General features: G+C 41.7%; 1 protein-coding gene, 1 long non-coding RNA gene and 1 pseudogene across 2 annotated transcripts; 2 read left to right on the forward strand and 1 right to left on the reverse strand.

Annotated features, from left to right (window-relative positions):
- The first annotated feature begins 31,828 nt into the window (after window positions 1–31,828).
- On the forward strand, window positions 31,829–31,941 carry LOC150047589 (small nucleolar RNA SNORA42/SNORA80 family; annotated as a pseudogene).
- An 8,561-nt stretch (window positions 31,942–40,502) lies between these two features.
- On the forward strand, window positions 40,503–47,854 carry Crisp1 (cysteine rich secretory protein 1). The gene is made up of 7 exons (XM_090355291.1): window positions 40,503–40,565; window positions 41,327–41,455; window positions 44,281–44,371; window positions 45,086–45,231; window positions 46,018–46,115; window positions 46,977–47,065; window positions 47,727–47,854. The coding sequence occupies exons 1-7, from the start codon at window positions 40,506–40,508 to the stop codon at window positions 47,852–47,854; spliced, it is 741 nt and encodes a 246-aa protein (XP_090211417.1). The 5' UTR covers window positions 40,503–40,505.
- LOC150047591 (uncharacterized) lies at window positions 45,327–60,105 on the reverse strand. Its single transcript, XR_016539216.1, has 3 exons — window positions 59,848–60,105; window positions 47,690–47,840; window positions 45,327–46,173 (listed from the first exon to the last, which is right to left on the reverse strand). It is a non-coding gene; the product is annotated as an uncharacterized LOC150047591 (long non-coding RNA).
- Between the last annotated feature and the right edge of the window lie 3,069 nt (window positions 60,106–63,174).

A 63,174-nucleotide genomic window follows, 5' to 3' on the forward strand; every position in this document is an offset into this window, starting at 1 on the left:
CCATGCCTGAACTGTGCTTTCTTCCTTTGGGGAATTTCTGCCATTATTCTAGCCTCGGGATTTCGGTTTGGGTTGACATGGCGTTAGAGCTCCTGCCTCCTAATAAGGCTGCTGATGAAAGGGAGTCCGGACCTCAGTGTCCCAGTCAGTGGTTTCTGGGGATTGTTACCGCCTTCTGCTTTCTTCTCCATCCGCCCGGACATCACGGCATGGCTGGGGTGCGTCCTAATAATTAAATAATGCCCCTCCTCACGTCCCACCTTTTGACAGGTTTAAAGTAAACAACTGAATACCAGCAGCATCTTGATGGTCAAATGTCCCAGGACGGCGACCCTCAATACAGACTCCCCGGTTGTCTTTCTTCTTCAGCGTGTTGTGGTTTTCGATGCTGCATATTGCCTTCAAGTTTTGCACAAGAGTGTTTCCGTTTAACAGGTCTACACGCGCGACACATCTTGATGAGTCTCCTGCCATTCTCCCCTCGCCCCTCTCATGGCATTGCCTGTCCTTGTGTTCAAGCACCATCCTCACATTGGCCCGCCCTGTGTGCTGTGTGTCATGGCTGCATCTGCTCCCCATTCCTTTACCCATGGCCTCACTGCTTTCCTTGCCCACTCCCCCATCAAGACAAGTTTTCAATGTTTGCTAATTGGTCAAAGGGCGACACAAGCGAGTTTCACGCCTGCGCCTGTCGTGTCTTCTTCGCGGTGATCACATCTATGTTCATGTGACTCTGCGTGTTTCCATAAAACTCACATTTTAAGTCTAACGTTCACACATGAGAAGAAACGTGTGCCATTGTCTCTCTGCCTAGTTTAGTTCACTCAGCATGCGGTTTGTCCTGATTCATCCATTCCCCTACAAATGACATTTCCTTCTGTGCCATGGATAGGTAACATTTTAGTGTGTGTGTGTGTGTGAGTGTGTGTGTGTGTGTGTGAGTGTGTGTGTGTGTGTGTGTGTGTGTGTGTGTGTGTGTGTGACATTTTCTTTACCCACAAATCCACAGTAGCACTTCTGGGCTGTCTCCATACATTGGATATTTTGCCTCGTGCTGGCATGAAGGTCATATCCCTAAGGATCTTTGAATCATAGAGTGGTTCTAATTTTCCTTTTTGTGAGGACTTTCCACACCGACTCCTCTAATGAGCTCACAGTGCGTTAGGGTGCTGTCCCCCCCACATTCTCACCGGCGTTGGTTGCTGCTCATGTTCTTAGCCACGGCTCGTCTGAGTGGAGCACGATGCAGCCTTGGTGTTGTTTTGCTGCCGCCCCATTCCTCCTGAAGCAGCTGGATGTAGCTGTGTGTAGTTATTCCTGGTTCTCCCAGTCCCTCCATCCATCTTCGGGTATGATGTTGTGCCAGGACCAAGTCCATGCTGTTATGACTTTCTCCAGTGTGAAAAATTCTCCTGGATGAGACTGAAGACAGGAAGCTCCTTAGTGGTCCTCGCCATTTCTGTGATGTGGATGAACCCTTGGCATACTGTCTGCATCCGAGGACAGGATGAGAGGACATGGAGAAGGGTGTAGGCAAGTCCTTCAATCCAGCAGGCGTCCACCACTAAGTACAGAGAGGCTATGGCAACCAGGAAAGCAGGGGCCTGGAGAGGGGGTGTGATGTTTCCTTCTCAGAAAACCCCTGCTAGTCCACTACGAGGAGGCATTGAGCAAGCTTTAGGGAAGTTCAACACCTTACCAAAGATCCTACACCGAGACTTCCAGAACACAGTCCCCAAGCCAGGCATCCATCGCACCTTGGTTCTTGCTTCTCTGGCCCCCGTGTCCTCCTCCTGTGAGCCAGAAACTTCATCTACATTTCATAGTAACATCTTCCCCCCTCCCATACAGGGAGCTCACCTGGCATTACGCTGCACCATCCACTGCCCAGATACTAGATTGGTCCAGAATCTGTGCTCCTTCCTGAGGCTGAGCTAAACTCATCTCCACAAAGTTGGACTGTTCGAGCAGGGGTTCTCTTGTGTGGGTCTCATCAAGAAAAGAGGCAGGAAGGGATGAGGTGGAAATAAAAAAGAAGTCAGGTCTCCAAACAGAAACTTCCTTTAAAAAAAAAAAAAGAAAAGATGGACTGGAAGTTTGGCCTAGTGGTAGAGTGCTTGCCTAGCATGCACAAAGACCTGGGTTCGATACCTCGGTACCACATACATAGAAAAAAGCCAAAAGTGGCGCTGAGGCTCAAGTGGTAGAGCTCTAGCCTTGAGAAAGTCCAAGGACAGTGCTCACGCCCTGAGCTCAAGCCCAAGACTGGTAAAAAAGAATAAATAAAAATTTAAAAAAAAATAGAGAGAGGAAAAGGGAGAGATCTTTGGGTCAGTCTGTTAATGGAAAACAAAACAAAAAATAAAAACAAAAAAACCTACAATCTCTGTGAATGTGAAGTCTGTTTCTTTCTTCTTTCTTTTAGAAGGTCCAGATACATTAATTTGGTTTCCACTTATCCCTCACTCTTTTTCTGCCTTGACTTTTATTTTCTTTAAATTCTCACCTTATCTTTCCCTTAAATTTCATATCTGGTCTGAAGAGACAAGAAGACTTGGCTGTAAGCAATGCAGTCTTTTTTGACACTCATGCTTGTTCTCTTAGGACCCTTTCCTCCACATCCACTGAGCACAGCAGGCTTCGGCCAGGACCTCGTCCGGTGGGAAGGGGGTTGCTAAAGAAAAGCACACGTGAGATTAGCGAAGTTGAAATAGTTCACTTTGAAACCCCAGGCTCTCAGCCCATGAGTCCCAAAGTCAAGTCTAGCACTGGCTCCATGGTCCAAATGAAAAGACATGGGAAAGGACAGAGAAAGGTGGTTTATTAAGTGGTGGCCCTGGGAAGACAGGATGACAGCCATCTTCTGGATGAACACACTGCCTTCAGGTTACAGAGAGGGGATGTCAAGCACAGGAGGAGAAATGCATGCGCCGTTCCAACAGTCCCAAATCACGAGACTGGTCAGACTGCCCATTATCTCAGCCTCTGTCCTTGGAGCTGAGCCAGAGATCTCCTTATCAATTTATTATTGGAACAGAACAGGAACAGAGTGGCCTCCTGAATTTCTGGCTGTTCTCTTCAAGGTGATAAAAAGAAAGCATTGTGGATGATGAGTTTTTCTTTCATCCTGAAGCCTACGGTGAGGAAAGACCAGTTCAGAACAAAAAGGCACAAATACACAGTTTGGGGACTTCTAGTTAACTCACAGGACCCGACCAAAGTGTTTTTCAGTTGTTCCTTACAGTATTAGCGAACGGAGAAGAAACATGCAGTGGTTGAATGCAACATAAGGATGTCTCCTCCATTCTGCTACCATTTGGTGCCAAAGATTGGAGATGATACTGCTAGAAATGTACAGAAAAGCTACATGTCTCCATTCCATGGGCCCCAACACACAGCTCTATCTACAGATCACCCGCCAACTCTCAATAGTGCCAAGACCTGAACCCTTGTATGTAAGGTTTACATTCAGCAATGATGAATTTTAGGATGTCCGTTCTATTCCGACAGCCTTATCTGGAAAACCTAGAAAGCAGTCTCTCCCTCAGGCTTTTGGTCAACCAGGAGCCTGGCTAAGTGGACTCTTTAGGGAATGATCCCATAGGTTCCTCAGAAAAGACCCATGGCCAGGCCTGGGTATTGTGGGGGGTGAAATACAGAAAGGTCTGAAGACTGTAATAAGGAAAGAGATGTTCCTGGAATCCATTCATGCCTGGGACAACTCTTGCAGGCAGCTCTGCTTGGTTCCCATACAAAAGCAGCAGAAGAGATGCCACAAAACATTCTAAGAAAGCCTACCATAGTGTGAAGGGAAATAGAGCCTGTTGATGTGAGATTTCTACTTACTGGAATCCCACTGTGTTGTGTGTGTCAATACCATGAAAACTATCCACAAAGGAAAATTACCAGCCAGGTTTCTACCTGTCCTTGCCAGGCTTCTACCTGTCCTTGCCAGGCTTGGGGATTTCACCTCAAATCATCCCATCCCAGCTCTTTGTTTTACATCCCATAAAGTTACTCAGTGCAGAAGCTGAGAGATGAGAATCAAGCATCATGGCAGATCTTTCAGGTAAATACTTTTACTTTCCTGTATCACTTTGAGACACCTAGAAAGTAAACATGTATGGAGAGAAGATAGTTATTATGTTATGTCCATGCTCACAAATTATGTAGAGTAGCACAAGCCAGTCTCATTCTGTCTATATCTCTCTGTCTCTGTCTTTCTCTCCCCATCCCCTCTCTCTCTCATACACATATCTTCCTCAGTCTTTTCCTCTCATTCTTCCCACCCTAATATTTGTTCCTGTCTACCTAAAATCACTATCCTCAAGCCTCTAGTTAGGATTACAGCCACATTCTACCATATCTGGCCATATTTTCTAATTTTTTATCAAAAGTTTTATTACTCTTTCAACACAAGAATTTAATGCCTATAAACTATTTAATGCCTATTGAATTATTTTAGCATCTCTCTCTACTCGAGATGTTAAAATCACCACTCTTAATAATCTTATTATGCTGTGAAGTTAACAAAGAATATTTTAAATACACAAAAGGTGACTTGAATTCTTTGTCAAATAACTATAGTTATCACCAACATACCACCTTACAGAACATGTGGGAATAGGTACCTTGTTACAATTGCTATAACTGATTGTTGTTGTCATCTTCTGTCATCTTGTAAATGCTATATGATATGGACATGTGCACAAGAGAACATGAGTACTCTGTATGATATTCTCTTATATCCCATTCAGTGTATCTGATGTCAACATTGTGTATAAGAGACAGCAAAGAAATATTTATTTCAGCAATGAAAATGAGAATTGTAATAATAATAATAGGCTCTCTGGGCATATGGTTTAGTGAATAAAGAAGTAGCTTTTCTAAGTTACATTTGTCTACTTTGTATAGCTGTTTTAGAAACAGATTACGAATAATAAGCACAAGGATTCCATTCTTACACTTATAGATAGCAGGAGCAGTTTATAAAAAGCCTAGCAGAACTAATATTTCTTAAAAATCATTAGTAAAAAAGAAATCTGCTGGGATACTTATAACCCTTTCAGATTTCTGATATAAAAGAAATGTCCAGCCCCTTTTTGCCTCAGGCATTGCTAAGTTGAAATGTTCACTTTTAATAAACATGAATGATTCAATTTATACCACAGCAAGGAGAGACATAAAGACAGCAAATCCTCTTTCTCCTATTCAGAGACGCCAGAACTGCCGGCGTTACCAAGTCTTCCATCATGAAGTTTCCCGTCCTGCTCCTCATTGTGTTTTGCTTTATGACCAATTTGGCACCAGGTAAACAGGTCTTTTTAACTGAAAGGAGGAGGAAGATCTTTCTGTGGCGGTGAGGGGTGGGAGTCTTAGAAGACGTGAGGAGGAGGTCGGCTCTGGTGGTCTCAGGACTGGTGAGAAAAGGAAAGACGGGTGATTTGTTTGCCAATCCAGGCTCCTGATGATCTAAACCACTGTGGGAGCGTCAGGCTGCATGGATCTGGTTAAACATTCAAGGATCTGATGGCCACATGGACAAGTCAGACAGGATTCGCACGTACAACCTCCTAGACGTTTAAGAGCCCTGCCTGGGTGCTGTGTGCGGTGAAATAACAGAAGAGCTTCTGTCACGTTAATGACAGATTCACTGGTGCCTTAGCATCCTTTACTTTGCTGGCAAAGACTTCTGCTAAAATGGTGTTTTCAACCAATGAAGGATTCTTTTTTAAAAAGATGTGAATGGTTCTGTAATCTCAGATCCAATCACACCATAATGAATATTAATCAGAGATGAAATGACTGTAAACTGTGGAGATGCTAACCCCATACCAGTATTCAGCGTTAATCTCTAGTGTGTATTTGATTTCTGTCATGTCAGTAATAGTTGTAATAGCGCCTTCAAACCACTCCCGCCCCCTGCACCCAGCATCCGTTTCCTCACTTCTGCATTAAGTACAGTGATTAAGCTTGCTACATAGTATGATCGTAAGGTTTAAGGATATTTAAGTATGCAAAGTATCTAATATAGAGTGCAAGGCATATATTGGTCTTGTAAATAGCATTATATTTACTAATAAACTATATTGAATGTCTGTGAAGGCAGTTAATCTCTCATTTTAAAGGAGATAAACTTTCCTGGAGCTCTACTATAGGAGGAAGTAGAGGCAATCTTAATCGTGTTGAGTTTCATGTGATTGACCCCCTGCCCCCTTGGCTTGTGAACTGCATTGCTCTCATTATTCTTAGGTTAGATTAGCAGCAGAAGGGGAACAGTTCCATTGAGGTCAATGGAAAATCTGTTTTCAGAACATTTCAAGCTACTTGAGAAAGGGAAATATTTTTCATAAGTTATACAACATAAAAAGTGACAGTCTGTGCACACATGTACCAGAAAAAATAGTGCCACTCACCTTAAACAATTATTTGAAATAGGAAGGGAAAAATGAGGGGAGGAGGTGGGGGGAGGGAAATGGGGACAAAAACATAAGAAGGGATAAGTAATGCACCCTCTACTGGTGAATATGACTGTAATCCCTCTATACACTGAAATAAAAAATTATTAAAAAAAGAAAAAAAATAGATGCAGGCAAGTATATACAAATGTTTTAAATGAAATATGGTAAGCTCAAGGGAGTATTGGAATAGTGTAATTCCTAGGAAAAGCAAAATCAACACTCAACAAAATATGCACTGGAAAATAGGTACATGTAAAAGGAGGGGTACAGTCAAGGAAAGAGGAGTAAAGGAGTGAAGAGAAGAAGGGGAAGAATGCAGTGAAAAAATTAATGTATATTTCATGAAATTAATGAAAGTGAGGGGGGGGTTGGGAGGAATGGCTGATTGGTAGGATGAATTGAGTCCATAAACGACTTTGTTAAAAGGCAATTCCTTTGTGCAAGTACTTAAAGATGATAAAATAATGCATACATTTTCAGGAGAAAAATAAAATCTGATCGGAGCAAAGACTAGTCATTCAGAGTCATCTGACTTCAGAAGTGTCTAGAACTCTAGGAGTTACTCTTTGACCTTCAGGTATGACCTTTGGTAGCATAAATGCAACCTAGTACTCTAATTGTTAAGTCCAGTGGAGCAAAAATATAAAATTCATACAACACACACATACATCATATCCAAGGCCCAACATACAGCTGAAGTCCTGAATACTCAGAAGGCTTAGATAAGAGAATCACTGGTGTTTAGAAGTTCAAGACCACCTGAGCACTATAACACGTTATGTCACAAAAACAAAGAACAGATGATCAAAGGGCTTGACTTCTCTCACAGTCTGAGCAAAATACATTGGATGATAATTATGAGGATGACTGTTGTATCATTCTATACTCTGCATAAGCAACTAAAATCAAGATTTGCTTAAACTAAAGCCAAAGAGAGGCTGTCTTAAAAGAAAAAAAAAAAGAATGCACTATTTAGCACAGCGACACTTGTATAACAAAATATCAGCTCTCATTTTGCTATCATGATTTACATGTGTCTCTCATGTCACTTGTACCAGGGGAAAAATATGTGAAAATCATGACATTTTCAGTATCTTAAACCTCAAAGACCTTGTGTATCTGCATGCACGATTTCATCGACAACTTGAAGAATTTGCAACTCCTTCTTGTGCATAAAAATGAATTTTAATAGGATACAGTAGCTGTTATCTAGAGAAAAGTGATTTGTTATTTGTGTTTGTTCCTTGTGGAGGATGCTAATACAGAATTCCCACATAAATAATGCCATTCTTTTGCTCATCCTGGTACCTGGCAGCTGTCATCTCTGTCTACTTGTAAATTCTAAGTAAGCCCACCATGCATGCTTCACACCCCTACTGTATGTAGGACAGTACTGCGGAGATATAGCTGTAAGTTAGAGAGCTAATGTTTTTTCCCTCTGCCATGAAAAGCAATAAATAACATTGCTCTCCAGATTAAGCAAGGTATCATTAATTTATGCAGAACAACAGTGGAGCCACCTGGCTTGAGACATGTAGTAAATCCTCTGTGATGGTCTGGATTGAGTATATAATAACTGTATTCCCAAAGTAACAGGTACAGATGATAACTTAATTTACTGAAAGCAGATGATGTGGATACAATATGTTTAGCACCACCTTCAACTCTATTTTGGTGGGTCCTATTTGGTGAGCTCCTAAGGAAAGAGGAATTAACTATACACAAAGAACGTTTGTGATAATATCTGAACATCCAGGCATTATCCGAGGCTTTGAGTTTAGAGTTACCCTACCTATGAGATTCTTAAAATGCAAACCATTCTTCCTGAAAGGTAAAATCTTCCGCTCGTGAGGAAGACCGACTTTTCCACTGGGCTGTGCTATGACAGCAGGAAGTCAAGGGGAAAGGCTGGAAGAAATGCCAAGCCCTCCACGCTCCCCTTCACTGTGTTCTGTGGATGGTAAAAACAGGACCACAGTACTATTCTTTCCAGTCTCTGGTTCCAAGTCAATACTTGATTCATGATCAAAGAGCACCTTTCATCTCAGTACCCCCTACAAGTCTTTCTGTTGTTCTCAGAACAACTATTAAATCTCAGGACACTCCATTACTACTGCAGAAAAAAAACAACTTTGGTTCATTTTCCCATCCTGAATATGAAGAAGTTCAACGCCTTTTGAAAGGAGAGAAATAGTCTTTTCATATACCTTCCTATGATGCATATATGAGTGTGTGCATGTCTTTAAGTATCAACACATTTCAGTAAAATTTGTCATCATAATGATGTACCCTGGGTAGGTAAGTAGTCACAGAAATACATCATGTCCACTCTAGAGTTACTTAGATTTAACCATTTCTATTTGGAAAAACCTCATGAGAAAGTAAGCTTTAGCAACTTGTGGGTTCAACTTATAGCCAACACTTGGAAAGGAAAAGGACAGGAAGGCAGGAAACACCACAAAACTGTCATCTCCAGAAAAACAGCAAAGCGACAGCCTTCCACATCTCTACCCCAGTATGCACTTGCTAGACTTACTTTGATGGCAATGGATTGATCACAGTCGCAGGGTTATGTGACATATGCAGGGATTCAATGGTTAACGTTCTTTCTCTCATCCCTTTTCACAGTGAAATGTGGCTTTGCGGACACCATGCTTTGCTTTGTTAAGAAAGGTAGGTGTCGAGCTGCATGCCAGGTTACTGAAAGACAACTCGGCTTCTGCACAAAACTCAGTGCAAGTTGCTGCAAAGAAAAGCCCGAATCTACAAAAAGGAAGCCTTCCTGAAAAAGTGGAGCATGGTGAGTAAAAAGGCTCAGAAGGAAGAAAATTGGATCACAGATGATTCCTCTACAGCCTCTGTCTTTCATTTTGTTTTCGTGGATTAGACATCCCTGAGGACCGAAGTCTGTGCTGATTTGAGCAGTAACATGATATAAACAAAACTCTAATATTATGCATAAAATCGTTCCTATGTTCCCTCTTCCCTTCCAGATAAAGTATGGTCTCATAGTCTAGCTTATATTCACAAAGGTTTCCGAACCTTTGTGAATATAATTCCTCTCCCTGAAACTTTTATTGTCCTTCACAAGGATAGCTGAATTTTCTACTCATAATGTTGAAATGACTAGAAATAAGAACATTTCATTTAAGTCCCTACTCCCAAAGTGGCTTGTCTAATTGAGAAGCATCATTGCATTTGCAATGGAAGACATGTCTGCATCGTTTGCATTTAGGCCATAAGCTTCACTAAGTTGAAGGTTTAGTTTTGCTTGTATACTATGTCATTCTCATCTCTCATAACTGCAGCAACAGAGAAAGGAACAGAAGAGTATGAGATAAAGAAGAAAGTGTAAGTGTAAATTTTCCAAACCACAAGTGTCAAATTACCCTCCAGAACCAAAGCCATTAGCCATAACTGAGGTCTGTGTCTCAGGCAGGCACTAGCTGCAGATAATGGGGGTGAATCTTTGGTGAGGATGTGTACAGACTTGGGCACCTAATCACGATCTGAAAAGTACTGTCATGTCTTCACTTTTCTTCCACAGCTCCTCTATGTCCGGAAGTGCACAAACTTACTATGAAAAGAAGAAGAAAAATATACAATCTGCTGATAAGATACAGATCTTCTCAATAGTCTTCTGATCTAGTTCATACACTTTTTTTTTTTGCATTTTCATGAATAAAACTGGACCCCTAGTGGATCCTCTCTATCTCTGTGTGCCTGCATTGATGACTTACACTGTCATGGAGGAAACTATGCTATTTATTTTCATTTCTAGAAGCGCTGGGAAACAGTGATGAGATTTGAGCCAAGCACTACTAAGTGTTTGGCCAGAAAATTAGAACATTAAATATCACCACAACTTTGAGTCTCCATAGTTCAGCTATAAAATGGAAATAACATTTATTGAATATTTGACATAGCTTGGCTAGGAGAAATAAGTGACACAGCCCAAGAAAATTCCTAAGCGAGGTCTGGTATAGAACAATCCTGTTAAGAATAATCATTATTATGTCTATAATACTGTATTTGTTTGCTATTCCAAAATCGTTCCTACATGGATAATATGTATGTGTGCTGATGTTACATTGTAATAGTAAGAAGCCTGTGTATTTGTAGAGAGAGAAAATAATATGGAGATCCTATTGAAAAAACAGCCAATGAATTTTTAAGACAAGGAGAGAGCCCAGGGAATATCCAACATTTCCGGTTATGCTTTGTTTCTGCCTGCCTCCTAGATAAGGAGAAATTCCAGGACAAGCTGATGTTCCGACGACCTAGAAGGAGTGACATTATGGCAGGATTAGATTTTTTTCCCATTTTTTGTTGGTCACAGGGCTTGAACCCGGGGCCTGCATGCTGTCCCTGAGCTCTTTTTGCTCAGGCTAGCACTCTGCCATTTTGAGCCACAGCTCTACTTCCAGTTTTTGAGTGGTTAATTGGAGAAAAGAGTCTTGGGGACTTTTCTGCCCAGATTGGCTTTGAACCACGACCCTCAAATCTTAACCCCTCTCCTAAGTAGCTAAGATTATCGGTGTAAGCCACCGGCACCCGGTGATAATAATAATTTTAACAATCTTTATGGGATTCATAAGAAGACCAGCATTGTTTAGTGGTGCAGCTGAAAGCCCCGCAAGGTGTTGGGTATTCCCCCACGTTACCCGCAGTCCACCCTAGTGGAGGAAGACAGAACAATAAAGTAGTGCACTACTTACGTTTGCATGCACACATCCCCACGTTCAGCACACCTCAGCAGAGCTAAATCTTCAGGTACACATGGCAATAACAGTGAAAATCTCTCAGAGCCTTACGATTAAATCCCTTCTTCCTCTCTAGCCAACTTATTTGCAGACATGGCTATTTGTCTATGCAGGCCTGGGCTCCAGCGTATCCTACCAGCACTCTTCCAGTCAGCCTTGCCGAAACCCCCTGGCCAGCAGGCCTCCCTACCCCTGACCCAATCCCGCCCAATGAGCATTGCATCTGTGGTTCCTGGCTGGTCTCAAGAGTGAAGTCTCTTATGAAAATCCTGTCCGTGCTTTCTTTCAATCCTATTTCCGCTGCCCGGGTGAAATCTGGCCGCATCTGCGCTGTGTGCGGCCACCAGCGCTTCTGGGAAGTCAAGAGTGAAGGGTGTGGAAAGGGGGAGAACCAGGCCAGTCACAGCAGGTGTCAGGGAGTGCTTGAACCTTTCACCAATCCTAGGAAGCCTTTGAAGCGTCAGATGGAAGAGCAATTATCTAGCCCAACTCTTCTAACAAATTTGTTTAACTTGTTCTGTACTCATGAAATTAATGTAAAGTCTTGTCCCCAGAAAGGGCCCCATGGGACCACTTGAGTTTGGTTCTGTCAGGACATTCCTGTTCTGCTCTCATGTTAGCTTTGGGCCCCTTCTTTGCTGTTCCGAAAATCATCTTCTATGAATCTTGGCAGTTGCCACCAAACATCCCCAGTCCCTAGCCGCTGCTGTTTAGAGTGTTCATGTTCGGGATTTACAAAATACTGCTTCCCTTCATCCCTAACTTAGATGGTGATTTCAGAATCCAGAGAAGAGTCTGCAGGTGCCACCTCTCCGGTTTGTATTTATCATTCCTCCCTACGCTTGCTCTCTAGAAGCTGGAGGTGCTGTGCTGCGTTTTTCTGCTTTTGTTCTTTTCTTTCCTTCTTGTGGCACTGCAGTTCGGGTTCAGAGCCTCACACTCTCTAGCCAGGCACTCTTCCACCTTCACTCCCTTTCTCACTTTTGCTTTGGCTCGTGCATCTTTCTCTGGGGCCAGCCTCACACCACAACCCGTTATCTTTGGCCTGGAGAGTCCAGTAGTGTACCTCCTCCCCGGACTTGAAATGAGGACCTCTGGTTTACTAGGCCTGCACTCTGCCATTGAGCCCTACCTACAACTGCCCTTTGCAGGTCTGCTTCTGAGCGGGTGTCTTACTTCCTTCATAGCAGGATCTGGACTAATGGGATTAGACTTCCCATTACTCCTGGAATGTAAAGCCGACCTTCTTTCCATAGAGATGGAATTCATAGGATGTTCTGATCAGACTATTTAGGAACTGAAATCACCCAGGGGTGCATTCCACTGTGACCTCTCATTGGTTGATAAGGGGTGTGGTCTTGTGCTCAGACTATCCTGAAACCACTATCCTCTCACTTCAGCCTACTAAGTAGACAGATCACGAGGGTGAGCCACCTGTACTCAGCAAAGCATTGCCTACTGTATTTCAGCTGATCAGCATCACATTCACAGCTTCATAACATTAGAATCTCCCTCTTTAATACAGCATCAATATTGGCTCCCAGTTGCAAAATGGCAGTGTTTGAGGACGGCCCGTTGTAGCAGTTAGAAGAGCTTGGAGGTCACTTTCTGTTCTGTGTACACAGAGTTACAGAGTTCTAACACAATGTCTCTAAGTTTTGAGTGGAAAGTCTGATCTGCAGATAACTTCATATCTACAGCAAGAATCCCTGTGGTTGCTCTTTCGGGCTCTCTGGTTCGTTGTTTTTGGGTGATATATATATATATATGTATATATATGTATATATATATACATATATATATATATACTCCTAGGATTCTGAAATTTTAACACCATTCCTGCAAGGTAGATTCCATATTTTGTGGAAATAACCTCAGAACTGTGGATACCAATAAGATGGCCCTAAACTGGACTTCCCAATATTTGGGAAAGGCAAGTGACAGCCTGCTTACTTAATCCTATACACAGGTCGTCCCCAAAGGACCAAGAGCTACTCAGCACTTTGAACAGTCCTGGAAGTCTGGGTTGTTTCAGAGGAGAAGAATATAAAGAAGGTATGGTATACTGCCGCAACTGACAGGCAAAGAAACGTGGGTTTCCATGAGCTGCATTTAATCATTTTAATAATGCATTTTCTTTGAATCTCATTTTTGTTCTTTGAAAAATAGTCATTTTTCATATATTTTTGTTTTGTTATTGGTGCTTTAATCTTCTGTTGCACGTAAATTATCACAGGATTTGAATATAATAGGTACCCAAACTATATTAATTCCTTTCTTATTAATCCTTGTTTATAACCCAGGCATTTCTGTAACCCTCCTACACCCATCTCTACCCTAACAACTACATATCAAATTCTGACTGTCTTCCATTCCTGTCGAAACTTTCAACTACAGTAACAACTTTCTGGAGCTCTAAGACTGGAAGGCTGTTGAGTGCAAAGAATATGTCCCTTTTAACTTGTTTCTTTTAGCTAATATTCTATTATATTAAAGATATCAAAAAAATCTTTCTCTTTACCCTAGGCTTTTCTTTTGTAAAGAACAGATTGCCTGGATAAAACGTTCACCAGATCTAAACTCTCTCCAACTCTATCAGACTGTCCCATCTTTATATTTAAGAGTGACAGCAAGAATGGAAGTGAAGGTATATGGAGGTCTTACCAATCCTTTTCCAAAACAGGGTGGGACAAACACAGAGCAGAATTCAGGAGACATGTGGTCAAGAGCCATGGTTCATTAGGAAGCCTGACTAACTCACAGTAAGAAGGATGCAGTTAAAGATGGAAAATACAGCAACAAGAGTAATTTTATAATGAAATAAAGTAATTAATATAATGGGTAATATTTAATAACCACTGACTTTATACAAGAGCTATTGATGGATACAGTTTCACTTAGTCTTCTTTATGCAGTTGATTCTATTATTTATCTTCGAAATATGGAAATAAATCTTAATGAAATTAGCAATTGAACCATTATTGTAATACTAATAAATGCAATTCTTGGACTGAAATCTATGTCCGTTTGTTTTAAGTAGAAGGAGAGAAACAGAGACAGATAGAAACAAAGAGACAGAAGCAGAACAGAAAGTGAGCAACAAAGAAGCAAACCGAGGAAAACACCAAAAAAAGAAAAACGATCCAAAATAAATCATTTGACTTAAGAAACCGTGAAATAAATATGCTGTAAAATAAGTATAGAATGTATGAATTGGCTGTTTCTAAGATACAAGCATGCATACATACGCAGATACAGTCATTGAAAAAAAAAAGACATCCAAATTACATTTAAGTTATCTGTATTCAATAACTCTTAACCTAAGAAAAAAGATTGATTTTGGAGCTCCAGATGTCCTAAGATACTGAGTTCAAGGGTGGTACAGCATGCTGCTTCTCTGTTCCTTGGGCTTTGGCAGGGTGTGGATAGAGTTAATAGGCTAAGTCTCATGGTCACGCTTGTTCTAAACAGCATCAAAGATGAAAAGATACTACACTGTTCTCAGCCTGTGTCCTTGTTTATGCTTGGCTTCTTTCTCACATGGGTCCATCTAATAATTATTCCACTTGCTCTTGAAAAACTTGAAAACTCAGTTAGCAGCAAGCTTACCATTTCTCAGAGCAACTACCAACGAATTTCTAATTTATATAGCTAATTTTAAGTCATCTTCCTCATGATCCACTTAAATCACTTTTATTGTAACTTTTGTGTCCTTTTCCTATCATTTGAGCTCGTATTTTACTAATTGAATCTCATTTTCCTTGTCCAATCTTCAAATGTTTGAAGATGTCTTCCCAGTCTTTATTATATTTTATGTCCCTTTTGGTAAATGATCTCCTATTCCCTCTGATAGGATATGGTTTCATCTTTCATTTTCACATCACTCTGGCACTGCCATCTAGAAATTGCTTTGAGATGTCTACAGCATTCATTCTTTTTTTTTTCTGGAAGGAAATGTGAAATTCCAAGCGGCCTTCAATTGGTGGCAAAGCATCTCTCCCTTGCCTGCAATTATATTTGTTCATTCATGCAGCTTCACCTAATTATCACAACCAAAAGAATGTCCCTGTCTGGGCAAAAATAACTTTTCTACTTTTACTAGAAAACCAAAGCTAACATTCTCTTATTTTTCTTCCATTGACAACTTGATTCCACAAAGCATAGTGCTAGGACAAATGGATAGCATAGTAAAAAACAAAAAACAAAAAACAAAAAAAACCATGTTTTTAACTGTAAATTCTGTCCCTTGCATTTTGTGAATGGCTTCATTAAATCATACACACACATATATTTTTATTACGGAATGAAAGTGGGTCTATATTTAAAAACTGTGTATGTTCTAATACCTTTTTCTTTCACCTGTTTTAATAAGGCTTATTCACTGAGATCCTGGCAACCCACCCCACCAGGCAGGCAGAGCAGTCGGAGCTCAGCCTACACTGCTGTGAGCCTTTTACTGTTAATTCCCACACTAGCCACAGTTCTGTCCCTCGGGACTTGTCTCATGCCCAACCTTTCTTCTACCCTTCACTTCCCTTCCCCCCCTTTCTCTTCCTTTTTGGCTTGTTGAACTTTTTGGTAGCTATCAACATCACTCAAGACAGAGAGAAGCCATGGCTTCCAGGGAGCAGAGGGATTTGTTTGCTCCACTGCTTTACTTCAGTGAAGGCTGAAGGCTGCAGGGCATCTACCTTCTTCTCCCTGGGGTTGACCTGGTAGAGAGCTGGACCGAGAGGAGGGAGGAGTCTGGTGAGAGAGCCATGCCCAGGCCGTCAAGGCTCTGCAGAACGTTTGCATTCCATTGCACTGTGGTAGGCGTGAGCTCATACATTTTTCAGTGACTTTAAAATAGTTTTGACACTTTTTTTTTTTTTTAGTTTCTATCCTGGGCTCAACCTCTGGAGAAGTTCTCGTTGTCTTTTGCTGTGCCTATCAGAATAATATTTGCTTAGCTTGCTGAACCAGAAAGTCAGTCATAGGCTCAAGGTCACATGAAAACTTAGTGAGATTCAGGCCTCATTTCAGAGGGCCCGTGGAGGGACGCCGGGAATCAGCAAAGAGTGCAAGGAAGAGTCACTGAAGGGTAAAAGAGAAACTGAGAAAAGCTTGAATGTTGACATTACCATGTCCTGAATTTCTAAGTGAGAGGGAAGCAGAGGTACTGGACTAGTACTTTTCAGGTAGTGAGAGGGAGGCACCAGAAAGAAGGCAGAGCAGAAACATCAGGAGGGGAGAGGGGAGAAGAGTGTCTGTCTGCACAGTGAATCTGCAAAGAGGCAAAGGGAGCCCAGCAGCCCTGAGAATCCCAAGAAACGTGAAGTACATCCTATTTTTTTAAGCACCATGAATATGTCAACTCAGAAGGGAACTCACAGGTAATAAAACAACAGAAATTGCCTTTTATTGGGACTTATAGAACACTGTACTTTGAGTATTGGTGTCATGTTGTTTTTTTTTAATGAAGTCTGATACAAAAAAATAGTTTGAAGTCACACAGCTACTAGAAAATTTCAGCCAGAAGTCAGAAGTGCTAAAGCCAAGGACTCTTCACCCACTTCTTTGATATAATTTTCTATACAGAAGAATTTTGTTAAATCAGATCATACAATACCCTATAAAATAATTCCTCTGGTAGCTGAGTCTTTGACAGAAATTTCACACTTAGGTTAAGGAAATCACTTTTTAAAATCTCCTTAATATATTAGATGCAAATTGAAATTGTTTTGAAGATGAAATGGGAACAGAACACCTTAGATATTCCTGTGGACAAGTTTGTGACATTATTGTAGACATTATTGCTATAAAATATGTTAAGATTGAAACTTCCTTACTAAAATGCAGCTATATTAGAAAAGCATGCGTCCTTCTTCCATGTTTTAAAAAATGAATGAATTTTAACTCTACAGTTTATCTTCCTCTTCTCAATTTAAATTTTAGATGGATTCCTATGAAATTATCTTTGTGATTACTTTAATAACTATGTTATTACAAAAACAGATTTGATGAATGCTTTTTTCTGTGACAGACAGTTCTTAAAAGAAGTCTCCTAGAATTTTTCATCTGAAAACAAAATTGAATTGAGTAAGCCTGGATCTATTATTAACTTTTAGTGATAGAAGATGGATTTGGGGCCCGAATAGTAACGAGTTCAATGGCCTAGGAAACTAAAGTGACACCTTCTGGAGTGCAAGCTCAAGAATGAAAGATGGGAGTAATTGCTAAAGTGAAATTCTAGGATATTCTCAGAGATCCTGTGAATGAGAAACTCCTTTAATTGTCAGCTACAGACAAGAGCAGAAAGAGAAGCAGGGCTCTGAATGGCGTCACAACCTCAGCTATCCTGCAGTCTAGGATTCTACACTCCAAACACCAGCTGTGTGACATCTGCCACTCACAGTTGTGGCACCAATGTGCAGGCATACACTCTCACTCTAGTCCGAAAGACAACATGAGAGATGTGCAATTCGTGTTTGTAAAACCATGAGCAAACACATTTTCAAATTGTGCCAAATAGGCTGTCTGGTTTTTATTATACTCCCAAACTGATCATCATTCTGTGGGAAAGGCAGTGACACACATGCTTTGCACCACATCGTCTGTATTCTGTGCTTCTCTCTGGTGCCCTGCAGTATGACAATACTGCTTATTTCAGCTTTGTTACAAGAAGAGAGTCAGTCCATGACATGTCCAGTAGACTCAGCCTGAACTACACCCTAAAAACGCCAGTCTTGGCTTTATTCAATGCCTGTCCCTGCAAGCTATAGGAGAGATGTCTGTGCCCACACTACCTCTCTGCCCACCTCCTTTGTCACCACCCGGCCTGGCATGGCAGTTGCACCTTCAATCTCCTCCCCAGAGTCCCTCCATCCCACACCACGCATCCACGGCTCAACCACAACCATTCCAGTCGCGAGTGTGACTGGGAGGAAGGAGAGCCGGCCAGGACCTTCACTAGAGCAGAGTCCTGAGGGAGGCAACCGCTTCATGGATGATTCTTGGCCTGTTTGAGCTTTGAGCACTTTAGAAAAGTGAAGCCACGAAAAGATGACATTTTACACGAATGATTAGTGGGATGTGGCGTGGTTCTCGGTTGATCATACTTTTTTTTTTTTTTTTACTGTTTGTCTTTGAAAAACATTAAACCTACAGAAATTTACATGAAGACTATAGTGGATAGTCAGGTATCTCTCAGATTCACAAATTGTTTAACTCTTTGATACCTTCTCCCTTCAGCTTCTCTTAATAGACATACAATATATAAACACATACTATCTAGGTATTGTATGTATGTATGTATGTATGTATGTATGTATGTATGTATGTATTTTTGACTGGATTATTTCTCAATAACTCACCTGAGCATTTGTCTGTTTCGAACAAGGACACTTTGTTACACAGTAATAGTACATGCATAAAATTAATGCATTACTATTGTCTAATATAAAATCCATATTGAAATTTTACCAAATCTTCTCAATAATATTTTTTATCAAATTACCCTACTAACCATACAATTCAAGATAATTTTATAATACTTTTCATGTAAAATGAAGGATTCAAATTTATCTCTGCAGAAATTTTTCATCGTGTATTTCTATATAACACAGGCGGCAGTTATGTTGACTAGATAAGATATTTCTAAAATTAAAACAACAGTAATATCTACCGGGCACTGGTGGCTCATGCCTGTAATCCTAGATACTCAGAAGGCTGAGATCTGAGAATCATGGTTTGAAGCCAACTCAGGAAGGAAAGTCCATGAGACTCTTATCTTCAATACAGTAACTACACGAAAAAGCCAGAAATAGTGCTATAATTCATCTGGTATTGCCTTGAGCAAAAGAAGCTCAGGGACATTGCCCAGGCCCAGAGTTCAAGCTCTAGGACCAGAAAGAAAAAAATTATACCTGATATAAGTAGAAACTATTTAAGTTTTAACAACTTTTTGTCTTAAAGACAAAAACATAAGAGGTATTGAGTTTTGAGAAATAATGTACTCATCGTCTGATGAATGTAACTGTAACCCCTCTACATTATCCCGACAATAAAATTAAAAAACTGGAAAAAAGAAGTTGATTTTAATAAAGCTCTAAAATTCACAATCACACTTTCTATTAGTTTATATTTGTCTTTAGTATTTATTCAACCCATTATTCCTAAACTACTTTCTGGCCATCTTGAAAGTATTGTTTTTGGAGGATGCTTCAATATAATCTAGGATGAGTTGTTAAAATATGTCTTTGAATTTCTATTGTTTCTCCCTGATTAATAGCTGACCTTTGAGTCTAACTTCTGGCTGGACTACTTTATGAGTGGACACTGTATCTTTGCTAGTACAGCTCAAGAGCCAGTCCCTGGGCCCTACTTATGCAGAACACAGAGGTTTAATAATGTTTGAATTTCCTTTCTCTGCTATAGTTCTTTAAATTAGCAGATCTGCTTTTGGAAATAAAGAATAAATGAAGCAAAGCAAATGAGTATTCATAAAAGACTGGCAGAGGCCTACCTTTTAATATTCACATCATTTCTCCATTGACTCTGAGTTTCCTTTATGATGCCAGTTAGCTCCAGTTACTCAGGAGACTGAGGCAAAGGGAGCACTTATAGATAGCTGTGCAATATTAAAACCTAGTCTCAGGAAGAATGGAAAAGCAATTCCTGCATTGATTATGAAAAACAGGCTTAGAATAGAAATAAAATAAGGGAAACAAATTAAAGTGAAGGTAAGAATGAATTTTTAACTGCTTAATTTGGGAATTTTTAAAAATAAAATCTTACCCCTATCCGGTTAGAAAATATATAGGAGACAGATAGACAGACAGACAGACAGACAGACAGACAGACAGACAGAGTTTGTTTATGTAGAGAATTTGTGTCACCTCTTTACAACCCACAGTGATAAACACTGTGATTGATGGCTGCTCTTAAGTATGAGAACATATTTCTTTCTTGAGAGTCTCTTTTCAAGGCATTGCCATGTGATTTCAATATGATTTAATCAGAAAGGGGCTTTCTGGGTTTACTTCATTATACATTCACACATCCAATCACACCAGCTTCACTTTTCAAATACCATCTCTTACAAATGGATGCTGTTAACTTTCTCAACAGTAAAGGCAAGCATGTGATTTCCACCCATCAGTGGAGGGAGACTTAATAAATCACCCAACATATTACAATTTCACGCCAAGTTAGCACCTTCATCAAGGAATGAAATTAGCAGAGCAAATCCTGGCTAATTGTGAAAGATGCTAATTACCCACTCACCCTGCAAAATAAGACATGAGTGACGAGTGGTGAGCCCTGCGGAGAGCCACGGACGCTTAGGAAGGCAACACTTAAATAAAGCCTAAAACTGCTTATGCAGAGAAAACAGGCGAGCAGACAGTAAGCAAACACACACAGAGTACAGCCATCTAAATAAATCTCATTTTAGGACTTGGACAAGAGGAAGGGAGATTTGGATGATTTGAGATTCGTTAGGGATCCTCTGTTTCCGGGTCTATTAGATCATTGCTGGGAAACGGCTGTTCATGGCAGAACTTGGGTCAGTCATAAAAGAAGTGATCTCCATTCTGCTAATCCTCAGGAGAAGGGACTCCTAGTTAGACACCTGCAGTAATTAGCTCCCTCGCTGGTGATCTCTGCCACAAGCCAGGAGCCAAACCGGCCACAGGGTGTGAATCCCCCAGCAGGCCTTTCAGAGGCCGCCAGCAACTTCTGATCTTGGCTGAGTAGAACCGGTGGAGATAGCCTGGAAGATTTATCAGTGTCACTGTCAATCTGGTACCTGGTCTCTGAACGGAACGCTCCTCTCCCGAAGTTGCCAATTTGTCAGCTTTCAGCAACAAGGGCTTCCATTAAGAAAGGAAGCATACTCTTCCCTGAGACTGCTGTTTACATATGTGATTCTCAAAAGAAAACTTGCCTGCAATGTGTACTGTCTGCACTCCTCCAAACTTCTTTACCTGATCAGTAACTCAAGACTTCAGCTACTACCAAAATTCAATCAAATGAATAAAACCAACCCTCTTTCAACACATCTCCTCAGTTTCACACACTGATTAAGCTTGCAAAAGGCAATTATCACTTTACATTCAATTAAAATATCTCTGATTTGTGGGTTACGCAAGCCACTAAAGCCATTATATCACTTAAAACTGCAAAAATAACCTACAGACAGATTTTCTGTTGAGGTTCATTTGTGTAATGATGCAAAGGTGATAAACTATTAAATCCCTAGAGAGGCAATACAGGGGTTTCCCTCCAAAAGATGTTTGGTTGGTTGTCTTTGGCATGATATAAAGCAACATGAATGAGGGAAAAATGAATGCCTAATCAAATGCCTTACAACTTTCAACTCATCTCTTTTAGCTACTTAAGAGTGAATACCCATAAGAGTATCACTTTTAGAAAGTCAATGTGATCTGATTTGCTATACAAAGAAAGTAGAATTGGTTTACTTTCCAATCTTGACATTTCAATGATTGATAAAGTGACATTTTTCACTTTATTTCATAAATACTTTCTAGAGAGATTTACCTAGTCAAAGCTATTCCACAATGAAGTTATGAGCTTCAATCCAAACTTCAAGCCTGAACATCTTTTACCCATCAGGAAAAAAAAATGAACATCACATAGAAACTATAATGAGAAGAATTGTGCATAGGATAAAACAGGCTTAAGTTTCCTTTGCCTTCTTCACCATTTCAGATGCTCTGTACACAAGCTACGTATTCCACAAAGACTGACTTTCTACTTTAAGTGTATTTAAAACCGTTTGCTGCTTCAAAGCTACTCCATGAAGTAGATTCTGATTCTTCTTCACTTTCACACTTCTTTACTTCCTTGCAGAGATTCATGCTGAATCTCAAAAGAATATTTTGTTTTGTTTTTTGTACAGTGTAAACAGACTTTCATTATATTGGTTGTATTCACCTTAGATTCTATACTTAAATCATTCTGCCTTGTCAGTACACAAATTGTGGGTACTAAAAGTTCTACAATGAATGTAAGTTGTATGCAGTCAATTAGTTGTGGTTAATCTACATTCAAAGAGATGTCCAGTGGTATTTCCAGACACAATGAAATACTTACTGATTGTAGAGAGAAATCCAATCACAGCAAGCAAATCCAAAGAGCAGGGGATCATCAAATCATAGATATTGGCATACAAAGATGGTTTGATCCTAGAAAACAGTGGTGCCATGTTGTCATCAGAACAACTACATGCAGAGAAAAAGAGTACAAAAACAGTAAATGGCAAACTGGGGACTTTGTATTTAATTGAGAATCCTTTTGGTTTCAAATCTATACCTGTACATTATCTTTCTAAAAACAGTTCTTAGTGAAGAAAGAATGCTGCCAAACAAGAGTGATCATAGAATTCTAATTTTTCCATATGAATAAGTCACAGCAAGGTTTTAGAGTTCCAGGCACCAGCTTCCCCTGTCCGGATGGCTGGTTTCCATCTTAGCAGAGTATTCACCAGGCTATACTTGTTATTGAAATGAACATTTTCATTTGTCATGCAAACTCTGAAGAAAATTCTTGCCACGTTTTCTTTCCATCCTTATTTGCCAGGTAGTGTCAAATGCAATCCATAGTTGTCTATTTCTCATTTGAGACCTTGCTAGGATGAAACACTCCTTGCTCCCTCAGAGCCTATTTGATCTACAGGAAATACAGGTATTGAGATGCCAATTCCTTGGCCAAGTCTGTACTAAAATAAATAAAAATAACTATCAGTTGTTGACTAATTAACTGTGACTCCCATTTTCCTTCAATATCAGACATACTTCATTTTATGAATTTTTCATCTAAGGGCTAAATTAGCTGAAAAGATCTAGAAAATTTAGGTGGCCTTTTAGCTTAGTCTCACAGTGCATAATAACCACCGATAAAGCCCCCTCAGTGCTTTTCACAGTCCCTAAGTCATCTAGAAACAGAAAAGAAGACATGGCTGCATACAGTTCTCCTATCTACAACTAGTCTTTCCCAGATACACAAGAAGCAGCTTTTTCAGAACCCACTGTCTCCTAACAGAAGAGGAAACAAGTTCCAGAACTATCTGCATGTTAGGTATGATGAACTGAGATTTTCCATCAGTAAATACTGAATTTAACTAATCCATGAGTCATCTTTGACCATCAATGTAACGAAGACTTGGAAGCATTTGTTATTTAAGAGCAACAGTCCATGTTAGAATGTTATCAGACTGTGCACCTTTAGGTATGTATTGGCAGATGCATAAATGAAAGTTTTAATTCTACCTTTTTGGTACTGCTTAAAATTTAGAAAGAACCTTACTTTAATGACGGAGGCCTACCTTGGGCATGATGGATTGGTAGATGTTTCTCTCATGCAGTCTCCTCAGTAATCCAGAGAGCTGGTACATTCCTCAGTTTTTAGTTTTGCAGCATATAGAGCTCCTATTGTTTGGAGATTTTTAACATATTGCCTGAAATGTGCTAAAAAGGTTGCACAGGTATTAACAGCACATTGTTGTGATGTTAAAACCTTTTTTTTAAAACCCATACTCAACATCCTGGATTTTGTTAAACTCTGATTCTTTTTTGGTTGGTATGCATACACAGAGAAGCGATTGATGATCAAAATGATAATCTTAAAAGGAATACAAATGGTAAAATCTATCCATATGGTGTTCTATAAAGATATCAAATTATAACTTAATATGACAATTACAAAAGTCATCATTTTTATAATGGATTTATTTAAGAACATTTTTAATGTTCTTATCAATCAGATTCCTACCCAGACCAAATGTTATGAATTGTCAGATTTGATGGGTACTTTAGTTATGGTTCACATGGAATTAATTTGAACAATCACTGGATTGTCTGGAAACATTTTCCTTTACTACAAAAACTGAATAATTCACACATGTTAAAATGACCTTATCATTGCTCTGGGATGCATGAAGATATCTTAGTAGAAGAACTAAACATACAATTTGAGGAATTGCAAAAAGGACAGGGTCACTCCCTTAACATTGCACAACCTATCATTACTATGAAGTAGAAAAATCACTGGGAAACACAGAGTGTTGCTTCTGAACTTTAGAGCTGTTAGTCTGCCTCCAGTCACAATCTATCTTATACGAAGGGGGAATGCGTCTTGCTAGAAGACACTTGCTATCTGTAGATGGGCCTATGACTTCTTGACAAGGAGCAGGGCAGGAACAGTGAGATTCTGCCCACCATCAGTATCGCTGTCAGGGAGAGAAGGAACCAGCCGTGCACAGTCTGCTCAGGCCTCTCTTGGCACCAGGCCTCGTGCCGCTGACAGCTTCTTGGCTCGCTGAACATTTTCAACATACAATCCAGACCCCGAGGGCCTAACTGGGCTGCCTCTCCCAGTTTCTTTTTATTTCACGTTAAGTAGAGCCGTGTTTGATATAAAATGATTTAACAAATGTTCTATTGTTCTTTAATAGATCCAGGTTTCGAGGTACAGATAGTACCTTCGTGGTGAACTTCCAGAGACGTTTTGTTATGGAAATACTACATAAGTGGAATGTCAGTGGTCGGATAATCATGGAAGATGTTACAGGCAAATGAAATGTGCAGGCAGATTATGTTACAGACATTACATATTTGGGATATACATATACACATATATGTACATATGATATGTATCCCTAATACACAATTATTGGTGTTTGGGAAATTGGAGACAGAAAGCTCATCTGTCTTTGAGATGGCTACTGGAGAGCCCTGCTCCTTTTCTGCCCTGCCTGTGGTCTTTCTTCACAAATCAGCTCACACCAAGGTAGGTTCATCAAAGCCTTGTTAGTTCAAGGGTTCTCAGTCCCCATAGGAAGTAAGTTTCTTTCCTGACCCAGTAAACGTTGACACTTCATCTTAATGCTTTGTTTATTCTCTGTTAGGGGTTTTGAGAGGAAGAGTCAGTAGTGCTGTTTAGTGGACAAAACCCCTTGTTCCTCCCAGGTCTTCCCCAACCAAAGCAGCTTTTTCCATTCCAGTCTTTGAGCATTTAGCAAATTCCTTTGCTGGGGAGAGGAAATGTGCTTGGGTACTTGGGGATGTTTGTTTGTTTGTTTCTGAGATTAATAATTTGCTCTTTCTCTACATCCAACAGTTCTTGAGACTTATCCAACTGATTTTCTTTCATAGCCTTCTGTCTACTTGCAGAATGCAAGTCATAATTTTTAAGAAGCTTTCTCAGTCTTATTTTAATTCCTATTTGGATTACTCTTTTATTTCTGTTACCTTGGAAGTGATCTCTTATTGGGATCCTTCCATGAAAGCAGTGTTTTCTGTGGCACCATTTTTTGGAAAGGATTTCTTGGCTTCCTGGCTGTTTTCTCTCCTCAGTTGTGTCCTCATGTTTGTGAGCTAGTGCTTGTTCATCTGGGACTCTATACTGCTCAGGTGAGAGTCAGTTCATGCCCGGGATTCTGTTTTGCTATCTTAAAGACATACAACCCATAAAATTTGGAAGTCTGGGTGTGACTTGGCCTGTACTGGGTTAGGAAGTGGGCTCACCTTTCTTTCCTACTCCTGGAATTATGCTCACCATGGACGAAGGGTGTAAATAGGGTCACACTTGTTCTCTCACAGCGGGTGGGGGACTGTGTGGCTGCTTCCCCATACTCGAACTCCACAACTTTACTAATGATTGCTAGCAGTGCAGCCCTCTAGGCTTGTCTCTCCCATGGACATTTTTTTTGTTTTCATTCACTTCTGATCCTCAAATAAATTTAATCTGTAGCAGAGCAGGAGCATACTTTTATAAGTATCTACTACTCCTGTTGTGTCTATCAGGCTTTGTGTTTTGTGGATGAGAATACAGTGTCAGATTTATCAGAATATGTCTCCAAAATACTTTCTAGAAACTTTGTTCAGCCTTGGACAGCTTCATGATAAACTGTGTCTTGTACGAAGTCCAAAGATCATAAAGAATATCTTAAGTTATAGAAAAAAGCCCACAAGATATATCTGAGTGTAAATTTGCTGGATTAAACCCAGAGAGAACAGATATAATTTTAAGATTTGTCTACTGAATGTTTTAAAATATTCAATCCATGAATACAAAGTTAGGAAACCAAACTAGATCCATCAAGAACTAAAAGAATATGTGTATATGCATGTATAAGAGCAAGGGAAAGATGAGAGAGATGCAAGAAGAAAATGAAAGGAAGAGGAGGGGAGGGGAGAGGGAAAAGGGGAGGGGCAGGGGGAGGGGACAGTCTAGAACAAACAGTCCCATCTCTGCCTCACAAGGTGCTATGATTACAAAAGCTTGAGGCATGTACCCGACTTCAAACAATACTTTTAATAAATGCTTTCTATATTCTAGTCCTTCCAAAGTCATTACTCTGGCATATCTTTGCCCTTTTAGTTTTTATGCTGAATGAAATTATTCAACGCTGAATGTGAATGTATCAATATAGTAACCATATTTCAGATTCTTGGTTGCAAAATGAGAATTTGAGGAGCTCAGGATAGGAAGGACTCAAGTTGAAGATATGAATCATCACCCTTCCTGTGGGTGTTTTTGTGGTTCATTTGGCCACTCTTAGAAAACAATGCCCCATGTCATACAAGCATTCGCTTCAGCATTAAGGTGCTGTATAAATTTGCTATGCAGGTAAAGGGTAAATCTCATTGGAGGGAAGACATTCAATATGATTGCAGCAAACACTACTGACGGTGGACCTCAACGTTTCCTGTGGTGTCTTCTGTACTGAATCCCCACATTATTCACTAAAATCCTGAATTTTTGGCTGATGCATAGACCAAAAACATGGAAATTTTTCTGTAAATTAGTGTTACTCAGAAGATGGGCCATATGTGAAAAAAAATTAAATTCCTCCACAAAGAAAATTGTAGTTTTGTGACCTTAAACAAACACTGGACATGCTTTTGTTAAGTAGATTCATGGCACGATTGTAGGAAGCGTTGAAGTGACTAGCTCTGCATCCCAGCATATACAATTTAAGATTATACCATATTCACAGTTATGGACGTTAAAGTATTTTAACAGTATAGTCTATTTCTTAGCCCCACATAGCTCAGACATTAATATATTCTGAGTAAATACACTATTCACAATATTTTATAAAACTGTTTCAGGCTGAAAACTATCGCTTTTCAATGGCTATATCATCAACATAAGCTCTTTACACTAAAGGTAAATAGCTTCCATCTTACTATCTCAGTTTTAATATTACAAACATATTTTTGTTAGTTTGTTTGCTTTGTTTTTTTCTACTACTAGAACTTGAACTTAAGGCTTGGGTACTATCCCTGAGCTTTCACGCTCATGGCTTGTGTTCTGCCACTTGAGCCGTAGCTGCATTTCTGGCTTTTGGTGGTTTATTGGAAATCAGAGTCTTAGTGACCATCTACCCTGGCTGGCTTTGAACCATAATCCTCAGATCTCAGATCTCTTTTTGAGTAACTAGGATGGCCTGCGTGAACCACTTACATCCAACTTAAACATATTTATTCTGCCAGTCCTGGAGCTTGAACTCAGGCCCTGGGCACTGTCCTTGTGCTTTCTCAAGGTTAGTGCTCTACCACTTGAGCCACAACACCATTTCTGTAGACATGGTACCAAGGAATTGAACCCAGGACTTAGTGCATGCTAGGTCATCACTCTACCACTAGGCCATGCCCCAGGCCCTTGAACATATTTTTGAATGACCTAAATGGAGCAGTAGAAAGCATGCTGGATGCTTAGTTAAGGACCAGTTCCTTTGAGTGGACAGACAAGAACTTGGGAAGAAGAAGAGTTAAAGACACATGATTCTTTCATGATAGTCTCCTTAAAAATGAATCTGCAGTGTCATTTTGAAATGGTCTACTTATTAAAATAGGAGCCAATTAGTATTGGTCTTTTTATCATTTTCCAAGTAAGTGCATAGAAAGAGCAAAGACATGAATTTGTTAAAACCTTGAGTTGCATTCATTTTGCAGGTTTAGCAAAGCGTTCTTAGAATTGGCTCCCATAAAGTAAGTGCACCTCTTATGCTTATTTATCTTTAGGCAAGAAACAAGCAAAAGAATTACAAACAAGTTCTAGGGGCTCTGGTTATGACACTTGCATAGATCCCCAAGGAAGGACTGGTAAAATCACCCCCAACACGATACCCTTCTGTCTGGAATAAAGCTTATCTTTCCCAACTTCAATTGCCCCTCTGACCAGCAGTTCTCTGGGCAGACAGTTTTTGGTCGCATGGATGTTAGATACAGTCTACTCGTGGGCTATTTACCTTTGGGGTCCAATATGCTCATTAGCACCAACGGAGGGTGAGGAGCCTCGACTGGCTTATGTGTTAATGAGCTGCAGAGATTTTAGAGGACCATCCGAGCCCCGGTGGAGGTTAACATGCGCCGGCTTGTCTTTCTGGAAGGACTGCCAAGTCTGGTTGGGAATACGACCCGCCAGCGGGTCAACCCTCACATCTGCTACATGCTGACAAGAACCCATTTTGGGTGCAGCATCCTGACAGTCAGCCTTCTCCATGATTTATGCTTGGCACCTCTTCAAGTATTCAGACACCCTGCCAGGAAAACAGCATTTGCTCCTATAGGAATTTTTAAGATGGAGATTAATTATTCTCTTAGTCGTGATTGCTATGTACTGACAGAAGGTAATGGAACAGGAAAATTTGCTGACTACATAACCTCTTATTAATTGAATATTTACAAGAAAAATGTTAACTAGAATTTTAGAATGTACCCACACTTCAACTTACCAGACAAGAAAAACTCAGGATTACAATACTAAAGCACCAGGGAAAAATTGTTAAGTATGTCTGCGTGTTATATAAAACATTTATCATTAAAATTGTAATTAGCTGGGCTTTAGTGGCACACACCTAAAATCCTACCTATCCAGGAGGCTGAGATTGGAGGATCACAGATCAAAGCCAGCCATTGTAGGACAGTCTTTGAGAGTCTGATCTCCAGTGAACCAGGAGAAAGCCAGACATGGAGCTGTGACTCAAAGTGGAAGAGCACTAGTCTTGAGCACAAAAGCTCAGGGATAATGCCAGACTCCAGGATGGGGAAAAAAGTAAATAAACAGAAACTTTCATTATTCTAAACATAAACTTCTTATTTTAAAAAGGAATTTGTCTTTTTAAGGGGATCTAAAATATTTTTAAAATAAAGGATTTAGCAATGATGATTTTCAGTATATACTGTGTCGAAAACGAACTAACTATGCAACTTGTGGTCAGGGATGGGAGGAGGAACCTGGAGGAAAATGAAGGAAGTGGTGATAGGGTCCAAAAAGAAAAGGAATATACACATTACTTGACTTACAGAATATATACATTCCATTATATAAATATACATGTAAACATATATATGTCTTTATATATTCCATAAAATATAGGTGTACACACACACACATATATATATATGGCACTGAAAGCATTTCAATGTTCAGAAGTCATGGTGGGTTATCTTTATCTAGCCCTTGTTTATAAAAGGAGACAAAAATGTTTAATTGGGCAATTTCAACCATTCACACGTTTAAATCAGAAATATATAATCTCACCATATTATGAGAAAAAAAGAATGTTTTATAATTGGCTACTGACATACAGATGGGTATCTGTGCGTGTGAGCACGTGCATATGTGTGTGCTTCATTTTGTACTCTCCCTTATACTATGTGCCCATGTAACTGCGCCATGTCATGAATTTGGAAATCAAGGACCAAGCCAGACAAGTCACCGGCGGGAGGAGCCACGTGGTGAAGAGCAGGTTTCCATGACAGGAAAAGCCTTCAAGCCTTCCCACCCCGCTTACATAATCTTATCTTCGCCATGGTCATTCATTTCCCAAAGTCTGAGATCCTTTATCTGACAACAGCAGCAAAATCGAACCGTGGGACTCTGCGTGATGAGGCCCGCCTTGAGCTCAGCACTCAGGCCACACATAGTACCTGGGACCCTTGACTAGCCAGGCGGACAGGCAGAAGCCACTGGGGCTTGGCTCAGAAATACAATTTCTTTCACTTCCCATTCCACTTCTTCAGCCGAGAGTTTGCATTTTTCCAACTTGCCACCAAATATTCTTCAGTGGGAACTCAAAATGCAGTGTCCATAAGCTTCTTCAGAGAAAGCTTACTCATCCGAGGGGTGTAGCTAACTGATGGTATTTGTTTTAGCAGGTTAGGAAATGAAGGAAATGGTGCTTTTTGGAAAATATACTACGTGTTTCTTATGCCTTTGGAAGCTTTCATCCCGTAAAAATAAGAAGCCCAAAGGATGCTCATGTGATTTTGCTGGGCTTGTCAAGCAGCCATCAGGTCTGATTCAAGCGCGCTTTCTCCTGATTCCTGGACGTGCACCACACTGAAGGAGATGCAGTCAGACGATGAGTAGAGCCTCACAGGGGCACCTTTCTGCCCCCTTTCATCATTACTTTGTCTTTACCTATCATGAACACCGGTGCACACTGACAAACGATCCTTGAAATGAATGACCTCGCATTGTACCAGCTTCGGCACAGCTGCTCCAGAATCTTCCAACATGGCCTTATTACACCTCTCGCTGTGGAAGGCTGCTGTGGCCTGTGCATTGCACCATCTGCTCCGCCTGCACTCACCAGCGTCTGCCATTCTTGCCTTGGCACCATCTGCCTGGCTCTCTCCAGCCCCATCTGGACCCCTCACCGGCACTGCTGAAACTACAGCGCATTTCACCCTGCACTCCCAAACAGAGGAACTCCCGAGTCGTTTCTCCTGGCAGGCTTACGAAGGCCCTTTGTGAGCCATCTAGGTCTTGCTTCAGAAACCCCAACCTTCTCAAAGAGTGAAAGCGTTTCACTATTGATTAACTTTTTTAACATATGGAGAGTATTCAGATACAAACTTTCAAATACAAAGTAGTCAAATACAAAGTATTCAAATACAAAGTTTCACAAATGTCATGATAATAGTGCTCTGATATTGTATTTCCTATTTGCAATTATTCAGAGTTTACTGAAATGCAAGAGCTAGTGGCTGACTAAAAAGCATTGTGGGGGAGAGGTAAACATCCCTGCCATGTTTCTCTATATTGTCTTCCTTTATTGATTCAGGGTGATGCTCCTGTCCTGAAGGAATGAGTTTAGATACTGTTAAGATTTATGAGAGAGACAACTTCAAGCTTGTTAGCTAAAACTGGAACATAGGACAATAGAAAATAGTCAAGGATGAAAGACAGAAAGATTCTTATGTGGTGACTTTACAACTTAGAATAGAATATCAGGGAATCTGTGACATTCAGGCACATTATGTGAAAGACAAAGAATAATCATTCACACTGCTGGGAAGGGATAGATGGACAGAACATAGGAACAAGTTCATCAGAATTGAGAAAACTTGCAAAACAAATGTGCATGCCAGAGCAATGTCAGCTGTAACAGTAGAAATTTGCTTTTCTCTATTCATTTCTCACATTCCACAGCTAATGACCACTTAAAGATGAGATTTTTCTGCTCACACTGTAAAAACAATGGCGTCGGCATTACCGTTCCACAAAGATGCTATTTGCAATAATATTAATTTTTAACCAAAATCATTTCATGTTCTATGAAGAGATAAAGAGCAGAAAATGCATGCATGGGTTGGATTTATGGCAGGCCTGTCCCAGATGCCAGAGTGAACTGTGGTCCCAAACCATTACCTTGCCTCTACCTGTGGGCTACTGGCCTTGAAGGGGGTTGAACAGAAGAAGAAAAGGTGTAGAGGAAGAAAACTGACAAGTCCTTTCAAAGATCAACTGAAAACACAAGACTGACGCTGTTCAATTTTATCTGAGCCCTAGGAAATAAATTTTCCTCCCTCATGAGGTGTGTCCTGATGCAAAGGACCCTGGGCCTTCACACGCGTTGAAGTAAGACATCTCCCCTTCCTCCCTGTGTGTCCTGTCCATGACACATGGCTCCTTTGTTTTCCTCCCTCTCTACAACCCCAGGCTCCTCGTCTGCTTTAGGCAAATGCCTCACTACATTGCAGCTAATGAATAAAATCACCCTAGACCTGCCAGTCCATTTTACCTATCATATAACACAACTTTACAGGGCAAAGGAAGTCCTTTTTGATAACAATTTATTAATGATATCTGCAGACAGGACCAACATTTTCTTGAGGAAGAGACCTAGAGAAGTCATTTCTTCAGTCACAGGTCAGACGTTAGCAAGCATACAAACATACACACGCCTTCAGAGTACACTTGGAATTGTTTCTCCCCTCAGGAGTGCAGATGCATGGTATCCAAGGGATGAGGTCACCTCCTGGTCAGGCCAGCTCCAGTTCTTTAAATTGGTTTTCTACTAGCTAAGGACAATTTAATGCTTATATATGAGCAAAACACACACACCTCACAATCATCAGAGAGAAAGAAAAACACCAGAGTAAAAGAATCAAACCAGTAGTTTTCATAGTCACATGGGATTCCCTTGGGGACTCAAGAAGAGTGCCCAGACTGGGTCCAACCTTGGATCCTCTCCTTCCACAATTCACAGTCTCTAGCTGGCTCTGACAAATCTACTGAGCATCTTTCGGTGATTTCTACAATCCAGGCTGTGGTGCTGTTGAGCAGTGTCAGTCTAAGGAAAGAATCATTTTCTCACTGATTATTTGTGGCAGATAAGATACAGCACTTACTGTTGTTACTTTATCTAATATTTAAGGAATCCTGGCCGTTTCTGTATTTTAACTGAAAATGAAATTATTAAACTTGAAAAAAATAACATTATCTCTCTTCCATTAAAGCTAAAGGATGTAGTGAAGTTCAAAAAGGGCGGGGCCAAGTTCTTCGGCAAGTTTACAGTTCTGGAGAACTTTGCAACATGAAGAACCTCTGAAACATCAACTGTCAATTTTCTGCATGGTAGACAAAGAAGTTGGCCCAAATGTGTCACCCAAGAGAAAAGAGAAATGGAAAAGTTATCTGAGACCAACAGACATAAGAATGAAACCCGTCAACTGGGATAAAAGGAAGAAAGAAATGTCTATACATAGGGGCACCAGAATGCCATCCTCATGAGAGATGTTACAGGCTGAATTGTGCACTCACGATATTGTCATTTTTCTTGTACAAATCACATTTTCAGATCATATGTATCTATGTTGGTTTCTTTCTTTTTCCCATATTATGCCTTCTAAATTTTTCTAGTATCGGATCTCTAAATGAATGATGGATTTTAATTATTTTTTTCCAATCCTGGGGCTTGAACTCAGGGCCTGAGCACTGCCCTTGAGCCACGGCACCACTTCCAGCTTTTTCTGTGTACGCAGTACTGAGGAATAGAACCCAGAGCTTCATGCAGGCTAGGAAAACACTCTATCACTAGGCCACGGTCATAGCCCCATAGATTTTCAATTTTTTCCATGCATATATTTTAACAAATATGATGTGCTCATGAACATATTAGTCTTCATTTATCTCCCCAGGGTTTTCTGGGATAGTTCCAATAGAAAATACTCTATTATGCTTTTGTATTAGATGTGAGATAAATGGGCTCTTGATTTAAGGGCAAAAAAGCCATTTCATTTCTTAACTATGCAAAAATCTTGAGCAGAAAGAGAACAATCCATGAAAGAGGAGAGATATGAACAGAAGCAGCCAACTGGCACCCATGTTTGAGGGCTCGCATGCAAATCAAATTACTCTGCTTTCCAACACTTCCCAAATTCTTTGAAGACCATATTTAAAACTGGATGGCAACTCTATATGAAGTCATCATTGATATAAATACCGACAGCATTGTGTTGGGTAGAGCAATGCCAGAGATTGACAGGACCAACAGATAAAACCAAAGCAATTAAGTTTCCATAAACAGTTGACTCGCTGTTGAATCAACACACTTCTTTATAAACAGCAGTGTAGCAAGAAATAAATGACAATCATACATTTCCAATATATAAACCATGCTGGTCTGTTGAGGAAACATAATTCTTTTCCAGTTCTCTTATTACAGCAAAGGAGACGTTGTTCAGTAATTTCAGAGTTTTATGACACAGCTCATGTGAAATGTCTCCCAAACATTAAAGAATTTACAGATCAACTTTGACACAAGTTCAACTTAATATTTTTCTCCTCTCTTTTCTCCCAATTATCCGGGCTATAATTGAACAAACAAGTTTTTAAAGAGTAATTAGTTTTACTTTTTTGCTGTCTGTGTTCTAGGCATTCAATACAAAACTATCCAAGCCAAAAAACCCTGTCTTAAAAGTTTCAATCTTGCTGGGAATGTGGCTTAATGGTGGAGTGCTTGCCTATCATGCATGAAGCCCTGGGTTTGATACCATAGTACCACATAAACAGAAAAGGCCAGAAGTAGCACTGTGGCTCAAGTAGAGTACTAGCCTTGAGCAAAAGAAGCTCCAGCATAGTGCTCAGGCCCTGAGTTCAGGCCCCAGGACTGGAAAGGAAAGAAGGAAGGAAGGAATTAAGGAAAGAAGGAGGAAGGGAGGAAAGAAGGAAAGAAAGAGGAGAGGGAAGGAGAGAGGGAGGGAGGGAAAAAGTATCACATTTTAACCTTTCCAATATCTTCCTCAGTGCTAACAGAAAACAGCTTGTGACTATATTCATCTCAATTATTTCTTCTCTTTTAGATACTCAATGGACCATTTTCAGGAGAGATAGGAGGGAAATATTTTTATTAAATCATGACTTTTTTCTTCAAAGATTGATCAGCAATGCAGATACCAGCAAGCTATGTAGAGAGAGACTTTAGTGCACTGACATTCATACATAAGACATTAACGAAGTTTTCAGAAAAAAAAACCCAAGATGAATTACAACATCTGAGTAGACCCAAGGTGATTTTTATATTTTCATATATGATTGTTTCTTCTGCATTAAACGTTCTACTTATCTCATACCACCTAACTCAAATGAAATGTTGGATAGTTAATGTTTTCACTGCTTCCTTCTTTGTAGGGACATTATTCTGTTCATGATTTCCAGATTTACCAAGGTATTTTGTTTCCTCCATATAACTTCTGAACAAAAATCTGGTAGAATATTCCCATATTACAGAGAGAGTTTTCTGTTAAGCATTAAGTTCCTTAGGAAAGTACCTGTGTTTTTCCTTGAAATCCCAAAACATCTCAAAAAAATGACAAACGATGTGCTTGGGACTAAATTTTGGTTATACATACATTCAGTGATTCTATCCAGCCACGGCATCTAGAAGAGGACAAGGCTCATAGTAAAATCTCCACTAAGTATTGAGTGAATTAGTGAACAAATGCATGCATGATTCAGACAGCGCTGAAAGGGTCTTCCATTTGTTATTTTTCTTAATTACTCAGTTGCTTCACCATTCATGGATCCCATCGTCTGGTTGACTCCTGCAGCCGCCTCTGCAGCGTGCGTCCAGCTTAACACCAGTGCACGTTCTAGATGTTGACTTGAACACAATCTAGAAAATATGCCTATAATCCGGGTGTGTGAGTGTCCCAGGCTCTGGGCATCCATTGTATGGCTGGCATTCATGCCCGGTGTGCTTTGAAAATGCCTCCATCTGCTCTTAGCAGCCCCTGGTACTGCCCGCCTCACTGAGCAAATGCTTTTCGTGAAGTCATTTCACAGCAGAGTACACAGGGCAGAGCAGCGCCAGGTCTTGGCAGGACATTCGTTCCCACGGCGTGGACTTCGGTGATGGACTTCGGTGAGTTATTTAGCACCTGTGCTAGATAGCTTTATTTTAAAAGGAGATTCCTAGATGAATCCCCAGTGCCATGGCTGCAAGTTCAACAGGAGATTCTCTGCAAGAGACACCCGTGTGATCTCAAAGTCAATGGCAATTCTTCTCATCTGAAAGCAGGCGTCTCTTTAGAAAACCGTTCTCCACTCACACAGAGGGAAGCGTCCATTCCCATTCTGTTGCGTTCATTCTCATGCACTTCTGGCTGTCAGGCTCATAATAAACATTTTGCATGTGGGGCAGATGATCAGTATGGTTATATAAATCTGACAGTGCTAGAATGATCATCTTTTATTTCATTAGCTTTCGGGAGCCTGTGTTTCATAACCAGCCTGAAGTCTTTACCTCTGACTTTCCCAGGATGGGCAGTAGTAAGGTTTCTCTCTCTTCCACTTTTCTCTCCTTTACTGCTGCTATACTAAAATAGATCCTTGCTAAAACTTTTTTTTAAAGGAAAACAAAAGACCAGCCAGCAGGAGGGGACCACTCTTGAATCAGTAACCCTCTGGCCTCTCCCTTTTAGCTGAAGGCTGACAGGCTTCAAATTTGACCTCAATGACTTACTGGATGTTTCATAAATAGTAAGATGGAAGGTTTTGCTACACAGCCACAGTAAGACAGACTCTGTTGGCGCAAAAGAGCAGGTTGAACTGTCCAAACTTTTTTTTTTCCAGTCCTAGGGCTTGAACGCTGGGCCTGGGCACTGTCCTTGGACTTTCTCAAGGCTAGCGCTCGACAACTTGAGCCTCAGCACCACTTCCAGCTTTTTCTATATATGTGGTACCGAGGACCCAGGGCTTCGTGCATGCCAGGCTAGCATTTACCACTAGACTACACTCCTGGCCCTGCAGCCTTTACACCTCTCCATCTCCAGCCTCTCTCCCGCCTCCATTGTCTTGATGCTAAGTCTGAGATTCCATAGTTGCACACTTCTGTGACCCCATTTCATCTCAGGCTTCTAGTTCCTTTAACAAGTTTTCTCTCTGAACTCTTCTTTCTTTCTCACTCCTTTGACAGTTCCCATCTGTTCCATGAATACTTTTATTCTCTCATCATCATTCTTATGTACTCTGCTCCTGGAAAATCTCATTTTCAGTATATACAGATATATACAGTATATCTCTTTTATGTTAAATATTATGTATAGTATATATCAGTAAAATGAATTACATATGCATATAATTGTTACAGCGTAAAGTGTAGTGCAATGGAATTTACTGGCTCAAGTGAGAGAAATGTAAGAGGAAGAGACAAAAGAATTTTCTTAGAAGAAAAGTGACTGGACAGTTCAAATGACCATCCAAAGTCACTTTGAACTCCATGTCATATAAATATGATAATTTTCACATCTGCATCTGTGGATGAAAAGAACAGTATTCATTGTAAAATCTATGACTCACCTTAAAATAATTTTGACTTATAAAATGAGGTAAGGTTCCAATTCCCTGTTTTCATAATTAGATATAATACTGACCTTTCATTCCTTAACTAAATTTCCTTACTCAACTTGTCATGAATCAAATGATAGGTGTGAATCTTTCTGTGTATTATTCCATTTTTACTAACAAAAAAGATGTGTGTGTGCACGTATGTAACACTTACAGCCCAGCTAGACATCGTGTTTCACATGAGTAATCTGAGCTAATTCAGGGGGTAAAATCAGGAGGGTGATGGTCCAGGTCAGTATGGGCTATGATGACCCCGCCCCCAAGTATCAACCAATAAAAAAAAACCTGGGAAAGATACAAAGGCGGATATGGGTCAAGCTGGCCCAGGTAAAAGGTGAGACCTTATTTAAAAATAATGGGGCTGGGAGTTTGGCCTAGTGGTAGAGTGCTTGCCTAGCATGCACGCAGACCGGGGTTCGATTCCTCGGTACCACATACATAGAAAAAAATCTGGAAGTGATTTTGTGGCTCAAGTGGTAGAGCTCTAGCCTTGAGAAAGTCCAAGGACAGTGCTCAGGCCTTGAGTTCAGGCCCCACGACTGGCAAAAAAAAAGCAAAAAGGGTGGGAGACATGTCTCAAGTAGTAGAGCGCCTACTTAGCAAGCATGAGGCCTGACTATAAACCTCAATTCCACTAAAACATGAGGCATTTGTGAAAAGCAGGGCAGCTGTCATGATCTAGACTCTATGTGAAGCAGGGTCATAAGAGAGCTTCTGGGGAGCTTTTGGAAATTCCTTGCACATAGATTGTCCTTTGCAATGGCTGCTTGGATCTGTAAATACAAACCATTTCAGCTAAACGCTCTCGGTGTGTGTGCTTTCCTGTAATAAATTCATTCAGGGATAATCAACTCTAATCAACTCCCTGAGGCAAAGCAGATTCAAATGTCCCCGTACAGTTCATTCTTACCAAGGCTCTGAAGAAGGTCCAAAGAGTGTGTTCCAAAGTGCTCTGTAAGAAGGCTACGGTCTGACAGGGCCTGCCACAGGGCAAGATGCTAATCTTCCCCCTTGACCTTGATCTTTCATCACACACGCACACACACACACACACACACACACACACACACACACACACGCTAGCTTTCAATTGTTCAAGGCAAGAAAGACAAAAGCTACAGAAAACAGTCCAAGTGATCCAACTTTCTGATATTATTGTATGAAAGTTTTTATTAAAAGTATAAAATTACATTTAGTGCATCAACTACTTGGGTTAGAAAGGAAGCACACCAGTGGATTTTCCTCAGCTTGGTTGCCTACTCCGAGCAGCAAGTGGCTGGGATGAATCAAACTAATTTAGTCTAATTTTCAGGCGGCACCAATTGTCCCTCAGCCAATCTCAGCAGGTCAATTCTCAGGAGGGCTTAAGTCACCTATTCACAGTATTATACTTACTTCTTTAAGCTCTTCATAAAACAGTAAGTTTTCTGTCCAGTCGTGACAGAAGAAAGATAGGTCTGCATTTAAAATATCCACATTTAAACACACATACATAGATACACCTTTCATAGGTGAATAAAGCATAATATATTTGTATATGTATTCTATCAAACTGCTGTAGCAATGTGTGTGTCTATTAACCTCTATTATAGTTGAAAATCTTCTTGTTGTTGTTGTGCTTGTTTGTTTGTCACCCATGGGCCTTGAACTCAGGCCCTGGGTAACGTCTCTGAGCTTTGTAGCTCAAGGAAATACTCTATCACTTTGAGCCACAGATAACTTCTGGTTTTCTGGTAATTAATTGGAGACAAGAGTCTTACCGAGTTTCCTGCCTAGACTGGCTTTGAACAGGGATCCTCAGATCTCAGACTCCTGAGTAGCTAGGATTACAGGTATAATCCACCAGTTCCCAGCTCAAAACCTTTTTAATTCTGTGTTTTTTAAAAAATAACTTAGATTAAATTATTTGCTTTCCTAGATTTTGAGATAATTAGGTGAGAGAAGGAAATACACATTTTGGCAGTCTTTGAATATGGGTATGTGCGATCCTCTGTGTACTGAGATAGAAGGAAAGAAAGAAATTTTCAAGAAGAGGGAGAAGTATGATTGTTGGCATGTTTGTTCACAGAAATGATTTATGGTTTCCTTCATGCTAAACACAAGGAACTAGACACCAAAAGGCAAGCCACTTCACTGGATGAAAAATCATAAGCACTCTGCCCTGCTCCATTATGCAAAAACTATTTACCTTTTTCTTTAAAAATATTTATTCCTGTAAACCATGTTTACAGTCTCTTCTTTTCCCCAGGAAAAATTCAGAAAGGAATTTGATAACTGTGAAAAGGTGACAATGAAATTGGAAAACATGTATTAACAATCATATAGTTAGCCAACTAAATCTGATAAAAAAAAAATAAAGACAACGAATCAGCACTGATTTACCGGATTCTCCATGACAGCAGCTCTTAGTAGAACCACGGGACATCCCAGAATATCTCACATTGACTGCACAGAAAGGTCTGAGCAACACCATCTAGCTCTTGTAGAAACAAAGTAGAATTTAAATCTAATCTTGCTGATTTCTTCCCTCCATTTTCTCTTGCTGGTGTAACAAGTGATATGAGCCCAGTGCCTTAAATTAATATGAACTCACTATCAAATATAGGTCTGGACGTGTGGAGTCCAAATGTGATGCTCTTAGGAAAATGAACATAATCTGTTAAGATCCCTCGCTGTATTCCTTTCCTCTCTCTTCGGAGCCAGGCATGGCTAGTGGAACCTCTCACATGTCACACTAACAGTGACTCCTGAGGCTTTCCTCTTCCACATTCAGCAACCTTGTGATGACCTTGACCTACCCAGATAACACAATGACCTCTTCCAGCTTTCCCTTCTGGGAAGCCATAGCCAGCTAACCAATAGGAAGAGTCTGGGGCTGGAGAAGTTTACATTGTTGTGAGTCCATTATCCTTCAGTCATATTTCTCCGTACTCTCCTGGATCCCCGTAACAGATAGAGAATACTACATTCTGTATAACACTCATAATACCAAATAATTCTGTAAGTCCCTTCTGGCAGAAAGGGTACACACAGCAAATAGAGTTCCAAAGTTTGTTTGAAAACATTACTCCATGAGTTGAAGCATCACTTAGTATCTTTTGTCTTTTTACATTTCTTTGCAGGGATGATAATGAAATATATCCTGTTTCTAGCTGCTCTGACCAATTTCCTGACTGCAAAGATCCTCAAAGTACGTAAGGACTCCAGGGTACAAAATTGCTTTGCAGACGAGGATAACAAGTAACTTTTTAATAAAACACCGAAGCAGGCAAGCTACCAAGAGGCTACACCACTCATGCATTGCCTCCCACAATAACTATCCAGCATATTTCAATGGAATGAACCAGAAAATAGGGCAGCTCACACAGGGTGTAGACTAAATAACTAGGATGAGGCAAGCTTAATCCTATGTGCCCACGCTGATGTCATTTTCTTAACTAAAAGAAAAAAAGGAAAAGAAACGAAAACTGAGTGCTGGTGTTTCACTCCTATAATTCTTACTAAGGAGACAGATATCTAAGGATCATAGTTCAAGTTAGTCTGGACAGAAAAGTCCAGGAGACTCATCTCCAATTAATCAGCAAAAAGCTGGAAGTAGAGGTATGAGTCAACAGATGGAATTTAAGCCTTGAGAGGAAAAAAAAAAAAGCAAAAGCTGAAGAACATAAGATCAAGCCTTAGTGAAAGGAGAAGAAGAAGGAAGGGAGGGAGGGAGGGAGGGAGGGAGGGAGGGGGTAGAGGGGAGGGAGAGAGGGGTAAATTGAAAAATTAACCTTTAACCTGACATTCAGAAATCCTTAAACGAACACTGGGAAAATGGACTCTGAGGGATTATGGATCAAAGAATGTCTGCACACCAGTGCTTAACACTGGATTCCCACTGTCGAGAGGCATGCAAATAATGTCTTGCATGTGGCCGAGATAACAGGAAATCTGAATTTTCTATGGTAGCCCAAAGAGGCCAGAATCCTCTACATGCAGCTCACCACAGAGCCCGAGGAGGTGCAGAAGGAAATCGTCCGCGTGCACAACAGGCTCCGGAGAGGCGTGGATCCTCCAGCCAGGAACATGCTGAGGGTGGTAAGCTGCAAGAAGGGCGCGCCCAGCCACGGCCTCGACTCCTGTGCCGTCACTGGTATAAAATTCCGGGACTTTCATTCTTATTCCCAGCCCCCTCTCTTTCTTCCCCTCCCTCTCATTTGGAAATGGAGGTGAGCTCCGCTATCCTCTGTCCGCACATGCCTCTCTGCACACACACACTTACACAACCTCACACACGAGACATCTTTTGGTCTTCTTCATTCCTCCAGATCCTGTCCTTTCTTTCCTCTGCTCCCTCACTGGTCCACACAAGACGAGTTCCCATTTTTACATTTACACTTGGTACTTGTTATGATCATTGTCCTTGTCTGGGGGTTTATACTCCATAAATGGCAGAGAAAACATGATGTCTGGCTTAGGAGTCTGACTTCTCTCACACAACATGATTTACAGGTCCAGGTTCCCTGAAAACGACAGGATTCCATTGTTTTCTTTATGATTAATAGTCTACAATGTGAGTGTGAGTGTGTGTGTATTTATCTACTCAGTGGTGCTCGTCCTCCTTGCGTTATTTCAGTTTGGCCTCTTGTGAACAAGGCTGTAATAGACATAGATACGCAGTTATCGCTCCTGTATATTGTGTCATCGTCTTTGGATGGAGGGTCATGGATCAGGAGGTAGGTGTGGTTTCCAGGAACCTCCACATCCTCTTCCACAGTGGTCGCACTTATTCATATTCCCCTAACAATGCATAAGGATTTCTTGTTCATCCCGTATCTCCTCCTGGTGATATCTACACTCTAAAGTCACTGCCAGTGTCTGACACCAGCTCCGTATGTCTCTTCAACCATTCTCACACCACAAGGGAGCCTCTACGTGGAAATGAGTAAGTGGAGAACAGAGGGAAATTTTTAAGGCTAAAATTACCAAAACATGCCTCGCAGAGAAGTCGAAACAACTGATCAGGCTCTTGTGTGTGTTTAGACAGCAAATACTGCAGCTAAAAAATAACAACAATAATGATAATAATAAATTTTAGAACTGACTGAAGCCAGAGACCTAACTAAGAAAGTTAGGCAGAGGCGGCCTGGCTTTGGATGTGGGCTCCCCCTAGAGAAGGGAGGACGGTCCTGAAGAGCAATTTTGAGAAAGAAGAGAGAGCACAGGCCTCTGTGACTCCCCCCTGCTGGGAGTCAATGCTGCCTGCAGAAAGGAACCTGGAAAGTCTCAGAGTCCACTGCAAATGCTAGCAGAGGACAGCCAGGTAAGTGCTAGCTCTGAGCATTGGCTAAGATGAGCACGAGAGGCAAATTTTCCTCGCTAGTGAGTAAAATGGGATTCTTCCCGTTACCACGCACTGACTCTGATCATCTAGGCATGTTCAGTTATCCACACACGCACATAACTAAATGGCCTCTTTCTCTTGGATGAAGAAGCAAGGTAACCCTTTGCTCAAGCTACTAAGTGGTTTCAAGGCAGCAGTCACGCAGCTGAAGCGCAGTTCTTGGGAACGTCCAGCAGATGGGGGTATAGACACGTGCGTAACATCCACAGCACAGCCTGGGCCTCTCTAAAGAGTGGCAGACCTTGAGAGGAACAGGCAAATGACCCCACCCTCGGGGATGGGTGGCGTGGATGGACACCCGGTCTGAGGACAGTCTCCACATCACCACTGACAACCTGCTGACCTGTGGCCTGAGAAGGCCTCCACTCAGTGCAGGTGACCCCTGTGGAGTCTAGGCTCTGGGGGAAACCCCATCAGTAGCTCTGCCAGAGCAGAGGCCTCCTCCACCTCCTCCTCCTCCTCCTCCTCTTCTTCCTCCTCCTCCTCCTCCTCCTCCTCCTCTTCCTTCTCCTCCTCCTCCTCCTCCTCCTCCTCTTCTTCCTCCTCCTCCTCCTCCTCTTCCTCCTCCTCCTCCTCCTCCTCTTCCTCCTCCTCCTCCTCCTCCTCTTCCTCCTCCTCTTCCTCCTCCTCCTTCTCCTCTTCCTCCTCCTCTTTCTCCTCCTCCTCCTCTTCCTCCTCCTCTTCCTCCTCCTCTTCCTCCTCCTCCTCTTCCTCCTCTTCCTCCTCCTCTTCCTCCTCTTCCTCCTCCTCCTCCTCCTCCTCTTCCTCCTCCTCCTCCTCTTCCTCCTCCTCCTTCTCCTCCTCCTCTTCCTCCTCCTCCTCCTCCTCCTCTTCCTCCACTAGAGTGCACAGTTACCACAGGAGGGAAGAGGTGGAGGGTTGGGAGCTGAGTGGGGGAGGAATGTGGCAGGCAGCCCCCGTGGGGTTATAACACAGATGATGGCAGAGATGGCACTGAGAAGCTGTCTCCGCTTCTCTCGGTCCCCGTGGATAGGGAAAGACCGCATCCATCACCGTGGGTGTGTGTGAGCACCGCCCGAAAGCTCTGGAGAAGATTCTCTGGGTAACATCAGGGGTCACAGTCACACACTCACACACACACACACTCACACACACACACACACACACACACACACACTCACACACGGGGGTTCAGGAAGACAGGGGACTCGCTCGTGGTAATGACAGCTGCTGACCTGGCTCCGTGTATCCCCGCTCTGTTTTCCTGGAGGTCTCAACTCCATTCCTCACCACCTATGAGGAGGAAGCTGTCGCTGGCCAGTACTTAGCTGAGTTCTGATTTGTGGGCTCAGGCGCCAAGGCATGGCACGGTGCTTTTGTCTCTGGTTCCTGCCACGATAACTAAACCCTGTGATGAGGTAAAATTTCAACTGCACGGTTTCAACAACAGAAGACACTGCAAGCCTGGTACAGGAGAGGCCTCCCATGAAGGGACCTGGGTGGTCAGGCGGTTGTGGCATGCATGTCTTCGTGCTGTGGCTTTCTTCTTCTGTCCCAGGAGTGGAGTGAGGAGGCTGCATACAACGCACGAATTCTGGCCAGGTACTGCGACATGGCGGACAACGACCCCATGGAGAGAAGGCTGTCCAGTAAGGCCCGTTCACCCACAACCCACAAGGGAAAAGCTTCCTTTTACCTCGTGCTTTCACAAGTCCATAGCTGGCAGCCGCCAGCGAGGTGACACAGAATAAACAGACTGGAGGGGACCTCACCTGGGGGTAACAGGAAGGGAGAGAGGGAGGGGAAGCAGGAGGGGAGGAAAGGGAAAGGGGATGGTGGGGGAGGGAAGGGAGGAAGGGGAGGGAAGAGAAAAGGAGAGAAGCAAAGACCCAGGGAGCCCTTCAAAGACATCCGCGCAGTGACCCAAGCCTTCCACCAGCCCCCCATCCTGCACCGCAGGTTCCTGTGCCTCCATATGGCACCCCAGCTGGGAACCAAAGTTTCAAAGGTGAACCCCTAGAAGGTCTAAAGCTAAAAACAGCTCTGCATGGGCAATGCCAGCCAGCCACCTATGGCTGGCCTCCTGGACACCTCCCCATCCTGACCTCCCCCCTCCAGACACCTCCCATCTGACCTCCCCCCTCCACACACCTCCCATCCTGACCTCCCCCCTCCACACACCTCCCCATCCTGACCTCCCCCCTCCAGACACCTCCCCAGCCTGACCTCCCCCCTCCACACACCTCCCCAGCCTTGTCTCCCCCCTCCAGACACCTCCCCAGCCTGGTCTCCCCCCTCCACACACCTCCCCAGCCTGGCCTCCCCCCTCCACACACCTCCCCATCCTGACCTCCCCCCTCCAGACACTTTCTGTGGAGAAAATGTGCACACAGAGGCCGCTCCCATCCCGTGGTCAGAAGTCATCGAGACCTGGTACAACGAGTCGAAATATTTCAAGTACGGGGAGTGGACGACCATTGAGGACATGGGAACGAATCATTACACGCAGGTAATGCGCGGATCTGTGCACAGCCAGGGCGAGGGGCACGCGTGGAAGCACAAAACCATGGAAGCCACTGCGTGTCTCCCCCTCAGTATGTGGCTTAGTAAGAGGCTGCCTCTTTAGCCCAAAGGAAAAGGAGTCCAAGATTAGTCTTCCTTTTACTTTACTTTAGAAAATAAGATTTACGAAGACTGGAAATAATAGCACCGTGTACTCCAGGCGCTTATTTTTTCCAGCTTGGTTTTACTGTGGCAAGGCCTATCCATCACTCAAAGCATTCTAAACGTTTCCAAGCCGCAGCATTCAACATCCACCATGCCAAGTGCCTTGAAACTGCGCCACGCGGCTGGCACATGTCCCCTACCCACCAAAGAGCTCTGTTCTCAGTAACGCTTTTCACTTCTCCTTCCTCAAACCTCTGGCAAACACCATTCTGCTCCTGATCTCTACCCACACTTCTCCAGGCCATCAGAATCATTCCACAAACAGGCAAGTTCTGCAGCCGTGCTTTGCCTGTCCTCCGCTGGCGGATTCGCTGTGTATAGGTTTGAGGACACAGAGTGAATGAGCCTCGTGGCTAAGTCCACGAGAACCTTTTCATTCCCTTCCCAAGGAGACCACAAACTGGCTTTCTAGCTTCCATGAGGAGACTTGCATTTGTGGAATCTTATTCCTGTCTGTTTGGAGACGCCATTCTCAAAGCAGACCTTGAAGTGAGCTTGGCTCCCTCCCATGAGAGGATGGTACAGGCGTGGCGGGCGGTGAGTGACCCTTTGCTCTGCTCTATTGCAGATCGTCTGGGCGACTTCTTATCTCATTGGCTGTGGTGTCTCGTCGTGCCGCAAAAACAGGGAGCCTCAGTATATCTACATCTGCCACTATTGCCACGAGTACGGAAGAGCCGCCCCTTCGAGTGTCCTCAGCCAATGGGATCCTAAAAGAACTAGGCTGTTTGGTGTCAGAATATTTAAACACTCTCAACATAGGCACATCTTTAGGGATAAAATGGCATTCACATGATACCTGAAACTGATAAATACAACTTCACAGTTTTATGGTTTTCTTTTACTAAATAGATTTTTATCTCACTGATGCCAAAACTTTGAGCACCAATTCTTTCATTTTTACCCCAACACTTCACGTGGTTTTATCTGGGCTAACATTTTATTCACACCAGTTGTTTCTACAAAAGACAGCAACTCATAGCAAGCTTCTCCCAACATTGAACCATTTAAGGGGTGTGTGTGTGTGTGTGTGTGTGTGTGTGTGTGTGGTTAATTGGAGATGTTCTCATGAACTTTCCTGCTTGCATTGGCTTCAAACTGCAATCCTCAGCTCTCAGCCTCCTGTGTATCTAGGATTATAGGTGTGAGCCACTGGCACCCACCAAGCCTTCTTTTTTACCCTCTTCATAACCATACCTGTTAAGATAAGGTTGCCTAAGTTCTTGTGGGTATTAATGACATGCGCTTTATTGTCTTGTTATGTTTTTACTGTCCAAAAGTCTCAGTTATGAAGTTTTATTAAGGGGTAGGTGTACCTTGACAGAAATGTTTTATGACACCCTAATTTTGGCAATAGCTGTCAAAGTCAGTCATATCTGCAGATTTAAAAATATATCATACCACAAGCCTATAAGAATTATAAGATTTGTTTTTAAAAGTTATCTGCATATAGTACATTTATTTTTGCCTACATGTCCCAGTGACATGGTTTTAATCAGACATAATTTTCTTTGTTTCTTCTCTAAGGGGAAATAATCCTGACACAATAAATGAACCTTATAAGAAGGGAGATTGGTGTGGAGATTGCCCAAATAACTGCGAAAACAAGCTGTGTAGTAAGTGCCTTCATCCTCTGATCAGTCATGGGGCTTGCATGAGGGGTGGGAGAGGACCAGGAATCCTTTAAAATAGGCCTTAAGCGACATCCTACTTCTTTACAACCTTCTTCTCAAGGCATATCCTCATCCTCTCTGCCAACCCTTCCCTCATCCCACAGGGAACAAAGGCCACGGATCTAGTTGGTAGCCGTGGAAATCAGAATGTATAAGTGTGAAATCTCATACTATCGCTATTCCACAAGATTTTCTTTCATTATGGCAAAGTTGGGCAATATGCTAACGGATGTGCAGATTTTCTTTTTCCTCTGCTGTTTAAAAAGTTCTTGGGTCCATAAATCGCACATCTTGCTTGCAGTATTTCTCAGAAAGCTGGCTTTCAAAGTGGCCACTGTAGGCTACTCAAGGCTACTGTAGGCTACTCAAGGCCACTGTAGACTACTCAAGGCCAACCTTGGTAATTATGATGTTAACAATGAAGAAATACTTATGGAAAAAACTTGCCTTGTACCCAGATAAAAATGCCAGGCTTTGCTTCACAGAAAGCATTATGTCCTATTATACATCCAAAGAGAAACAGCTCATGCTCACAAGATAAGCTGTAGTTAAGAAGTCTCTACTTACATTTTGGGAAAGGTGATGTCATGCTACTTCTTTTCAGCAAACCCCTGCTTCTACTTTGATGAAATCCAGGACTGTGCCAAACAAGCCAGGGTTCTTGGATGCAGCCACCCAACCATTAACCTCCTGTGCAAAGCTACCTGTTTGTGTACAACTGAGATAAAATAAGTCTTGGTTATTCTCAGATCTCTGATATGAAAACTGGATGGAAGCTGCTAGATTGTCTATTTCATTGTGCTTTCCTGAATTTCCTTTGGGTTCAGTTTGGATCAATATCTTAAATTTAATAATCATTCATGGGCATCAGTAGATTTGAATCCATGTTCATTTTGTCTTATCCATTTCAACACTTGCTTCAAACAAAAAACATACATTATAGACAATTCTTAGGTTGGCATAAATCGCCTAACAGTGTAACTAAGTCCCTGCCCGTCAAACTGAGTACCAGTAGGGTCTGTCCAGTTGACCTCTCCCCCTTGACCTCTCCATTGCTTCCTGTCAAGTGGATGCCTGTCTTCTGTGCACAGCTAACTCAACTCTTTAGTTTTTTGCCAGTCCTGGGCTTGAGCTCAGGGCCTGAGCACTGTCCTTGGACTTTTCTCAAGGCCAGAGATCTACCACTTGAGCCTCAGCACCACTTCGGCTGTTTTCTATGTATGTGGCACCGAAGAATTGAACCTGGGTCTGGGTGCATGCTAGGCAAGCACTCTACCACTAGGCCAAACTCCTGGCCCCCTCAACTGTTTATTTTTACATCTCACTCCCATTTTCAATCAAGTGTTAAAGCAAATCTGTGAAACAAGAGTGTGAGCCTCCACCTGCAGGGTTAAAATTCTTGAGCTGGAAAGTGGTTCAAGCATCTCTTCATTTCATTGCCAGTTCTATACATACATGTGTAAAGCAAGGCATAAAATTATGTCAGACTCCTCCGTCTCTCTCTCCTTCACCGGAGAGTGCTCTCTTGTTTCTCCTCTCACCTTAGCATTCTTTGATTTTTATACTTCTGCCAAATCTGTCGAAACCTTATGTTTTGTGGTTATTCTGAAGAGTTGAATGCCTTCATTAAAACAAATATTGTATAGGTCTTGCTGGATAGAAAAAGTTTTAAGGAGAGAAGTGCTTCGAGTTGGAAAGAATTCGTAATTCATGGATTTTAGTATTTTAAAATGTTCTTATGATATTCAATGACTCAGAAGCCAAATCCTTGCTTGCTTCAAATAAGGGTATACATATTTTTGAATCTGAACATTAAACAAGCAGATAGCACAGATACATATAATCCAGTCTCTGGTATTTCTTTAGTTCACTGAAGTTTTTTCTTCTACAAATTCATTCTTTTTCTAAAAATTTACATCTAATAAAACCCTTAGGTTTTCATCACTTTTTATGACCCCCTTAGGGGTGAATAGAAGCTATATTTTGCTTCAGTGGTAAAAATCAGTTTGAGTACCTCCAAAAAATGCTTCATAGAGCATCTCCAAGAAAATATGAAACAAGTTGAAATTTTTTCCCATGGTCCCAGGACCACTTCCACAACCACTGTCTATCAAGGGGGTTAAGACCTTGGTGACATTTCCTCCGAGGACAGAAAATCCACTGTATGCTTTACAGTGACTGTGAGGGGAGAGAGGTCAGACACACAGAATGGATGGCCCGAGTGTCCGTGTGTGTGTGTGTGTGTGTGTGTGTGTGTGTGTGTGTGTGTGTATGTTCAGGAAGGCCAAGGATATCTGTGACTCAAAGATAGAAAAGAGCAGCCTGCAGGATAGAAGCCTAAGGCAATGATTGGGTCCTGGTGGGGTGCGGAGATACACACAAAGTGGCTAGACTGCCAGGAGACCTCGAGAGGAAGGCAAATGAGGCAGAGACAACATATTCCCCATTGTCTGCTAAGAAGCAGCGGGGCAGAGCAGGGCTCTGTGCTGACAGAGATGCACAGGAAATGGTGGGCTGTCACCTGGCCGCAGGCTTTCCTTCATGTGAGCGGACACCACTCTTTCCGTTCTGCGAGGGAGCAGGTCCCGATCAAGTCAGATTCACTTCTGAGATCAAACATTGCGAGCCCTCTAACAACAGGTCACCACTGAGACCAATCCATTCCTGCTGTGTATTTCTATGGGAAGGACTGGGATGAGGTGCTGTAGAGAGAATACCCCATGAAGACAGTTTTCTTGGTTGTGGGAATTACTGACACATAGAGATGCTCAAGAAAAATCAACCTCACAACACACCACAAGGTGGCAGGAGGCACAGGCTGACAGGGAAAGCTTTGCAGAGCCCGTCTTGGCTCCATGGGTTAGCCAGCTCTCCAGTAATCTATAGTTTTCTCTAGAAAATCTCTGCGGAGACTCTTATTGACCTCCCAGAGATATGTGAGAATCTCTATGTTTTTCTGCGCAGATTTTCAAATGCCAGAGAGAATGATACTGTAGACTATTTGTGAATAAATTGAAATAGCTGGAAAGAATTCTGTTAAATGAGTCAGTCCCAGAGAGACCAAGGGTCTATGTTTCTCCTTACATGTGGGAGCTAGATTGAGATCATATAAATTTGTAAGTAAATATGTTGGGTGGCAGTGCATGTGTATTAACAGATGTGACAATTTCAAGGAAGAACTCAAACAGTGCAATCCCTTAAAAGTCTAAGTTCAGCAAAATACAACACCAGGAAGTGGATTCTCAGGAGTGCTGGTGTGGGGCCAAGGGGAAAAGTGTAGACAGGGTAAGAGGAGAAGGGGGAGCATGCAGGCAATCCAACACGTATCCTGCAAAATTAAGGTGATAAGGAAAAAGGTGGGTAGAGGAGGGACGGGCGAGAATGTCGAAAGGGGTGACATGAATCAAGATGCAAGGCATTCATACATTACTTTGTTAAATGGAAATTTCACTGTATGACTTCTTAAAGATAATTCTTAAAAATTTTAAAAGATTAACCCAAATTCCAAAACCTTACGAGCTATTATTCAGTAGGTCAACAGTGTGCATTTATTAACTGCAGTGAGGCAATCCCTGGGGCATCTTCTGAAACGCGGAGGCAGTGACACACTGTGCCACCAGAGGGAGCAGGAAGACGTTGTTTTAAAACTGCACTGACCCAAAAATAAAAAGTAAAATTTAATTGTGCCTTGGAATTGTCTTCCATTTTTTTTTTCTTGTCACTATTCATTATAAAAAGGGAGGTTACGTGCCTTCAAAACTGAACAGCACACCAGGCTAGATCTGGCCTATAATTACAAGGTATAAATCACTGGGATCTAAAAGCCTGGGCTTAGAATCCCATCAAGCATTTCACCCCCTTGTAAAGACTTGCTTTTCTCTTATTTGTCTCACTTTGTATCCTTTCTTTCAGTCTTTTTCTTCTCCCTTCCTTTCCCTCTTTCTTTCTTTTGTTGGTTTTCTTCTTTATTCTGCTACTACTGAGGTTTGAGCACAGGGCCTCCCCCTTGTTAGGCAGGCATTTTAACATTTGAGCCATTCCCTCTGCCCATGAAGCTTCTTGTTTTTCGAACTGCGTCTCACATAGATCACAACCCTCCTACTACAGCTTCCCTCAAAACTGGGAGACAAGGCTATGCCCCACACCCAGCTGATTAGTTCAGACGGAGTCTCAACATTTTGCCACCATGGCCTGCCTCAAACCTCAGCCCTCCTGTTCTCCACTTCATGTACTTCTTGTGTAGCAGGGGACTATGGAGGAGGCAACTTCGCCCCACATCAAGTTCAGCTTCTAAAGGGCATCAGCTCTGCAGATAGACTGAATGTCAGCTTCTCCCTGCATGCGCTCATTTGAAAATGACTCCTGTTCTCCTTCATAGTAACTCTCAGCAATGTTGAACACATCAATGTTAAATCACCACATTACTGAGGGTAGAAATAACATAAACAAGAAAGTGGAGTAGGGGTGGTGGTGAAAGCAGCCCACAGACTAGCAGAGTATTGCATAGAACAATAAAGGATTTCTTTCTTGCAAAACCAAGACTATTTATTATACTAATGAGGTTGAAAATTACCATACGCTGTCCTAAATTTGTAAAAGCAATCTGATGTTTAATCAACAGCTGGGCATGATATTTCATGCCTGGCATCCAAACTATTTGGGAAGTATACATAAGAAGACTGGGGTCCTGGCTGGTGAGGGAATAAATTCAAAACTTCATTTGAAGTGTGTGTGTGTGTGTGTGTGTGTGTGTGTGTGTGTGTGTGTGTACTAGGGGTAAAAACTCATAATCTTGAGGGGGTTTTTTGTCTCTTGTAGCTGGTGGTCCGTATCACTTGAGTCATGCCTGGACTTCCAGCTTGTTGCTGGTTAATTGGAATTTTTTTTTTAATTGGAGATTTAAAAAAAAAAACAGTACTTCAGATTTGTCTGCCTGGGCTGGCTTCAAATCCTGACCCTCAGATCTCTGCCTCCTGAATAGCTAGAGTAAGGAGGGCCAGACACTATTTAAAACAACCAATCCCAAAAGAGGATATGGAGAAGCTCCAATGGTACAATGTCTACCGGGCAAGCAAAAGTCTGCATTCAAACCCCACTACCACCCCAAAACTGTCAAACAAATAAACACTGGGCTTATCCAGTGTTTATCCAGTGTTATCCAGAGGACAGAACCAATAGGATCTGTGAGAACATGACAGAGGATTTACATGCTAGAAGCTGGATTGCCATGCAATGACTTTTTGCCAGCTGAAAGCAGGAAAGCACTATCGGTTTAGTCTTACAAGAAAGGCTTGGAACAGGAAAGATGAATTATGCAGCTCCAGGCTGGGGCCTGGAAGCCAAGATACGTGAGCAGTCTCCAAGGAGACTTCACATCCACAGGTTGAAAAAAGTTGCTATCTCACACACTTGGGCAGTAAGAGCAGCAAGAAAAGGTGCCTGCTCATATTTTTACCTACAGATGAACTTTGTACTACTCTCAGTTTTTCACTCCTTCTGGAAACCCAGAAAGAATAAGTCTGGCTGGCCTCACCCCTATCAGGGCAGATCTTGCACCAGGAGTTCACCGATTCACGGTCAATTCAAAAAACATACTACAGACACTCAACGGTATGCAGAACCAGTCTTCCCATGTCTTAAAATGGGAAAAGTTAGATTTCTTTTGCAAAGAAGGTACACATGACCATTTTTAACTCTTTACAGGAAATCACGGTGTTGCTTGTAAGACATAGATCCTTTATTATTTCATACTGGATAAGCCAATGCCCATGGTATCTTCTGCTTCCCCAAATCAACCTGAACAAGCTTTACTGCTTCTCTTTTAAGTAGCAAATATCTTAGATAACAAATCCCAGATAACACTGTCACTGTAGTAATGTTCTAGGCATCTTCTCCTTGTGTATGCCTTGCCAATATAATTTTCATTTTACCTTCTGAAAAAGGTATTTTTATTTTTAGTGAAGTCATGTTTTCCACTTTTATTTTATGAATCATCTTACATGGCCTGTGTAAGCAATTCTGCCTACTTTCAGATAACAAAAGATGTTCATTTCCTTCAAATGTTTCAATTACTTTTTGTTCTCCTTAGACATGTCATCTATTTTAAATCACTGCTTCTCTGTGATATTAGCCTGAAGATTCCACCCAACCCCAGCCATCCCAACATCATTTTTTAAAAACAATTACCTTTTGTGCATTGTTATGTGTGAAATATGAGACGACCATAAAATTGATAATCTATTTCTAGATTATTCTGTTTCACTATCTACCAGTTGCTTTAGAGACTTATCTGAATAGCAATAGCTTTAAAATATTAGTAGGAGATTAGTATGAGACCTTCAAAATTGCTATCTTTTCTCTCTTCCTAATTTGCTTGGTTGTATTAGCTTTGTTAGTGAAGACTGTCCTACACGGATATGATTCATTCACCATTTGGGGAAGTTTTTGAATTTAAAAATAAGCAAAACCAGTTTTAAACCAATCAAGCACATACATGTTCAGAGTTTCAAAGACAATTCCCACTTATTTTGTGTTTCTAATTAAACTTTGGAACTTCACCGAAACTATGCCTCTTTTCAGCCAGATTTCTACAGGGGAAAGTCCCGCCCGGGGTGGAGTTCCTCCACTATGCTTAGCCTAGCAGACACCACCTGGGCTCAGGGTGGCCCGCAGCCCCGTGAGTCTCAGCCATGACCAGGGCAGGGACAGAGAAAGTCCAGCCACGCCAGGCCTGTCCAGGGCCTTTGCAGAGGAATCCTGGAGATCTCACTGGAACTTGGCCAGCGTGTGTTTTCAAGGGAGGAACCATTTTTAATTTGCCTGTTAAAATAGAGAGCATCACCTGTGTTTTTTGCAGTTACTTTTTTTGGGGGGTTCAGATTTGTGATTGTTTTCTGTCGGAAAAGGGAATTAGATAAAGCCACATTAACTGAGGAATGATCGGGTAGTTTAGTTTGACAGGATTAAAATAATTGTATGTAAGTTAACATGGCTTTACACGGAGTTCTTGTATGAGGAAATTATTTACCAAAAAACCCCCCCCACAAAAAATAAACATCAAATCCAAGAAGATGAAATAAATATAAACTAAAAAAACTCCTAGAGGGAATTACGTCTTTGGACATGTGGATGAATGAGTACATAATCTCATTTGGAGCCTATAATACAAATTAAACTTATATTGCAAGTAAATGTTTTCACTTACTTATTTAGTAATGGATAATAATATAGTAAGTCCTAAAACTAGGTGTTCGAGATATATAAAATTATGCCTAGCGTGCTGGCTCAGTATTAGGGAAAATAAAGCTCTAATGACCCTGTTTAGAAAACAGAAAAACAGTGTCAAAGATAAAGAAAAAACAGCAGGCTTATTAGAGAACAAACCTGCGGTGTGGAAGAGCTGGGAGAGGGGGGGCTGCCATCCAGAGTAGCTTTGAGCAGGGGCAGTGCTCTGTGTGCCATCCACTCACTCCCAATCCCCACACCGAGCACCCTCACCCAACCTCCCAAGAACATCGGCTGCACTTACAACTTAACGCTGTATAGAAATCTTCATACCCCATTATGTTTACACTGAGCACTGTTCATCATGACAATCTAACAGAGAATGTGGGAGGTAGGGTGTAAGCCTAAAACTTCCTCGATCTTGAAACATAATTAAGACTGAGTTCACGTCTCCAGACTTCAAGTAGCCTGCTATGGCATTCTCACCAGCCTATATTATACGAACAGATTTCTTAATACATCCCTCGCCGACATTAAAATACATTCTTGGTCAGCTCTGGGTCTCTAGCAAACCCTAACTAACAAACATGAATGACAATTTCCCTCTTAAAAATGCTTTCCAGCTTTGTACTCCTTACATTGCTTGAGGAGGAAAGAAATTTGATGTTAACTCAGAGCTGATTGGAGGTCTAAGAGAGTGAGACTTTCAAATCTCTCTCACACACACACACATATGCACACATACATACATACAGAGAGAGAGAGAGAGAGAGAGAGAGAGAGAGAGAGAGAGAGAGAGAGAGAGAGAGAGAGAGAGAGAGATCATGTAATGTTCTTTAGTTAATTCTATCTAGACATGCTCCAGAGATTTTCCAATCTCCTTAGGCCAGCACTGGGACTTCCTTGTTTGTTAGACAGTTTCATTGCTGTACAATCTGTTATTTGTGTGGCTGATAGCTAATTTGAGAGAGAGAGAGAGAGAGAGAGAGAGAGAGAGAGAGAGAGAGAGAGAGAGAGAGAGAGAGAGAGAGAGAGAGCACAAAAAAACTTTGATGGCAAGAAATAAATATGTTAAAGGCACACAATCACAAATTACTTCTCTACATTAATATTCCAAAACAGATCCATGCTCACTCCTCGGGTCACTTAGAGAAGCTGGACGTGTTTGGTGAGGTGAAGCAGTGGATATGTTGGGGTCCTGTAGAAAAAGCATCATGACATATGTCCATGACATACGTGAGGACTTTGAATAATATATAACATGACTAAATTTCCACTTCTTAATAGTGAGTCAAGAAGGACATTTTGGAGACTGTTCTTATAGTAATGAAAACGAATTGTAGTAATTGTATGTGTGTGCGAGTGTGTGTGTCTGTGTGTGTCTGTGTGCATGCACGCATGTGTGCACATGTCCTCCTGTCTTGGAGCTTCAACACAGGGCCTGGGCACTGTCGCTAAGCCTTTGAACTGGAGATACAATTTTCATAGGCTTTACTTCCCAGGCGAACTTCAAATTGAAATCCTCCTATTTCCCCCTCTTACAGGCATGAGTCTCCATGGACATCCAGTAATGTCTAGAGATTATTTTTCGTAGAGTGACATGTTTCTTATACTGCAATGGCAATGTTATATATATACATAAATTACATATATTCATATTTATGTATATATGTATATGTATAGAATAATAACAATACACTATTGAAAGCACTATACAAGGAAGATTGAAAATGATCCTTAATTCCAGAGAGTGCATAGGGACCTGGAAAGGTAGAAGATTCAAGAATTATGTGAGTAGTGTGGAAAATTACTGTTTCCCATTTCCTTAGTCTGTGCTTCATGCAGGACAGAGTCAGAGTTTCAGTAGGAATATAACAATATATTAGCAATATATTAATAATTAAGGAGTTCTTTTTTGATGAAAGAAGCTCTGTCTCTGAGTTTCTTTTGCCCAAGGCTACCACTGGAGCCACAGCTGCACTCCTGGCTTTTGTGGTAGTTTAGTGGAGATGAGAATCTCACAGACTATTTGCTTGGGTTGGCTCACTGGCTTTGAACCACGATCTTTGAATCTCAGCCTTCTGAGTAGCTAAGATTACTGGTGCTAACCTCCTATGGATTTTTCAATAACTAGAGTTCAAAGAAATCATGACTACTCAATAATTACAGACAATAATTACAGACATCTATGTCAGGAAGGCAATCCTATTCTTACAATAATCTTGGTTCTCATTTCCTTTGGTTAAAAAATATACAATCAAAATTACCTTTTGCTGATAACAAAAGTAATGTGCTTTTTTGTGCATCATGGGGTTTAAACGCTGAATGCCTTCTTTTTCAAAACTCATTGGAAACTATATATTAACAATAGGCTAATAATTAATTTTCAGTTATGTTCAGGTTTGACAGTAAAATAAGAAATTGTTTAGCAGAATACTAAGTCAATGGTATTTATACTGAAAATCTGATTCTCCCTTGCATGAAGGACAAACTAAGAGAGTGGGGAGGCAATCGTAATTTTCCACACTATTAACTCACCTCTCGAATCTTCTACCTTTCCAGGTTATGATGCACACTGCAGGAACTCTCTGGAATTAACAATCTTTTCAATCTTACTTGCTTAGTACTTTCAATATTATTCTACAGCCAACAAGTTGCTCTGCTATTTTAAATCTACCCTGTATTTCTCATCACATCTTGTAGAACATTGTTTCCAAAGGTATTTTAAATAGTCAAGCTTAAATGTTTCCCTTAGTCCATGCCAGAAGTTGGAGATCGACTTTGCCTAGCTGAAGGATGTCAGGGAGAAATCTAAAGGGAGAGATGAGCGTAAGTCCAGCATGCCCCAGTAGGCCAGGCCAAAGGAATTTTTAGAGAAATCATTCCAAAAGGAAATGGTTCCCTGAGACCTAATCTTAACACAAAGAATCTGTGTGGTGGTACCTTTGTGAAGGGACTGATTCCTTATTTCTTTATTTCTTCCACGTTAAAGTTTAAACCACCCTATGCCATGATTGACAACTCATGGCAAGCCATTTCCCTCTTGCTGTTTTCTCATGCAGGCATTTCTGCTTTGTAGCGATGTTAATTCTATTTGTTCCAAGATAGCTCTATGGCCTCCCTTTGTCTACATTTGTACAGCATGGCTCATGATGTGTTGGTTTTTTTTCCTCTTAGAAATACAGCAGTTCATGAAAAGAGTACCTTCTGAAAGTTTCATGACCTCACTTATGTTAATGCAGAAAATAATGTCATTTACCATGAATTCCTTTTATTCTAGTCCTCTGTTGCCTTACATGTGGACTTTGGTAATGTCACTTTTTTTTTTTACCATCTGTTTACTTTTTTTGGTAACATTACTCTTAATATAAGGTATTGTCTTGAGAAGTAGTCAAGCGGAGATTCTGTTTTGTATCCGGGTGGCAGGGACTCTTGTTCTTTGATCTGAGTTCCTTGGGCATAACTAAGAGTTCTTTCTATTGCTGAAGTGGACTGTGCACTCGGGTGAGACCAGAGACTGTGTGAGCCCAGCTTGTGTTTCTTCCCAGGGAGCTCCTCATCCACTCCCTAGTGTTCTCAGGGGTGGAAATGTCCCAGAGCATCACAACACGACTAACCCTGGGAGAGGATGTGACGCACACACCAAGTTTCAGATGGGCTGAATGGTGAATGTATTAGCTCTAACACATTGTTTTGTATTAGCTCTAACACACGTATGTGTGTGTGTGTGTGTGTGTGTGTGTGTGAGAGAGAGAGAGAGAGAGAGAGAGAGAGAGAGAGAGAGAGAGAGTACTTATAGACTCTAATAATATTGGGCTCTAAAAGGCCCATTCTGTTACTTCATGTGAGTTAAATAGAACATGGCCCACAAAATTATTTTCTGTAGACTTTGCACCTTCTAAGGGAGATGAAGGATGTGTTATTCCTACATTTATTTAAAAAAAATTAGAAAGAAGCATTTAGGAATTTTTGTGATAAGGAAAACTTTGTCTGGTGAGACCAAAAGACAGTAAGTCATACTGAGCACTGTAGAGTTTCCAGGAATGCAAAGATAGCACAGAAGATAAAACTTTCAATTTGGGGATGAGAAAATCGTTCCAAGTTCCCCTTCATGACCTTGACAGATGACCTTGACAGATGAGCCTTTCAAAGGCTGGAGAATGCTGGTAGTAAGCTTTTCTTTCTAACAAAGTGAGTTTGTAAATTGCAAAGTGCTGGGCAAATGTTAATAGTATCTACTTCCAGCCTTTCTGTTAAACTTCACCTATTATCTCCAATACCTTCAGCATTGCTCCATTCCTTTGGGTCTGCCATGCTACCATCTTATGTCAGGTTTGTACAGTCATTTATCAACAAGTTCATAGACGTAGTTCCGATGATTAATCTTGGTGTCAGTTTGATTGGACTGAAAGATGCGTGTCCAACTAGTAAAGCAATGACTGACCACAGCTGTGTCCAGGGAGAATCCATTAAGGATCAGAAAACCCAGTGAGGCACAGGCATGAATTTTCTCTTGCTTCCCAGTAGCTGTGAGATGGGCTACTGAGTTCTATACATTATCTCACCATGTGTTTCTGGTCACTCAACTAGAAACAACACAGCCAACCGATCACAGAAGGTAGTTCTCAAATGGGGCCAGAGTAAGTCGTTCCCAGATCTTTGGTCAGAGCAATAAGGAATTTACTAGGAAGTCAGGAGCAATATTTCTCACTGAATCATGCTTTATATGATACATAAAAATCCTTTAGATGAAACCACATAGTAAAGGCAGCTAGCCATGAGTGGTGGGGTCAGGAAAGGAGGCCAGAGTAATGCAGGTTCTGCCAGAAAACATGAAGTCTGAAGCAGGGAATGTGCTAGCTCAACAGAGCTTAGGAATGGATAGATCATAGCATGAAGAGGGGACAGGCTTGCTGGAGAAGCGCAAAGAACTAATAGTAGAAAAAGGATATTTATGGAGAGTCAGTGAAAAGAAGAAATAGACTGAAACTGATCAAACCATCCAAGGAAGAGGCACATAGAGGTGAACTGAAAACCACCTCAGAACCAATCTTGAGAACCATCCTTTTATCCTAGACTAAAAGACCCGGTTCCAGCAGTAAAAGCATGTGAACAAACATCCAAGAATACAGGGAAGGTTGTGAAACCTAGAATTCAGCCCGTGGTCTGTACATCTGCAAAGTTCTCTGGGCAGGTGGAAGAGTGAAAGAAACTTGGCAGGCAAGGGCCAGATCTCTTGAGTATACAAACATGATCTAAAATCACACAAAAGGATTGGCCTGGGAAAACTGTATTCACCAGTTGTCTTCTAGCCCCGGGCACTTCATAAAAGGTTTTGCCTGAACATTTCAATGAAGTTGGGTTGCTGTACTTTTAGTGTGACTTGAATTGAGTGAACAGATCCCGTGCTGCAAATTAATAACTGGGCAAGGGCATGATTTTTCTGTGACTAAGAATATTGCAGAGATAACCACTAACTTTAAATACGCAGTGACAGATACCTGCAGCTCGTCGTGTCGAGGGCCACGAGACGCCACCGTGAAGAAGGGCTGAGAGTCTCACTGCTGCTGTAACTGGCTCACAATTAGTCATCCATGATCTTATGAAAACCAGTGAACTATGAAGCAAGGCTTTTCAAGTCACATGTCAAAGTGACCAGAGCCAAGGGTAAGGGACATCCAGGTAAATCTTCCGTGGGTCTCTCTTCTCCTGGAAGGTTCATTTGAAGGGAGTAAACATTTGGCAAAGCAACCATCTGCTGACCTTTGAAAGCAGAACAAAGAGAGCCCAAGGAGGCAGATAAATACTGGGCCCTCGGCGGCCGAGTTGGAGATCCAGGCCTCCCCTGGTGTGTAGCTGATGACATTGTACGGAGTTGGAGATCCGGGCCTCCCCTGGGGTGTAGCTCGTGACATTGTACGAAGTTGGAATGGGGCTTAGGAAAGAACAAACTCTCCATTGTTACACACCCAAGGTTAGTGTGAACATAAAACCGGGGACTTACTGGTCCCATTACTACGGCTCTTTACATTGGCATATAAGAAGGGGAAAGTCATAAAAATGGTTCTCTTCCTTCTAGCTCATCTATGTACTCTCCAAATACTGTCACTCTCCTGAAGCCAGGGTCTTCTTTCCCTTCCCTCAGTTGAGCTTTAATTGCTGACCTAACATGGGCCCCAGGTATGAATCCATCTCATTCCCATTCTACCATGTCTATTATTTTCTTCCATACGCCGCTCCGAATGTGCCACACTTATGAACTCTATCAGTTTGAACCAGTTTTTGTCACTGATAAACTTATAAACTAAATGTTCATTGCATCAACCTATAATCAAAAAGAGCCCAGAAGGCAGGGCCTGCCTGTGTCAGAAGAGACGTGGGCTTAGGGGTGAAGGGTCACTCTCCTGCAGTGGTGTAGACATCAGACCAGGAGCTCAGACACAGGAAATCACGAATGTGGACACACACTTGACTCCATCCACTGAGTCTCTGCTGTTCCTAAGAGAGCCCTCCGAGTTTCAAATAACATCGAGGGGCTCCATAAAATTCCAATTTCCCTGCTGTAGTGGATCCTGTCAGTAATTCTACTGACTTGGGGGGCAGAGACAAGGATGATAGCGGCTCAAGGTCATCCTGGGCGAGAAGTTGTCTAAGCCACATCTCAGCCAATACTACAGCTGAGGTGGGCTGTGTGCTCCTGTCATTCCAGCTATACAGGGGGCATAATTTGGAGGATCGTGGCCCAGGCATGCCTGGGGATAGGGTAACTGAGACACAAGGAAAGCTGGAGGCATAGGTCAAGTGGCAGAGCACCTGCCTAAGAAATGCAAGGCCTGAATTCAACCGCCAACATAAAAGCATGGAAGTCTTTCTGCTTTCAGCTTAACACTCTCTATCCTAACCGGAGATTCCAGTTGGAAGAATGACCAGTTAAAAAGATAAGGTGGGCAGACGGGAGTTTGGCCTAGTGATAGAGTGCTCGCCTAGCAGGCACAAAGGCCCAGATTCCATTCCTCGATACCACATACATAGAAAAAGCTGGAAGTGGTGCTGAGGCTCAAGTGGGAGAGCTCTAGCCTTGAGGAAAGCCCAAGGACAGTGCTCAGGCCTTCAGTTCAAGCCCTAGGACTGGCAAAAAAATAAAAAATAAAAAGGTAGGGGAGGGACAGAGAATGGAGATTCTCAGGCAGAAGTGAGAATCTCAGTGAGCAGAAGGTATTCTTGTGTTAGGACTCTACTTTTGTTTTTAATGTGCCAGCACTGGGATTTGGGCAAGGCTAGGTATTGTCCCTTTGCTTTTACCACTTAAGGCTGGTATTCTACCATGTATTCCCAGCTCTACTTCCAGCTTTTAGCAGGTAAATTGGAGATAAGGAGTTTCATGGATTTTTCTGACTGTGTCGGCTTACAAGCATGACCTTCCCATCTCAGCCTCCTGAGTAGTGAAGATTACAGGCGTCAGCCACCAGTGCCAGGCAAAAAGATCTTTTCCATACTGGGAACTGTAGCTCTGAAAGCCCTTCTACCCATGAGTTTCTACGAAGGCAAGTTGTACTCGGCCACGGTGAGCACACGAGCTCATAAGAACGGAAGACGGAGAGTCTACCTCCTCCCTGCCTGCTGCTGTCCTCGTCTTCCTGCACACAGGAATGTGTCCCATGCATCTCAACATCAGCAGCTCTTCTCTCTTCCCCTAGCAGAAAGGGACAAGTCACTTGTTACAGAGAAGTGGTTCATTCAGGTCTCAACGTTTTTATCTGAGATCTCAAGCATAATTTCCTACACAAAGATAAATACTGTGGATGAATACTCTGCAAATTAACAGGGAAAAATGGCACTATCTTATTTCTAACATGGTCTACCCATACATCATTTATAACAATAACAATAAAAGAAATGGTAACAAAAGAAATGTCTATATTGGTGTCTGGTGATGTGCACATTGATACACAGATACAGATCTGAAGTTTTTACTCCAGCACCAGTCATCCACCTACTGGGTCCAAAAGAAGTTCAGGTCTGCCTCATTTGTAATAGTCCAGGACAGTCCTAGCAGAGGGTCACAATGGCTCGATGGCTACACACACATGGCCATATAAAATGGTGCTGATCAAATGGACTCCAAGATATAGAAGCAAGAGCTTTTTTCTTGTTTTTTTTTGTTTTTGTTTTGTTTTTCTTCATCAACTGTGTGAAGTTATTTCTTTTTGCTCACATTTTTTTCTTTTGCCTTGGTTTATCTTCTGTTGTCACTATTTTTGATCTTGGTGCCTGTGTCTGTCTTGTATATATGTTTATCTGATTTGAGGAAGGGAAGAGGAATAAAAAACTGGTGAGGAACCAAAGCAACTCACACGACACTATGTTGGAAATGAATTTACAGCGTAGGGAGCAGGGAGTCAGGGGGAAAAGAGGGGGTAACAATGTTCAGCAAGAAATGTAGTGCACGCGTGACCTTACTTATGTAATGTAACCCCTCTGTAATCACCTTTATAATAAAATTAAATTAAGAAGTTGGAGGTGAGAGGGGCAGAGAGAAATACTAATGAAACTGTAGCTGAATAACACTGAGGTAAGTTGGCCTGAGACATATCATGAGGGTGAAGAAGTAGAAGGAGTTGGGGCTGAGCACAGTGGGGCATCTCTGCAATCCCAGCTACGCGGGAGATGCAGATCGGGAGAACTGGCCCTCAAGGCCACGCTGGGTAAATGCTCCAGGAGACTTTATCTCAACAAACAAGCCACTGTGATAGCATATGTCTGAAATCCCTACTCAGAAGGTGACAACAGCAGGATCACCGTGGGGTCAGTCCAGGGGAAGAAACCCC

Source organism: Megascapheus bottae, chromosome 22 (assembly GCF_031878675.1).
Source record: "Megascapheus bottae isolate mThoBot1 chromosome 22, mThoBot2.hap1, whole genome shotgun sequence".
NCBI lineage: Eukaryota > Metazoa > Chordata > Mammalia > Rodentia > Geomyidae > Megascapheus > Megascapheus bottae.

Excerpts from the sequence above, each read along its gene's own strand:
- Crisp1 (XM_090355291.1), top strand. The coding sequence starts at position 40,506 with ATGAAATATATCCTGTTTCTAGCTGCTCTGACCAATTTCCTGACTGCA. Across the intron at positions 40,566-41,326 it reads TGACTGCAAAGATCCTCAAA|CCCAAAGAGGCCAGAATCCT; the intron begins GTACGTAAGGAC and ends TTTCTATGGTAG. Across the intron at positions 41,456-44,280 it reads CCAGGAACATGCTGAGGGTG|GAGTGGAGTGAGGAGGCTGC; the intron begins GTAAGCTGCAAG and ends CTTCTGTCCCAG.